At 31.7% G+C, this 69,077-nt stretch overlaps 11 protein-coding genes across 16 annotated transcripts; 6 read left to right on the forward strand and 5 right to left on the reverse strand.

Annotated features, from left to right (window-relative positions):
* Positions 1-4,186: 4,186 nt before the first annotated feature.
* LOC110600302 (gibberellin-regulated protein 6) lies at positions 4,187-5,108 on the forward strand. The gene is made up of 4 exons (XM_021737117.2): positions 4,187-4,400; positions 4,493-4,528; positions 4,612-4,645; positions 4,727-5,108. Exons 1-4 carry the CDS (start codon positions 4,332-4,334, stop codon positions 4,906-4,908), a joined length of 321 nt encoding a protein of 106 aa, XP_021592809.1. The 5' UTR covers positions 4,187-4,331; the 3' UTR covers positions 4,909-5,108.
* Positions 5,109-10,019: 4,911 nt separating this feature from the next.
* Positions 10,020-13,314, forward strand: LOC110630737 (probable arabinosyltransferase ARAD1). 4 transcript variants are annotated; one of them, XM_021778296.2, is made up of 4 exons: positions 10,020-10,149; positions 10,349-10,430; positions 11,071-11,799; positions 12,670-13,314. In XM_021778296.2, the coding sequence occupies exons 3-4, from the start codon at positions 11,089-11,091 to the stop codon at positions 13,177-13,179; spliced, it is 1,221 nt and encodes a 406-aa protein (XP_021633988.1). In that variant the 5' UTR covers positions 10,020-10,149; positions 10,349-10,430; positions 11,071-11,088; the 3' UTR covers positions 13,180-13,314. The 4 variants fall into 4 exon arrangements, with proteins under 4 accessions (XP_021633988.1, XP_021633987.1, XP_043806692.1 ...); XM_021778295.2 differs by having other exon boundaries at positions 10,349-11,799; XM_043950757.1 differs by lacking the exon at positions 10,020-10,149 and having other exon boundaries at positions 10,156-10,430.
* A 4,697-nt stretch (positions 13,315-18,011) lies between these two features.
* LOC110600416 lies at positions 18,012-22,663 on the reverse strand. The gene is made up of 8 exons (XM_021737274.2): positions 22,340-22,663; positions 21,488-21,783; positions 21,010-21,081; positions 19,702-19,769; positions 19,176-19,332; positions 18,711-18,788; positions 18,524-18,613; positions 18,012-18,330 (listed from the first exon to the last, which is right to left on the reverse strand). Exons 2-8 carry the CDS (start codon positions 21,761-21,763, stop codon positions 18,199-18,201), a joined length of 873 nt encoding a protein of 290 aa, XP_021592966.1. The 5' UTR covers positions 21,764-21,783; positions 22,340-22,663; the 3' UTR covers positions 18,012-18,198.
* Positions 22,664-28,285: 5,622 nt separating this feature from the next.
* Positions 28,286-29,690, forward strand: LOC110599911 (protein RKD1). The gene is made up of 4 exons (XM_021736528.2): positions 28,286-28,471; positions 28,583-28,722; positions 28,805-29,148; positions 29,242-29,690. Exons 1-4 carry the CDS (start codon positions 28,389-28,391, stop codon positions 29,557-29,559), a joined length of 885 nt encoding a protein of 294 aa, XP_021592220.1. The 5' UTR covers positions 28,286-28,388; the 3' UTR covers positions 29,560-29,690.
* Positions 29,691-29,971: 281 nt separating this feature from the next.
* Positions 29,972-32,686, forward strand: LOC110599908 (pentatricopeptide repeat-containing protein At3g47530). Its single transcript, XM_021736524.2, has one exon. It carries the CDS (start codon positions 30,158-30,160, stop codon positions 31,994-31,996), a length of 1,839 nt encoding a protein of 612 aa, XP_021592216.1. The 5' UTR covers positions 29,972-30,157; the 3' UTR covers positions 31,997-32,686.
* A 339-nt stretch (positions 32,687-33,025) lies between these two features.
* LOC110599910 (malate dehydrogenase, chloroplastic) lies at positions 33,026-36,307 on the reverse strand. Its single transcript, XM_021736526.2, has 2 exons — positions 36,078-36,307; positions 33,026-34,558 (listed from the first exon to the last, which is right to left on the reverse strand). The coding sequence occupies exon 2, from the start codon at positions 34,547-34,549 to the stop codon at positions 33,311-33,313; it is 1,239 nt and encodes a 412-aa protein (XP_021592218.1). The 5' UTR covers positions 34,550-34,558; positions 36,078-36,307; the 3' UTR covers positions 33,026-33,310.
* A 2,585-nt stretch (positions 36,308-38,892) lies between these two features.
* Positions 38,893-40,592, reverse strand: LOC110599909 (geranylgeranyl diphosphate reductase, chloroplastic). Its single transcript, XM_021736525.2, has 2 exons — positions 39,832-40,592; positions 38,893-39,723 (listed from the first exon to the last, which is right to left on the reverse strand). Exons 1-2 carry the CDS (start codon positions 40,543-40,545, stop codon positions 39,022-39,024), a joined length of 1,416 nt encoding a protein of 471 aa, XP_021592217.1. The 5' UTR covers positions 40,546-40,592; the 3' UTR covers positions 38,893-39,021.
* Positions 40,593-41,901: 1,309 nt separating this feature from the next.
* On the forward strand, positions 41,902-43,564 carry LOC110631321 (GDSL esterase/lipase At1g74460). Its single transcript, XM_021779096.2, has 5 exons — positions 41,902-42,206; positions 42,308-42,438; positions 42,502-42,741; positions 42,814-43,063; positions 43,167-43,564. The coding sequence occupies exons 1-5, from the start codon at positions 41,966-41,968 to the stop codon at positions 43,433-43,435; spliced, it is 1,131 nt and encodes a 376-aa protein (XP_021634788.1). The 5' UTR covers positions 41,902-41,965; the 3' UTR covers positions 43,436-43,564.
* An 860-nt stretch (positions 43,565-44,424) lies between these two features.
* Positions 44,425-45,289, reverse strand: LOC110600362. Of its 2 annotated transcripts, none has more exons than XM_043950652.1 (3): positions 44,975-45,289; positions 44,842-44,900; positions 44,425-44,768 (listed from the first exon to the last, which is right to left on the reverse strand). In XM_043950652.1, exons 1-3 carry the CDS (start codon positions 45,060-45,062, stop codon positions 44,634-44,636), a joined length of 282 nt encoding a protein of 93 aa, XP_043806587.1. In that variant the 5' UTR covers positions 45,063-45,289; the 3' UTR covers positions 44,425-44,633. The 2 variants fall into 2 exon arrangements, with proteins under 2 accessions (XP_043806587.1, XP_021592896.1); XM_021737204.2 differs by having other exon boundaries at positions 44,425-44,771; positions 44,975-45,275.
* Positions 45,290-52,539: 7,250 nt separating this feature from the next.
* LOC110600068 (cyclic dof factor 3) lies at positions 52,540-55,767 on the forward strand. Of its 2 annotated transcripts, none has more exons than XM_021736777.2 (2): positions 52,540-52,863; positions 54,100-55,767. In XM_021736777.2, the coding sequence occupies exons 1-2, from the start codon at positions 52,711-52,713 to the stop codon at positions 55,372-55,374; spliced, it is 1,428 nt and encodes a 475-aa protein (XP_021592469.1). In that variant the 5' UTR covers positions 52,540-52,710; the 3' UTR covers positions 55,375-55,767. The 2 variants fall into 2 exon arrangements, with proteins under 2 accessions (XP_021592469.1, XP_021592470.1); XM_021736778.2 differs by having other exon boundaries at positions 52,720-53,020.
* A 2,522-nt stretch (positions 55,768-58,289) lies between these two features.
* On the reverse strand, positions 58,290-62,473 carry LOC110630878. The gene is made up of 4 exons (XM_021778510.2): positions 61,896-62,473; positions 59,653-59,691; positions 58,929-59,013; positions 58,290-58,832 (listed from the first exon to the last, which is right to left on the reverse strand). Exons 1-4 carry the CDS (start codon positions 62,310-62,312, stop codon positions 58,750-58,752), a joined length of 624 nt encoding a protein of 207 aa, XP_021634202.1. The 5' UTR covers positions 62,313-62,473; the 3' UTR covers positions 58,290-58,749.
* Positions 62,474-69,077: the final 6,604 nt, after the last annotated feature.

The raw sequence follows: 69,077 nt of genomic DNA on the forward strand, positions 1-69,077 counted from the left end.
ACAAGATGCACTTTGACTAGCATAAATTTTCAGTTGTGTCATCCCATTAATCAGCAACAAACAACCTTTAGTGAAGTTTGTATGTTTTTCCTTGCTTCTCAATCCCTCAATTGATAGTTAAGGATCTTGCCGAAGTTTGAACTCTTCGAGAATGAAGGGGAAAGAAGGGGATTTTCCATCTTCTAAATGCATTTTCTTTGTTTCCATGCCATGATATCTTGGTCACCAAACGGCTCAAGAATATTTCCCTGAGAAGAGGTTTGCCCAATTATCCTGCTGGTTACAATCATGTAGTATCTGGAATAGAGTAATTTTCGGAGGCCCACATGCACAATCATGTTATCATCATATTATAAATCTATTCAATAGTTAACTTTAAAGTGAATAAAGCTTAGACAACAGAATTTATAATCTTGAGGAAGTGGTGGAGCTCACTAGAGAAGAACAAAAGAACAGGAACAAGATAACAAAATAAAATAATAACAAATGAGTTGGAAGTGGAAACATTGCTTTATATCTTTTCCTGGAGATGTTTCTTCAATTGTTTAATATTGTCTTGTGTTGAAGAAAGAATTATATTTTGAGGGGCGGGGAGGAGCAGTTGTGAATCAAATCAAATTTTGAATGGTTCCATTTCATCCCAATTGAGTGCTAATGAGAAAGGGAAACTTTTGAAGCTGGCCTTTGAGGTCTCGATTACATATTGTGAGCTTGATTGTGAACCTTTTATAATATATAGTATAGAATTTATTGTTCTTTCCTGGCATAAAAAAGGAAGAAAATGCATATATCTATGTTTCAATTGAGAGCTAGCTACATAGAAGAAGTGGTTTGTGGAATGTTGCGCCAATGATCATTAGGGCAACCGTAGAATGATTACAAAAAAAGAGCACCGCACGATGAGATTGATTGACACATTGACAACCATGATAGGATAGCTTGACACATTGAGAAAGTTGACACACTGACAGCCTCATCTATTAATGTGCTATCTACGATTTGATCTTTTATGGAATTCTCCTCTACTTTTTTTAATGAATTTAGATGAGTTGAGAGATGAACTACTCCATAGTTATTTGTAGTTTGTTTTGGAATTGAATGTAATATTCAGTAGGCACGAATTAACAAACAAGGGATTATTAAGTTCAAATTCTTTTGTCGATGTCTCTAAATTAATTTCTTTTATTCTCTATTTAGAATTACGAAATTTATAAGAATTTATTTTATTTTTTTAATTCTCAATTTTAAAATAAGATAATTCAATTGTTTAAACTCAACAAAATTTTATTTTATATGAAATAAAAACATATATAATTGTGTAATGATTTATTCTCAAATAAAAAATTAGAGTGTTCAAAAAGGAAAAAAGATAATAAAATTAAAAGAAGAGAAAGAAAGTAAAGGTTTAGTTAATTTTATTAACAGAAAATCTCAAAGAGAATATTGAAAAAAAAAAAAAGAATGCATGAGCAAGAGGATAAAAAATTAGAAGTAAAACATACAAGTTGCAAGGTAAATTTGTAGTTTTAAGAGAAAAAAAAATGTTAAAGTGGAAAGTGAGAAGGATGAATTCAAAGTAGCATGTTTTTTCCAAGGCAACAGTAAATAAAAAATTTTCAGGTTTAAATCTTATTGAAAATGTTTCTCCACTTATTTTTCCCTCTACTCTTAATTATTCATGTTCTTTCTTTTCTTTGCTTCCAAGTCAAAGCATAATTTTGGTTTTGCTGCACTTAAAAAGTTGGAAGATGCAAAACCTCCCCACTAACTGTTATTTAAGTTTTGTTTAAGTCATCAAGCATCTTATCTATCTTGTCATACTTTCTAAATTCCTTCCCCTTTTTAAGTTGATCACAAATGTTTTCATTTGAATTAAGCAATGAGATAGTTCAAATATATCCCAAGAGAGCATCTCAGTTTTACATATTTGTGCTGGTCACCAAACTTCTAGGATTGATCCTTCAAGGTACGTATAACAACACACAAGCACCTATATATCCTCCACAAGCTCTTACTAGGCCCATGTCAGATTTGCACATATAATACATATTTTCATTTACTATTCATAAAACTTAGCACCCCTTCAATTTTTTAAGTATGCTTTCTATGATTTGAACATTTTGCCAATAGATGCCTCTTTCAAATTCAATTCTTTCAGCACACAGTCCCATATTTGGGTTCTCTTATCTGGGTCTGAATAGAGATTGCTTGCTACTCTAATACCAATGCAACTAAGCAAAAATAGCATCAAGATTCTTTAGTATTCTCATTCAAATAATGTATTGCTTCTTCAAGATTTGAATTAACTCTTTTTTTATTTGCTGCACATGATATTGATTCACCCTTAAGCCTTTTGAATGGACTTGAACGCAAAACCCTCTATGTATTACAAAAATACTTCATAAAGATTGTATACTTAGTGTAGGCGAGAATTTCTCTATTAAAAAAAAAAAACTTAATTTCCATATTAATTAAATAATATGAGATGTTTCTTAATTACTCACATCCAAGGGCCTCATGATTTTGAGGAATTAATACCATCATCCAAGGGTCTAACAAGCATTAAAGTACTGCTACAAGTCACTATTCCTTTGTGGTCCAGAATTAATTAATTAATTAATTCCATGATTGAGTTGGAATCAGAAAGAATGATCCCCATAAGCCGTTCACACTGCAGAATATGGAAAATAGCTATCTGCATCAATCCAAACTCCTTTCATGGAGGTTCTCAGCTTCTTTCACCAATCATGCTCAGTCTACCATCAATTTTATATTTATATAATTAAGGTAAAAATAGCATTTTAAATTTGAGGGCAACAACTAAACGGATCATTTATTTAACACAGTATGCAAGGCATAGTTAGTGTGGACATTGGAGGAAAGAGAGGCCGTTACCAGTTACGTACCCATACACCAAAGCTATGGAAAACACAGCATGGAGAGGATGGGATGGTGTTGTCGTTTTTAGTGCAATTTGTTGGGTCATGCATGTGCTTTGGTTGCTTGCCTCAGATGCCTGCACATGGATACTCTTCCAACTTCTTTCATTCAATTATGGGCTTCCAATATTCTCCTTCCACTACACCACATCAGTTTTAGTATTCTCTTCTCCTCTATGATCTTGCCATGTCAATCTCTTGCATGCTCACTGGGATTTGATGGATTGGCTAGATGAAACAAAGGGTTTATGGGTTATGGGTTTTGATCTGTGAAGATAATGGGAAGAAAACAGTAGGCTTCCCCACTCATTTACACTTGCTCATAAATGTCATCTAACTTTGCAGCCCCCTGTTGTTCTTGAGGTGTCCTACACACTTAACTGCCTCCCCATGTTATCATGGCAGCAAATGCATCAGCTGTTTTGTTCACTTACCCATCTACACTTCTAATTATTTTGTCTCCTATCCTATTTTTAATTATTATCTTCAATGGCTGCTATTTAGTGTTACTTTTGCTTTAGTCCATTATCCACAGCTGAAAGAGAAATATATGTGATTAATCACTGAAACCAGAATCAAGGAACCAGAAGATTTATGTTTGTTTGTTTAGCCTTTTTTTTTCTTTTGTGGGTAAAAATTTCAATGAATTATCCAAGAGATGAAGAGGCATAAAATACATATATTTTGTGTAAATGTGGGTGGTTGAGGAGAGTGTTTCTGCCATTTTCTGAGAGAGTGAAATCACATGGGCGTATAAATGTGACCAGCTATGAGAAAGAACAGAAGAGAAATATGTGGCTATGAACGAGGTTCAAGGGACCGACCATTTCTGAATTGCTTCAACCAACATTTTCAATTTGCAATGGATAATCCATAGCTTTTAATGACATCCAGATCGTACAAACAGTATACGAATTGTTTATAAAGAATTTGAATTTTTTAAAATTAAAAATAATTTGAATTAAAAAAATAAAATAGATTGAATTTTTGTGAAATGTTTTATCGTGAAAAGAAAGTAATGTATACCGTTGTTTGTTCCTTACTTGGTTTTTTAACTTTACAACTAATTGGTGCAATTAGATGGAATAATGCATTTTAGTTATCAAAATTCCCAACAGAGAATTATGAAGATATGAGCTCAATGGGTCAATTGAGGCTTTGATTAGAGTTACTGCAGAAACAGCACATTAGGTAGAGCCTACCATATTGGCCAGCTAACCCCTAAAAGAGATCTATTTATAGCATACACTACCTAGCCACTTGGCACTAAGAAGCAAGCAGAGGCAGAGCCCCCACACTACCAGCCCAAAATTCACCCAAAGCCCCCTCCCTCTCTCTCTCTCTCTCCCCCTGTGTTTCCTAGTCCATCGAGAGGCTGCTTGCCTGGTAGTAATGATAATGCCTAAGCTTGTATGTGTCTTGCTTCTGGCTATCCTTGCCATTTCCATGGTTGCAAACCAGGTAAAGTTCATGTCGCCTTAAATGCACAATCTGCAAGCTCCATTGCTCCATCAAGCCCTAATACAAACAAATTTTCTTGAACATTCTTGCAGGTCATGGCAAAAGATACCCAGCGCCATCTTGACAGTGTAAGTTTCCATTTCCTATTTTTTGCTTTTGGGGTAAAAATTGCTGCAATTACGTTACTGAGACAAAAGGTTACAATTTTCAGGGAAAGTATGGACCTGGAAGTCTGAAGAGCTACGGTAAGTGATGATTTTGGTTTCTAGTATGAAAATTGAAGAAGCAAGTATTATGATGTTAATGGAATGAAATGGATTTGGCAGAATGCCCATCGCAATGCAGCAGGAGATGCAGCAAGACACAGTATCATAAACCATGCATGTTCTTCTGCCAAAAATGCTGTGCGAAGTGCCTATGCGTGCCTCCAGGCTACTACGGAAACAAAAGTGTATGCCCCTGCTACAACAACTGGAAGACCAAGCGTGGAGGCCCCAAATGCCCTTAAATCACTTTGCTATTGGAAAATGCTTTGCTTTGCTTTACTTTACTTGGTCATTAATTCTATGACCTCTATTCTATTTTATTTTATGGCTCCGTTGGGTTGGGCTCCCCATATGAGAAGCTTAGTGCTGCCCAAATATGTGCTCCTTTTTTTTAATGTCTTTCTCTTCTAAATTAGTAAAAATTGCACCGCTTTATCCTTTATTTTTTTTGGACGTGTTTTTGATCTTCTCTATGATATCTGTGCTGTTGATTTCATGCATTTTAGCCTGGAACGCATTGCATTCATGATTGAACTTTAATTAAGTTATTATATAAAATACTCGATTGAAACATTGTTAATCAAATATTTAACCGAATGTGTATGATTTTTCAACCATGCCTACGGATCTTTCTCTCTTTTTCAATCATTAAATTTATTTTGGTTAATAATGTTTATTCTAATCTTTGTTAGAGCAAAAAAAAATAAAAATTGATACAAGCTTTCATCACTTAAACACACCCTTTAAAAAATTATATCCAACTATATTGCCATTAAGTTGAATAGGTAGATTCATATCAAAATAAAAATACCAAAACTGAATTCTATAACAATATAGAAACTGTGTAGTTGCCTGCAAGGACAATAAAATAAGAGACTATAAACTAATAAAAATATTTTAATTTTAAATATTGTTAGAATAGTAGTAGTATAATTTGATTTTGAGACATAAAAGAAAAATACTTTCTTTCAAGAGTTAATTGTCGCCATTATATTTGCTGGAGGATTATGCCAATACTTCTTCAGAATACAATAAATTCAAGAAAATTATAAATAAACAGTAATTTTGTAATTTTTTTTTTAAAAATTCAAATTAAAAATTTAAGAGAAAATAAAAATATATATATAAAATTTAGAATAATTATTTATAATTGTTAGAAATATTTTTTCAAATAGATCTATTTGTAACCGTTGGTAAAACCTTTTCAGATAGATATATTTAAGTAATAATTAACCGTTTGAGTTAAAAAAATATTTATTAGAGAATAGAGATTCCTATATGTCAAATTTTTTTATTTATAAAATAGTTTATTAATTTTGGATTTCCTCTAAAATCCTTCCTATTTAAATTAAAGTATTACAAATATAAACACTTAAAAAATTTTATAATGTTTTATGTAAAATTCTTTATTTTTCATTTTCATATTTTATTTAAATAAACTATTTTTATAACAAATATTTATAAATTTATTCTAATCAAAACTATTAAAATGAACAATTATTCAAGCAATAATCGTGTCCTTTTAATTTCAAACAGTTATGTCTAAAAAATTTTAAAAAGAATAATTAATTTTATTTTCAAAGCAAGTGTCCAAGTATCTATTTTTTTATAACCTTTAAATATTTAATTAATATTAAAGTCAATTTGAAATTCCCTCTCATCAATTAAATTTAATTAATTTAGTTATTTAAAACTCTGTAAACACATAAAATTTTCTATACGCATTATATATGAGATAATATATCTATTCACTGACTATTTCTAAAAGTCTTAATACATACACTCACATAATTAATGAGTGTTAAAAGATGAATAATTTAATAACGAGTATTAAAATAAATAATTTGATGAACGAGCATTGAAATGAGTTGTTTAATAAGAATTGAGATAGTAATTTCGTATTCTTATTATTCAACTGAGATTAAAATTTTGATTTTTATAAATAAAGTAAATAAATTTAATTTTTATAAATAAAATAAATACTTACTGAGATTATTTTATATTTATAATTGATAACCGTCAGGTTTCACATTTTTTCTGGGTCGGATCAAGGCCTACAGGGACAGAACAGGGCTCGAAACAGGCCTCAAGCCCAGAGTGCTCCACAGCAGGCCTGACCAACTGCTTTAGCCCGGATTTCAATACAAGCAACAGGCTGGGTTGTCAAAAAGTCTAAATCAGGAAAGCTAAAATTCGGCTAGGTAATCTGACAAAAGGAAAGATTGCAAATCCAGTCACTTTACAGTCCCGCCCACTTGCGCACAGAGGGGAATTAAATGGCCGCCTGACATGAAGAGGGTCTCTGTGGTATCCGTACGTACAGACCAGTGCAATAGGAAAGGTGGTCCCGTAGCAGAGAGGTCGTTACACGTCACTAGCAGACAAAGAAAAAGAGCATAAAGGAGAAGGCACACCTTCCAAAAACAAAAGCTTACAAACATGTACACATGTACGGTAAACCCTAGTCTGATGATCTCATATTATCAATAATTATATTAAAAATATATACATTCATATGAATTTTTAGAATAAATTTTTATTTATTAATAAATATAATTTATCATAGATTTGATCATATTATTCTATATTAAATGAAATGTGAATATTTTCATTTTTTTAAAAAACAAGGGTCTATATATTTTTCAAAAAGTTGTTGTTTAAGAAAATAATAATTTTTCATTATTTAACTGTAATGTTAAAATAAGTAATATTAACAAAACTTAGGTATAGAAGTTGAATATTACTAGTAACATTGTTAAAAATCATCCGATAAAAAAATATTGTCAAAAATTTGGAAAATAATTTAATAATTTTAAATATATATATATATAATTTAATTAGTAAAATATTTTTTATTAATAAAATATTTACTCATATAATACGTGGAAAATAGGACTTATCTTCTGAGCAGAAGTGGACAAACCCATTTCCCATTGATCTGTTATAGTAAAACTAAAATAATGTACAAGTACCGAGGCTTCTTCGATGTCCTGAAAAAGTTAAGAGCCCACTCTTGTAGAGTCTGTGTGTGTTTTTCATTATTTTTAAATATGAATTGAAAATATTTTATTTTTTAATCTATTAATTTAATAAGAATAAAATTTAATTTTAATTCAGTGATAAAAAAATATTATCCATTTAAATTATTTATTAAAAAAAGTTCAAATCTTACTTATTTAAATTTAATATATTTTAATAATAAATACTTAACCAGCTTCTTTTTAATGATATGTAAAAGTGTATTGGTTTCTCGTTCACAATTGTTGCTCTAAGCCACCTCAGGCTAAAGCGGCAGAGCAAAGAGTCTTCAACTTTGAGCCCAAGTCTTATTCTGTGTCAGGTTTATTGGTCATCATGAACTTGAAAACAGACACCAGCTGCAAAAGGTGGGGGACGAAAGAGATCTCATCTCACATATGTGAAGTGAGAGAAAGAAGAGGCATTAACGCAAATTGACAATTGGATCAAGATAAAATATTAAGTAGATCTCATCTTATGAAAAATGAAATGAGTAATGGAGCAATGTTCCACCCTCACTTGATTAAAAATTGAATTCCATAGCTTTAATTGCAAGACTTTTGGATTGCCAATAAGATTAAATTCCTTCAACGTCTACACTTGAAAAACGAACACCCATAATAGAAAAACAAACATTTTGTTGTTAATTAGCTACACCTACTCACCCACCAAATCAACCAATGCTTATGTTAATCTCTTTTCCTTAATAACACTTGTTACTGGATAAAAGAAAATCCTATGATAATACTAGTTGTGATATTTTAAAGTGGAGTTTAATAATTATTAAATCAAATATTATATAATTTAATATAACGATTATTAAATTCATTTGATATGAGTTCAAATCTCTTCATAATTTTATACCATATGCTATTTTTTAATAAACTATTTGTTATTAAAAAAAAAAAAAGTTAAATCAGCTGCCATTGTGGACTTCAGATGGGCTGGGCATTAATCAAGTCCACTTTGCACATCCTAGGTTCCACAAAGACTTTCTACTCTCCTAATACCTTTTGAGATTGCTTTATGCGCTTGATAAAAAAAACAAATAACAAATAAATTTACTATAAACTCCCTGAGTTTTAATAAAATTTACTAAATAGTCTTTATAATTTTAAGAGCAAATTAAAATATTTTTCAATAAAAATATCTCTCAATATATAAAATTAGAATAATTTCATCCTTTTGTTAAAAATATTGTTAGTCAAAAGGTATAAAAGTTAATCGAGTGAGAGTTCATACAATTTTAAAATTACCCCTTTACCCTTGTAATCTTTTTTATCAAGTTAAAAAAGAAAAAAAAGAAGATGAATAGCAGAGATATTTTAATTTGCTCTAAAAATTATAAGGACATCGAAGGATATTTTAATTTATTCTAAAAATTATAAGGATTATTTAATGAATTTCATTAAAATTCAAGGATTTTATAATTATTTTTTAAAAAAAAATATTTATAAAAAACGTTTTTTTTTCATGAAAATGAATAATGAGATGTAATAAAAATTTTATATTTACCAATAACCTTTAGTTAAACAATACAAGAGTGGTTTATCAAGATGTAAAATCTCAAGTGCTAGTCAATTTTAATTATATTGAAATTTTTAATTTTTAATTTTTTTGTTATTTTTGTAATATTTAGAAGAGCAAAACTATACTTTAACGCATTTTACTGAATTTAAAACTTAATAATTAGTATTTTAAAATAATCTTGGTACAAATCTAATGGTATCATTGACCATTTCATTTAGTTAAAAAAGAAATCTTATCATGACCAAACATTTAAAAATATTAAATTTTATTAAATATTAAAAAATATTTTAAATATTTATTTAGAAAAATAATAATTAATAAAATATTATTTTAAAAATAAGATAAAATTAAATATAATTATAATAATAAATTTATATTTTGAAATAATAAAAAAGATGAATAGAAAAAAAAAGAAGTATTTAAATTTAAATAAATTTTATATAATTTTAAATGCGATTTGTTGTGAAGCTTGATTTTAATATCCTTGCAGATTTCATGTTAAATGCTTGTATCATTTTTAACGTGAATTAGTTATTTTTAAATATATAATTTCCATTATGGTAAATAATAACAGCAACCTCTTGGAATACTTTATTATTTGAATAAAAATTGCATAATTCTTATTTGGGAAATGGAAAAGGTGCAGATGCTTGCTTTAAAAAGTTGAAAGGTCCGAATTATTTATTGTAATAATTCAAAAAAAGTCACGCTAGGACACGAGATAAAAATCCATTATATATATAATAATAGTAATAATAATATTCTTAAATAATTTTAATTTAATTTAATTAAGGTAAATATCGACTAAAAATTAAAATAAATGGTACTGTAGATATATAATGATCAGAGACTTCGGTATTTTCCAGACATGCCTTCCACTGAGTGCTTCACAGACTGGAAAGGTGCTTGCTGGCCATGGAATCTTGAAAACCCAGGTGATCGAGTACTCTTTTTTGCGAGTTTCTCTTTCACTCATTTTATCAAACATGTATCTTGCATGCCCAGATGGAAATAGTTTGATTTTATGCTTGTTCTCTGATTTTCATTTGGTTATGATGTTTGTTAATTGTCCATGTATAACAAAAATGTGCTTATGATTACGATTGTTTAGTTATTTTATCGACTTGTTTGCAGACGGAGTACTTGGTTTTAAAGCTTCAAGAAGAAGAGAGGTTTTCGTTTTTTGACAGAATCATGGAGAACAAGTTCAGAAAATGTAAGAACTGAATTAGTTCAGAAGAACTGGAAAATTTTATTGTTTTAAAAGGAGTTGGGTGTTTGAAATCTGTTGCAGAATATGTTGTAGATGAGTCGTTTACATCTTTTAACGGGTTTAAGGGCAGAATTTGTGGTTTAGCCTCTGTTTGGAGATGATCCTGTTTGTGGAAACAAAAATGTTATTGTTAATGCGTAGGAATTAATACCTCGTTTTTCAAGTGATTACCTTAAGCATTGAGGCATTTAGAAGCCAAGATACATTTTGCTTGGCCACATACAAGAAACCTTTAGCATACCTCTTTTTTATTGGGAAAGTAACTTTCATTGCTTCCTTTTATTTTGAGTGCTGCTTCGTTTCTGCTAAATTTTCTATCTGAATAGATTTAGTTTTTTTCTCTCGAATTCCATCAATGTCTGAGAAAAGCAGACTTTCCTCAAGGTTTCTTTTCTTCTTGATTCCTGTTTCTATGTTCTTCTTTATCATTTCCTCGGTTTCCCTTCTTCAACTTGGCAATATATCTCTCCTACCCGGATCTATTTTCAAGCTAATTCTTGTGAATAGTACATCATTTTATTTGAAGTCCAATGACAAAAGTGAACCAGTCAAAATTCCCATCTTCTCTTCCATGCCATCACAGATTGATACTAAATCATCAATGAGAAGTGGAGTGAAATGCCCAAATTCAGAAATTGCTGCTATTGGAAAAAACAAAAAGAAAAATTGTGACCCTAATCAAGCTCTCTTAAGGGTATATATGTATGACTTGCCGCCTGAATTTCACTTTGGGTTATTGGATTGGAAGAGAAAAGCTAATCAAACGTGGCCGAATGTTCTTGATCATATCCCCCCATACCCAGGTGGGTTGAACCTACAGCACAGTATGGAGTACTGGCTGACCCTTGATCTTCTAGCATCAAGCACACCCGATGTGCGCAGACCTTGCAGTGCAGTTAGAGTACAGAATTCTAGTCTAGCAGACATAATTTTTGTGCCATTTTTCTCGTCTTTGAGTTACAATCGACATTCTAAGGTTTATGAAAAGGAAAAGGTTAGTGTGAACCAGAGGTTGCAGGATAGGCTGGTGCAAGTCTTAATGGGTCAGGATGAATGGAAGCGTTTTGGGGGAAGAGATCATTTGATTGTAGCCCATCACCCAAATAGCATGTTAGATGCTAGGAAGATGCTGGGTTCTGCCATGTTCATTCTTGCAGATTTTGGTAGATACCCTGTTGAAATTGCAAATCCTGGGAAGGATATAATAGCTCCTTACAAGCATGTTGTGAGGACCATTTCAAGTGGTGAATCAGCTCAATTTGATGGGCGGCCCATATTGGTGTTTTTTCAAGGAGCGATATATAGGAAGGATGTAAGTTTCTCTTTATTTTCCCTTTTATTGCAAACTGTTGAAATGTTCATCACTTTATGTGTTAATAATCTAAAATTGATCCCTCCCTCTTAATATGGACTTGTGATACACCAGAAACCTGGATTTTATTACCAAAAATCTAGGTTGAACAAGAGTACTTAAGTGCTCAAATTGTTGCGATGCAGTTTTTTGATGGGAACTGTTCTGATTTTCTTTTTTCCCTATTGTCTGGTTATTTGCAGAATATGATTATCTGTGACAAAATATTTCAATTATTTGGCATGTAGAAGAGTCTCCCAGATCAAAAGCTATGGTTATACTATTGACTGAAAATGATTCTGAAGATTCTTTGGACAGTTCCTTCAATTGGGCCACAATATACACCCATGTACATCAGGAATATCATAATTAGGTTCTGTTCTTGAGTTAGAAATAGCAGTTGGGGATTATGCAATTATGCAGTATCCTGGACCATTTGAAACTATTCATAAGATTTTATGGTGTTTAAAAGCATGAACTTGTGTCATGCAAGATGGTATATTGATCAATTATGAACAAGAAATCAAAAGTTGAAGTCAATCATAAATATTGAATCCTAGACACAGCAAGTGAATAACCATATATTTTGTGTCTGATATAGTATAAATGTCACAGATTTTATTGATATAGTTTTGTATAGCCAAATTATTATTTTTATCTTTGCTTTCCTAATTAATATTAGATCATTGCTCGTTTGTTTTACTTATCTTCCTGTTTCGTATTTTCTTGAATTTAATTTCAGAAAGAACTAATTATTTATCTCCGTAGACAAGGAAGTTGTTTTTAGAAAAAGGTCACATATTTCATTGTATGTTCTTCTTTTTCTTACAGAGAGGAGTTATTCGCCAAGAACTGTATTACCTTCTGAGAGATGAGAAAGATGTACACTTTACATTTGGAACAGTTCGAGGGAATGGGATCAACAAGGCTAGTCAGGGAATGGCCTCATCCAAGTTCTGCCTCAATATTGCCGGCGATACACCGTCCTCAAATCGCCTCTTCGATGCCATTGTGAGCCATTGTGTTCCTGTGATTATAAGTGATGAAATTGAGCTACCATTTGAAGATGTGTTAGACTACTCAGAATTCAGTGTATTTGTGCGTGCATCTGATGCTGTTAAGAAAGGGTACCTGCTGAATCTTCTTCGGAATATTGAGCGAGACAAGTGGACCATGATGTGGGAAAGGTTAAAGAATATTGCACCACAGTTTGAATATCAGTATCCTTCTCAGCCTGGTGATGCTGTAGATATGATTTGGAAGGCAATATCACGTAAGAGATCTTCAGTGCAATTTACACTTAACAGAAAGAACAGATATCAGAGAACTGAGATTCAGTAATTGACAAGACAAGGACAAGTTGATACAATTCTTGATCTTACATGCATAAACAAAGATGGATTTTTTACCGGATTGCAGGTTTTTGGACGAGACAAAAGCTTTAGGTCTTTTTTTTTTTTTTTTTTTTTTTTTTTTTGAAGATCTGTAAGGGCATTTCTTGTTTATTGCCCTTTATACGGTTGAGTTTGTTGGTATATTTGTAAACTATTTTAATTTTTACTCCTTACAACGGAATCATCTTTTACAGGATGCTGGTACAGAGTACGTTCAAGTTCTTCCCTCATCTTTTTATGAGGCTAGACACACACCGGAGAGACTTCCTTGAGGTTATCAGCAGAAACATAAGATGAAGAGATGAAAACAATAAAAAAGGAAGAAAGAAAGAGAAACTTGCATAGCTATAAAGTATATCATTGAAAATACAATAACTAAGGTCACGTGCAAGTAGATGTAAAATTTTTCTTGTGGAGAAAATTAGGAAAAGCACTATATTTCGTGTAGGAGAGCCAGCTTCATCGTCTTTAATGTATTCAGCTATAGCTAAGGACCCGACCTAAGTCTATATAATAGAGAGCTTGCTGGCTCACACGGGAGCTTTAGCTGCAATTCTTCAGCTAACTAAAAAAAATAATTGAAACAAAAGAGAGAAAACCTTTGGCTAAACAAATAAAAATATTAAAATCCAACAAACACAAATTGAGAAAAAGCTGAGGAGGCAAAGGGCTGCCTACCCCCCGTGTTTCTGTTTTGCATCAGTTGTAGCCTCAAGCCATCACCTCCTTTGCTGGAAAAACTCCTGTTCCTCTTCCACTTTGCCTAACAGATTCAAACTGTCAACATCTGTTATGGATGGGATCTGATCCTTTTCGAACTGTTCTTTTGTTTGACTGATTGGGATCAAACACCATTGATGGTACAGGAGCAGAACTCGCCAGTGCTTGCAAATCCTTTATAGCAACAGACCTCAACATACGCGAATTTTGAACTAATGGTAATAGCCCTTGCTTCCATCTCAGGGCAAGATCTAAGCTTGTCAGGCTAGAAACCTTCTGTGGTTGAAGAGCCAAGTACCCAATACAAACAAGAAGAAGAAGAATACCCCTACTAACAAAGAAGCCCATGATTTCAAGTATAATGAAAATTAAAAGAAAGAAGACGAAGGTATATTTTTTGCAGAAATGATGAGAGAATGAGTTGTGTGTTTCAGACTGAACTCTCGAGTCGTCAATGGCGGATCCTGAGGGTTATATATCTGCAGGAATAAGGCTGTGGTTTTCCTTTTATGGGATTTGGAATGCTAAAAAATCATAAAGCATAAGGAGGGTCCCAGCTGGACATGCAGGGAAGCTTATAGATTCAGCTCAATCATTAGCCTGCCATGGAAGCAAATACAATAGCAAGTATATAAGGCTGTTTTAGAAGACTCTGACAGGTTTGAACAAAAGTTACGGTTGGAACAATATCCTCGGGAAGATAAGTATCTTTTCATTTTAGTTTCCCTATCATTTGCCTTGCCCTTTTTTACCAAACCATGACCAACCAGGATACTGAATTCTTTAGCAGGCTTTGCCACATCATCCGACCAAGATGACATGTCCTTACAGGTTGGATATCTTGATGTAGAATAGCCAAATTGACGCATCTTGCCAAAAGCAAAGCTTTGGGACAGCTCAGCTGCCATACATTTATAGAAGAGCAAGAATTAAAGCCATATTAAAAGTAGGTATATTTGGGGTGAAGGAAGAGGGAATAGAAACCTCTCTACGATTTTTTTTTAAAAAAAAAAAAGAGAAAAGAAATAAAAATAAACAAGAAGTTGCTTTATGCTTATAACCAACTTTAGAATTCCAAGCTCTTCTCTCCATGCAACAAAAATCACCGAGTAGGCTTGGTTCCTTGTGCTAATTAGGTTTCCTTTATGCTTTTCTTTGCTCAATCTTTGCCCTGCATGAGCTTCTCCATTGGATGTTTTCAAAACAATAAACAACCCATTAAGCTTCTCCATATTTTGCCATTATGGGGTGTGGTATCCAACTTTTTCTTCATCTTGCTCGTTTATCCACAAAGCCTATCTCTCTCCCAACTTGAATTAATACCAATTTAACTACATGTTTTTAATTTTCAGAACTCATGCAGTAAAACAGGCCTATTTACCATCAATTTATCAAGAACTGAAGAGGAAGAAAAAAAAAAGGGAAAAAGATATATAAATGTTAGAAAGGGAAGAAGTGGACTGGTCATGCTCAAAGGAAAAATATAGAGCGAAACCATGGTAACATATAGGATACTTGCATGGTATACTAAACAAATAGCAGTAAAATATTTATCTATTTATAGCTTTTATTTATTTATTTATTTATTTTATTTTTATTGATGTAGGCAATCCTATGTACTATACATAATACAACTATTCTATTATATAACTTCTCCAAAGCAAGAGATTGGATGCTCCACTAACGCCCTGCCCTGCCCTCTCCTTTCCTTTTAGTTTCAAATTATAAAAGTAAAAGAAATAAATGAACGAAACGAGTAGCTGCTTTCCAAAATCACCCTTCATTGTGGCATTTTAACATTAGTTTTCATGAAAGATATTAAAACAATCTTGCAAATTATATTAAGAATTAATTAAAAAAGAGAGATTTTTATACTACATTTAAAAAAAAAACAAACACACACGGACACATTTTGCTAAATTAACAAAGGAAAAACCATTCCCAAAATAAATGAAATTCCTGATAAAGATTATGCTCTTAACATATCATCGCATGCAAAACAATTAGTCAACTATTAATATCCACATCATGGAAAGTGAAGTCTTCATATTGAGAAGAAAGTAACTTGCATTATTAAAAGTGATTATCTTATTTACTTTTTTTTTTTTTTAAGCCTTTAAAGTACAAACATATTCAGAATAACTTCTCATTTTTATATACAACATGGACATAAATCACTACAAAAATCTGTCGGAATAGTAACGGATATTAGTAACGAATTTAAATATGTTACAAATTTATAATGGATTAGTAACGGATTTTGTATTTTGTTACTAATTTTTATTATTTAGTAACGGATTAACAAATTCGTTACTAAATCTATTACTTAATAAAATTATTTATAAATTTAATAACTGATTTTAAAATCCGTTATAAATCGTAACTAAATTGGATAAAAATTAGTAACGGATCTTAATCCGTTACTAAATTTGTTATTAAATTGGTTACTAAATAAATAAATTAAATAAATAAAATAGTAGCGGATTTAATAACGGAATGTAATCTATTATATAATTAGTAACGGATTTAGTAACGGATTAAATTCGTTACTATTTTTTTAACAAAAAATCAACTTTTTATTTTTAAAGTTTCATATTTTCTTGTTAAGTTAGTAACGAAAATAATCTGTTATTAAATCCGTTACTGATTCGAAAATTAGTAATGAATTTTATAATCCGTTACTAAATTTTAGAGAATAAAATACCGCGCTTTTATTTTAAAATCCTGCCTTTCTTATTTCTAATTTAATAACGGAAAACATCTGTTACTAAATCCGTTACTAATCTAAAAATTAGTAACGGATTAAGAAATTCATTACTAAAATTTGGAGAATAATACCGCTCTTTTCTTTTAATTTACCTGCAGTTTTTTTCAGTCACCCATTTTATCTCCCTTCATTTCATTCACATTCTTTCTGCTCTTCTCTTCTCATTTCTCCATTTTCTCTTTATCTTATTTTCTTCTCTCCTCATTCCTTCACTTTTTCTTTATCTTATTTTCTTCTCTCAATTATTTTCTTCCATTTTCTCACAAATTTTCTTTCATTTTTAATCTTCCTTTTATCTCTTAATTTTTGTTTCATTTTCTTTATTTTCTCTCATTTTTTTTCTTTCATTTTCTTCTATTTTCTTTCATTTTCTTCCATTTTTATTATTTTCTCTTCCACATTCTATCATTTTCCATTCATTTTTCTTTCATTATTCATTCATTTACTTTCTTTTCTTTCGTATATATACTTAACTTTTTTCTTTCATTCTTTTCTATATATTCATTTTCTATTTATTTTTCTTCATCTTTCTCTCATTTTCTTTTCTTTTTTTCTCTTTTTTTCTTCCTTTTTTCTCATTTTCTTTAATTTCCTCTTTTTCCTTATTTTCTCTTTATTTTTGTCATTATTTTCTTCTATTCTCTTTTTCCTTTTTTTTTATATCTCTTTCTTTTTTCCACTCTCATTTTTTTTATTTTTTAGATTTTTCTCTTTGTAATTTTATAAGAATTTTCTTATAAAATTAATAAAATTTAAAATATTAAAGTTAATATTTAATGTAAAATACAATAAAAAAATTAATAGTTTACCATAATTAAATTATTATTTAATATAAAATATAATGAAATAAATTAATAATTTAATATAATTTTTTAAATATTTTTTAAAAATTAATCACAAATTTAATAATAAAATATAAATTTAATATATTTTTTTATTTTTTATTTTATCAAATTAGTAACGGATTTAATTTATATATATATATTTTAAAATTTTTATTAAATTAGTAACGAATTTTGAATCTGTTACTAAATTTCATTGTAAATCCGTTACTAAATCCATTACTAATATTACAAAATTAATAACGGATTGTTAATCCATTACTATTGCATTAGCAACGAGGTTTATAGTAACGAATATAAATCCGTTACTAAACAGATTAGTAATGGATTTTTCATTGATTAGTAATAAAAAAATCCGTTACTAATCCTAAAAAAATCCGTTACTAATCCGAAAAATTTTTATAGTGAATTCTTAGAATATCTTGTAGTTGTGTTCATCTGGACGTACAATAGCTCTTAACACAAATTTTTGAAGCAGCTCAAGGCCGGGCTGTGTGATAACAGATACATGAACATATACCTCTCACAAGACAAAGTAATGTACAAGTAGTAGTTTAAATATAAACCAATTAGAGACGGCCTGAAAAAACAAGGCAATCATTATTAACTCGTGAGCACCTCGTCTCCAGTCACTCCATCACTGAGATGGGTGAAGTGGCTCCTGTTGCGAAGTTACTCCAGGTCGAGGAGCTAATGTGACTTGCAAGCTCCGCCGTTGCCCTGCCTGCACCATGAATGCCACCTCAGCAGCTGCAAGTGCTGCTGCTTCCTGAATCAACAAAGATGGTAATATATACAAATCAACAATTGTAGAGTTGGAGAATAAGACAACTATGCAAAAACTTGCAATTTTAGCAAAACTACAAGCAAAAGGAAAAGACAAGTGAGCGAGCGAGTGTGTGAAAGAGAGAATTTAGATAGGGCAGGGGAGGAATAGAGAGGAAAAAGTAGAGAATGTAAACTTGTCTTTGTCTCCGTTGCTGCAATATACTGATGGCCCAAGCCATGATGTAACATGGGAGAAGAAAACCAGCAGCCCTTATCAGGAAAAGCTGTCAGGTATAAGTTTGATTAGCACCCAAACAGTGTCCACTATAAAAAATTTTGATTAGCACTGCAACGAAACAAGTTTAAAAAAAATTGACTCACAGAGAAAAATGCAGAAGCATCTTCATCACCATCTCCAGTGAGCGACATAGCATGTCTCAAGAGTAGAAGAGCCATTAACTGCCGAGAGGTGAAACACACATGATCAAAACTACCCATCAATATGTAGAACCTATACTTTAATGTCCATTTAAATCACCCATATAGATGTCGGTGCAACTTATTATCCAGTGTGGAATAGAAAAATAACAACGGTAATTGTCCACGGAAAGCAAATCAGAATGAACCCAACCAATCCCACATGGGATCTGGACACGGCAACACAATTAAATGACCGCCCGATAGTGTAGAAAAAGATAAAATTGAAGAAAGAACTGGTTTACAACTTCATAAAAACTCTTGAGAATAGTTTCACAATCAGTAACACTCCCCCTGAGATTATGATGTTGCTAAATACTGTAATTCAATTAATGGCAGCATGGCTTTTTGAAAAGAATCTTGGCTTACAATAAGAGCAACAGAGCGGCAAAATGCTGCTCCACTAGCACTGGATTCAGTATAATCATCATACTCAGCCTCCAAAAAATGACGCTCTGCTGCTGCCATTGCTAAAATTCGAGGATCATGCAAATCTAAAGGAGTGCCTGCAATAGTCCAACCCTCTCTGTGGAAAAGGATTGAGAAATGAAAGCATCACATTAAACCATTTAACAATAGAACAATATACAGGCTCCAAATTGCAGCACTCCCAAGTGCCAAACTTGATCCTAAATAAATAAATATATGAAGCCACACAGCTAGTAGCCACAAGTAATCAAAGTTTTTCCAACCAGTTGAACTGAAAAAAAATTGCAAAGATATACTAGGGTCATGGGATTAACCAACATAAATGTTACTAAGCATGGTGAAAGTGGAAAAAATTGAATATAAAATAATAATCATGTGCATCAGTTAGTGTATTTCAAAACAAAATCAAAATGAGAATCTGATAAAAGCATCACATGGAACCAAGCTTATGTAAATTTGAACTTACCTGATGTCAATTGTTGTATCTTCTATTGGAGGGGGAGGTGGTGGGGCAGTATAACCAGGCTGGTAAGGCTGTTAATGAGAGATTTTTACCAGAAATCAGTGCGTGCATTCAGCAATCATCCATAATCAGAATTATTTCATGTTCTCAAGGAATAAGTACCTATAGGACTCCACATTGCATAAATTTTGACATAATGCACTATATTTTCATCATATTGAGAATAAATGGAAAGACACATCTTTTATTATGAATCACACTCAGCAAAATTTTAATGCATGCAGCATTAAAATATAGAAATTCAATTACAAACTCAATTCTGAGGTCCACTTTGACAGATCTAAAAGATGAAAATTTCATGAGAAGCTCTGCATCAATCAAGCATCAGACATATCATGAACTAGTTGAAAGGTCTTCTTTGACAAAGGCAAGACTTTTAGGGTGAAATAACGTACCAATATAAAACATTCATGTACAACACCCTATGTGTATGATGCATCGCTTCCATATAAAGGAGCAGTATATTTTCCATCAGAAAGTATAGGTGAATATGCATACAAGTAATCTATGGCACCAGTGAAATTACAACATCAATACCAAATTTTTGCTTAAGAGCAAGATGCCATTTCAAAAACTGTAGTACCTAGTACAATTATTATAATTTTAAAAGAACTAAAAAGGAAGTAATTTGTCGTCATGCCAATCCATAATGAAAAGCACCTAGTATGAAAACCAAAAATAGTTGCAAGTGTTAAGTAAACAAATCTTGTTTCAAAACACTGCCACTCTTGTCTAGAACCATTCACAAGAAATGAGGACCAAAGTCACTGGAAAGAAATATAATTGAAATTGGCAGTTTCTAGCAAATACTATGCATAATAAAAAAATGCAATATAAATCTAAATACAAACATCAACAACAAGCAGGTAGCCAGATTTCCAAAATGTTCCAAAATTACACAAAAATGCCCTAAGTTGCTTCTTAGTTATATATTGCAGTATACCTCTTAAAAACCTAACTTGGAAAGGTAAACATTGAAAATTGGCAAAAAGATAAAATATATATATGGTCTGAAGTCTGATGTACAACTACTAAAACAGCAACTAACATCATAATAAGACGACAGCTTATAAAGCAATTTTATGATTCTATAATTTAACTTGTTACCAATTAGGAGAATGTACAGTAGGGTACTACATACTTATTTCCACACATTTCTTCATTTCCTATAAATAAAGACATTAAGATGAGCATGCTCAACAAACATATTCATAGCATGAATTACAGATGCTATAAGCAAGGATTTGTTACCTGATGACATATCTCACAAGTTATGTCTCCTTTTTCATTACACCACCGCTGAACACATTTCCTGTGCGCAAACTGGGAAGGTAAAACTTGTCAGCTTCAGTGTTGAATCCATGAAATGAGAGATCAAAGAGGAGATATTTAAATGTACAAAATAAATTATTGAAGTCCTTTAATTGTATAAAAGAGGAGAAAGCATATTGAGCTTTTACCTAAAAGTGATGGTAGTGTTTCATGCCCATAAAATTTTTAACGCATGGTTAAAAATAAGAAATAATTCAAATCTGAATACATTTGTGTCTCCACGTGTGCCTGTGTGAGCTTTATTTGAGACAATATTACTGTATCAATAACATTGACATCTAATACTATAAGCAATAAGATGCTCTAAAATGAGGAGAGGGTGCAGGGCGAGAGGAAGACTCCCCTGATATTCCTACTTTTCATTTATCTAAAAGAATGATGCAACAAAGATTAATACCTTCAAGCTACCACTACAAGCACAAGGGGCCTCGAAATTATTAATGCTATCCTCTTCCTGGCAAATGCGGCATTCCATTGTTTGAATAAGTGGTTCTTCTTCCTCACAAGCACCAAGTCCTGCAGCTTCCTCAACATTAATAACGCAAGCGTGTTCATCAGCAGTATGAGATGATGAACAGTCCCCAGAAGATCCCAACTCCTTATCTCCTTCCATTGACTGCAAACTTTCAGATGTTATGAGACGATCAGCACACAGAAGCAGATGATCACTCATTGGTATTTGATTGGAAACTCCTGACACGCCACATCACAATAAGTTATCTATCAAAATCCAAACGTCAAGCATGCTCGAAATGCAGTGACAAATGCAAGTCCTAAGCTTTTAAAGAACTTCAATCTGGGGCAAAGTTGCTTACAATTAAACAGTGATAATTCCACATTTTATTGCTGAGACTCGTAAAAGCTTAGAGTGATCTCTTTGTCTCATAAATGCTAGAAACTCCATACAAAAATGATAAATTAAATTCTTTCTAACTCAGCTCAATCAATTGGGTTGACATACTCCTATTTTCCTTGGAAAATTTTCTCAACTTACTAACACAAACAGCATAAAGGAAAAGACCCTTTAATTTCTATAGTCTACCGAGTCATTTTCCATCAGTTTCTCAGCAGCCAAGCAAAACCCACATCACTTAATTTCGAATCTAACCCAAACCAAGAAGCTAAGGACTGTCACTACCATTCCCATTCAATTCAATCATCGATACAAAACCCTAAAAATCAAAGAGCATAATCAAAAGAAATAAGCAAAAATAAATCTTCGCATATTAACAAGAAAATCGAAAGGTACCTGGAAATGCGAAACAAGAAAATAAAACACGCTTTTGGGTTGTGGGTGTTGAGCTTTACAAAGTATAAAGCGTCGGAGTCTCGTTTTCTTCTCGACTTTTGTTTGCTTTTGAAATATGAAATGTCGTCTAAATTTATCGTTGGTGGCAAAAACAAAAGAAAGAGAGAGAAAGAGATAGGAAATCGAGGTTCGGGTTAGGCCGAAGCTGTCCGTCTTCGGCCTTAGACTTCAGGTTTGGTAACGCTGGATGGATCGACGGTAGCAAGTAAATGTCAAGAAGCTCCGCTACCCGGAGTCTTGGACGCCTTTTAGAAAAAAGAAAAAAAAAAAAGCAGAAGTTTTAATTAATCTCTAAATCTCTTATTAAAGTTTAGATGAGCCTAATTCAATTTCCAATTAAATAAAATTATGAATTTCACAAATGAATTTTTTTCCTTATTAAATATTCTTTTATTAATCAAACAGAAAAAGTTCTAACTAAATCATATCAATAGTAAACCAAGCCATCAGACTTTTTCAAAATACTCATTTTAGAACTTAAAGCGTTAAAGTAAAAGTCTTGGAGAAATATGAAAATCTAAAATATTACATAAAATACTAGGAGGCATATGCTAAGTAGTGAGACTAGCATGTAATCTACCCATTATATTAAGACAGTGAACAGCTAAATTAGCTTTTCGTCTAATCCAAAATAAAGACCGAAAAAATTTTTAAATTAATAAAGATCTACAATCATTTATAATTTTTTTAAATTTCAACCAGTTCTCATAAGTTGAAAGAATAATATCCATAATAATTTTTGCATCATACTCTATATACATATTTGGGAGATGATTGTTCTGAATTTAAAAAAGAGATTCTCTAAAAGTTAAGGCTTCTGTAAGTTTAATGGAAAGAATAAACCCATAAAAACCAGTTAAACCCATAAGAAAAGAGCTTTTAGCATCCCTGATAACTATAGTATAAGTTGAAAAATCAATATGATTATGGATACTAGCATCAACATTACATTTTTAGCGTGTCTTGCATAGGAGGATCTCAGTTCTTAGTGGTGGTACTCCTATCAGCATGCGCTACTGGTTTTTTAGAGTGCATATTCTTCCAATCACCTAAATTTTGAAAGCCCGATGATATAACCTCATATGCACTATATATATCTTACTATGCCATAGTAACCAATTCTATCGAGATGATATAACCTCATATGCACTATATATATCTTACTATGCCATAGTAACCAATTCTATCGAGACCAAATACAGGTTCTGGTCTACGAATTTTCAAAGATAGAGCAAATAAGCCTTCACATTATTATACATACTCGGATTAATTGATAACTCTAAAATATCCCAACATTTATGTATATAAGGGTAACGAAGGAAAATATGCGTTAAATTCTCATTTTCTGAACAGTAAAGGCAAGAGGCAGAGATATCAAACAAATTTTTATTACAATTTGAGTTTTATGGGTAGGATATATCTAAAGAGTCTCCACATGAAATTTTTAAATTTTAGAGGTATGTGTAACTTCTAGAACTTACTCTAATCCCCATGTATGTCATAGCAAGTAATCGAGTTATCAGAATGTACATCAACATAATAACCAGACTTAACACTATACTTTTCATAACTTATAAAGTGTCAAATTAATCTATTATGACGAGTAAAGACACTTAACGGAATCTTACCAATTTGGTCAACATTACTAGGGATTAAAAGTTCTTTTATAAGGTTAAAATTTCATTTTCTCCCATCCTCCATAATCAAACCAGACACCATGAGATCCTCAATGCCTACAATACATGGAATTTATAAATAAAAGTATTGATCGTCAATCAACTATGGGTCTTTTCAAACTCTTATGTCCTTATCGTTCCCTACTCTCCATTGTAACCATTTACTCAGCAAATCCTAGGTCTGCAATAAGGTTTTCCAAACAAAACTAAGATTAGTCCTTTATTCTATATGCAGAAAATTTTCCCTTGAAAAATATTTAATTTTGAAAATTCTACTAAGAAAAGAATGTGGATCGAAGATAAGTCTCTAACCTTGCCGACCAAGCAATGCAAAATTAAAGTGGTGAAGATTTTAAAAACCCATACCTTGGTACTTTTTGCCAAGACTTATGGATTCCTATGATAATCAATGTATGTGCCTTTTGCTAACCTCCTTTGTCTCTCACCAAAAGAAAATTCATCATTCTTTGAATCTTATCGCACATCGAAACAGGGATGGCAAATACACTCATGCAGTGTGAAGGTATAGCTTGTGCCACTGGTTTTAAAAGATTTTTTTCTTTACATGCATTAAAGATAAACCTACCTTATCAATTATTTAATTGTCTCCAAAACCTTTCCTTGAGAAAAGAAAAAACCTACTTTTTATTTTGTTCTATAAGAGATGAGAGCCCTAAATATCTGTCATGATTGAGAGGAAAGATGATCCCTAACTCATCTTGAATCACAACTTTAATTTCACCAATGATGTTGGGGCTAAAAAAGATTTTAGATTTATGAAAATTAATGACTTGACCGAACGCGTGTTTATAAACATGTAAAATACTTTTGATAGTCTTACTCTCAGTGAGATCAGTTTTGAAAAATAAAAAATTGTCATCAGCAGAGAGTAAGTGAAAAGCACTCGAAACTTGTCTATAAATTTTTGCTCCATGTACATTATCTCTCAACTCAGCCTATAAAAAAAGAGTAAAAAAAACTTTCAACACATAAATAAATAAAGTAAAAGAGAATCACCTTACCTTAGATCCTATTAGGCATAATGGAATAAAATATCACTCCATTCAAAGAAACAGTATATTGAACAGCAGTAATACACATCATAAAAAATTGTTTCATTATACAAATGAATCTTAATGTTATATAATATTATTTTCTAAAATTCATTTATTATTTTATTTTCATATTTTAATTTAATGAAAATTAAAATTTTAATATTTCGAGTTACAAAAATAATTGAAAATTTACTTAATCTTAAAAGTAAAATTTAGAGTTTTACTTATTCAAAAATGTCAAATTAAACTTGCTTGGATTTTAATAAAAATTTTAGAGGCTGATTTGTAATTTTTTTATTTTTCTTTAAATTAAGAATATATTATAGAATAAAGATGGAGTAGCAATTGGAAACATGTTAATTACTTTTCAGCCCTCTAATGCGCGGTGTTTGCTATCAATACGGCAGGCTTCTTAAGTCTTTTGGTTCCTTATATTTTCTAGCTCCTTCAATGCTTTAAACATGTCAAAGCTGAGTCCTTCAGTTCAGTCGGTGAGCGTACAGGTCCTTTTACGTTATTGTCCAGTGGTTCCTTCATGGGTGGAGTGTTTTTCTGTCTTTTCCACCAACCCTTCATTCACTGCCTCCAACGACGTCTTGCTGTGTTGTCCTCGTGCACTTTCTCCTGCACAAATGACAATGTTTTACATCTTACCGTCTTACATGGTGTCGTGCCCATGATGCACTCCACCCCCCCCCCCCCCCCCCTCTATTCCAGCTAACCTTTCCACTTGGCCTGAATGGCCCATTTTCAGACAATGCTCCAACTCCTAATGAAGAGCAACCTGGCTCTTAAGAAAACATCGTCAACAAAAAGATCAAAACCCGAAAGAAGAATCCTCACTTCCCTTTAAATGACAAAAAAATTAATAATAACTACAGCTTTAAGATTTAGCCAGAGAACAAGTGGCTTAGAAGCTGGATCTGTTTCTGCTCCAGCAAAGTAGTAAAAGAGAGCTCTTTGGCTTTTCATATAATACAGGAATTGCTTGCGGAAGTTACAGCAACACCATGTTTGTTCTCAGCGTCAGAACAATTACAAGTAAAGCCAAAATATAATCATATCAATGGTATCAGCTTGCATAGTATACATTATACAATATTATTTCTTCCAATCTTTTCCCAAATATACTTTTCCTTTCCTTTTCGCTAAGGCAGACATTTGGGTGAATAGAGTGTATATTCTTCAATATCTCTCTCCTTATGCAAATTTTGAAGAAAATGGTTTTATGTGGGGATCATGATTAATGAGCTCAATCAAGTATTCATTGTTAAATAGCTACAAGCAGTGAAGACTTTCTTTTTGGTTTTTTCACAGAAAAATAAGGCTTTTTACTCCACTTTAAGCCCGGCCCAAATCATCAAAGGAAAAATAAAAACTATTTTTACTGTAAAATTTCTTAGAAAATAAGGATTTAAGATTCGGAAGCCAATACAAATGTCAGGGATGGACCAGGATTGTTGGGCCAACAGATCTTCTAAGGATTGCACCTCAATTTGAATGAATCGTTCCTAGTGAAGTTGCAGTTGCAAGAGAGTAAATTGATTTGATTTGCCTAGCAGGCCATCAATGTTTGCTATTCTTTTTCTTTTCGGGTGAGCTTTTGACTAGCATATTTGACTTTGTGCATTCACACCCTTATCCCTGTTACAATATATTTAATATTTTCAAGTAAATTTTAGCTATTTTTAAAGGTAAAAAAAACCCATCATTTAATTAGTTGAATATATCATATATTCATTATATATATATATAGTTTAATTAAATATTGAACTTAAATGAGTTAAATCAAACTTTATCAAGCTATCTTGAATCAACTTGTAAAATGGTATGAACTCATTGACACCCACCTTCTTTAAAGATCATGAGATATCTCCAAATTTCAATTCTTTATGAATAAATGCTAAGAAATCCCGTTTTCCCTTTATGATAATAGGCTAAAACTATCCATAAAAATTATAAAATTAATTATTGTCACCTAACAAAGTTTTAAATTTGTGCTTACATTCATCATCTTGCATTGCATGGCTCAAAGGAGAAAGGAGAGACTGTAAGTGGATAAAAAGGATGGATTGTCTGTTTGACATAATTTATTTTATAATAAAAAATTTAAATGAATTCCTATAAAATTATCAAAAATTTATATTTTTTAAAATGAAAAATTTTTAAAATTAAGAAAATTTTAAATTATTAAAAAAGTAAATTAAATTAAATTGGAGGGATAATCGCATGATAAAAAATTAAACATTAATAAATCCATTTTTGGAATAAAAATTAGAGAAATTTAAGGGAGAGGGACAGGAGAAGGAAGACGACAAGGAAGGGTCTGAAGACTTTCAGATACTCAGTAGAGATGTTTGATTATTCTACAATTTGCTCCATTGTTGGCCTCCAAATCTCACTCGTCAAAGATGAAGTAGAAATTCCCAATTTTTTTGGGTTTTGAAAAGACCCAGAAACAACGGGAATTAAGTTAGTGTTGTATGATAGTTTGATGTGTCTCGTGCATTTCTCCTGTTTGGTCCCTTAGAAAGGGAGGAAGGTTATGGGAAAGAAGGGAAAGTTTGCTGTTTTTTTCTAGGCGAATATGTAAATTGATTAAATTCACTGAGCTATGGAGATTAATACTGCATGAAATTTCTATAAGTTTATTGCTTTAATATTTATAATTTTATAAGTATTAACGAAATTTTCAATAATCAAACGATGTATTCATACCTGATTTCAGGTTTAACTCTCTCTGTTATACTAAAAATTCGATATAAGACTCTTGCAAGAGTATAAATGACATTGGCTTTTATATGTTTTGAATCAAGAATGAATTAGATTTACCTGAGAATTTATCCTACACAACCCCTAAAAAATACAGGCTTCATCTCCCTTGGACTCCAAATATAATCTGAAAGCTTTGTAGAGAATAGAAAGATGGTAACAAAGAAATATGAGTAATCTCGCATCGTAACTCTCGCAAGCACACACGTACGATAACCCATAAATGACAATTATTCATGCATGGCCAGTTACATCATGCGACGGCGCACAATCTCCCACGAAATAAATACTATCCTTAGATTCATTCAAGTATCAAGTGTATATGCACAAATATATATTACCCTTCTGCGACTCACCTTCTTCCTTAAACTCCATTGATTCGCTTCAATTCCCTTCCAGAAAGCAAGAAATATATACTCTATCCATCTCTTGATATTCTGATTTTCTTTTCTTCTGTCTGTGTGAGCGTGCTTCTGTTTGAAAGATATGGCAAGCAAAACAAGAAATTATGCGTATCAAATTTTGAACAAACGGGAAGACCCTTTAACCCAAATACCTTATCACTTCAGGTAATGTAAGGACTTCAAATTGAATTCATTTAATTTCACTTGTTCTATTCTATATACTGAATTACTGATATACTTCCTTTTATTTTACCTTTCTTCTACACTGGTTGTTAGTGAAAATGTGTTTTCTATGGCGAATTGGCAAAACGAGTTAGCCACACAAGAGAGTTTTCTTGCTGCTTATCCTTTAATTGAGAGCTTCGTGCCTGATCCTTTTTGTGCTTCGTTGGAGATTGAAAATAGTACCATTCATGGTGATCGTATGCTCTTATAATCTTTTCCTTAATATTGCTATCCACATCCAGTACTGTTTAAACTAAAATTAATTATTTGCAGAGGATGTCAATGGTCTTGGTGACTGGAATGAGTTCAGTACTTTATTTGATCCCCAGAAGCAGCTTCTTCTTTCGTGCGATAGTGCTAGAGGTTCATCTAGAACAGAACCATTTGAGGAAGAAAAGAAGGCTAAAAAATGCAGAGAAGAAAAGGTCAATAACAGTATTTCCAAAGCTTTATCAAGGCAAACAATATCCATGTATTTCTACATGCCTATAACTCAAGCAGCAAAGGAACTAAACGTGGGCTTGACCCTTCTGAAAAAAAGATGCAGAGAGCTGGGGATTCGAAGGTGGCCTCACAGGAAGCTAATGAGCCTCCAAACCCTCATTAAAAATGTGCAGGTACCAATTTAATTATATTTACTGAGCTTTAAAGAGTTCGTATATTAGGAGATCATCTTCATTCTGATGGATGAATGGCCAAGGTTTGTGTAGGAAATGAAGAAGGTGGAGGGGGAAGAAAGTGAAAAAAAGCTAAGAGAAGCCATAGAAATATTGGAGAGAGAAAGGAAGATGGTAGAGGAGACTCCTGACATGCAGCTTGAGAACAAAACAAAAAGACTGAGACAAGCATGTTTTAAAGCAAATTACAAGAAGAGAAGGCTTATGGGAATGATAGATAAACCATCATCTTCTTCAAGTAGCACCATTACTAATAAGATGATGAATGAAGATGAAGAAAACATTGAGGAATATGAGGAGATCATATCCCTGTTGGCAGATCCTACTTCTCATACCAATATGTTGTTCTGAGTTCGATTGCAGTCAATCTAATTAAGCTGTTAGGTTCTTCGTTAATACTATATATATACATCCATAATAAATGTAAATGTGATATGTTAAATACTTCAAATTAACCAAATTATAAAAAAATGGTTCAACTGATGAAATTTCATAGTTATAATTTTGTTAATGCATTTTTTTTTTTATGTTTAAGCAATTCTGTTCAATACATATTCAGATATATACGTAAGTTATTTAAAATTAAATAAAAGAATTAATATAATATTGAGTGTAATGTATATAAGAATTTTTTTCTTATTATAATTAAGTTTTTTTTTACATTCATTTTTGCAATATATTCATGTTCAGTATAAAATAATAAGAAGATATCTAGTAAAGTTTGGGAGTTTATGATTTTAGGTGGATAGATATGAGGTTTAAGAGTATTGCAATTTTCCTTAGTTACATCAGTTAATTTTTAAGGTTCTATTTCTTTTGTAAAATGATAGAAATTTTAGCGTTATGCTGGCGGAAGTCGCAGTCTCGCCACCTGCAAGCAGCAACTTGCATCTTCATGCATATTCCTATATCATAATTTGTAAACAAGTTTTTATTCTGTCAAAACCCAATGATTCATATCTCACCTTTCTTTAAATCAAACTCTTATTATCTCTTCCCCTTACGCCCTGATCTCTTTTTCTCTCGTTTCACCACGGCCACTGCACCAAAACCACCGCAGCAACACTTGATTTCCCTCATTAAATCATGCACTCAAAGATCCCATTTGCTCCAAATCCACGCCCAACTCATCCGCAACTCTCTCCTTCAAGAATTCGCCTTCTCTTTCCCTCTTTTGTCCCGTGTAGCACTCTCTCCGTTCCAAGATATCAGCTACTCCCGCCAAATTTTCTCTCAAACCCCAAACCCATCTGTTTTCCATTACAATACCATGATAAGAGCTTATTCTCGGAGCAATTCACCTATTGAAGGGTTTTTGTTATATCAGGATATGCGACAGAGAGGTCTACGTGCGGATCCCTTATCTCTGTCTTTTGTTATTAAGTGTTTTGTTAGAGTTTGCTCTTTAATGGGTGGTGTTCAGGTTCATGCTAGGATTTTAAGGGATGGTCATCAATCAGATAGCGTATTGCTTACTAATTTGATGGATCTATACTCCCTTTCCGAGAAGGGAAATGAAGCGTGCAAAGTGTTTGATGAGATACCTCAAAGAGATATTGTTGCTTGGAATGTCTTGATTTCCTGTTTTATTCGTAATCATAGGACCAGGGATGTTTTAGTTTTATTTGACGGTATGGTAAGTGGTGAATTTTTGTGTGAACCAGATGATGTCACATGCTTGCTTCTGCTTCAGGCTTGCGCGAACTTGGGTGCTCATGAATTTGGAGAAAAGGTTCATGGTTACATTCAAGAACACGGTTATGGTGATGCTATGAATCTGTGCAATTCGCTTATAGCTATGTATTCACGGTGCGGGTGTTTGGACAAGGCTTATGGTGTGTTTAAGAGCACACGCAATAAAAATGTCATTACATGGAGTGCCATGATTTCTGGTTTTGCAATGAATGGGCATGGAAGAGAAGCTATTGAAGCATTTCGAGAGATGCTAAGAATAGGTATTTTGCCTGATCATCAAACGTTTACTGGAGTTCTTTCTGCTTGTAGTCACTGTGGGTTGGTTGAGGAGGGAATGCTGTTTTTTGATAGAATGACCCGAGATTTCGGGATAGCTCCCAATATTCATCATTATGGGTGTGTGGTTGATCTTTTAGGTCGTGCAGGTGAGCTTGATCGGGCATATCAGGTTATAATGTCAATGAAGGTCAAGCCAGATTCAACAATTTGGAGGACCTTACTAGGGGCTTGTAAGATTCATAGGCACGTTACACTTGGAGAACGTGTGGTTGGGCATTTAACTGAACTAAAGGCTCAGGAAGCTGGGGATTATGTATTGTTGTTGAGTATATACTCCTCTATTGGGAATTGGGAGAAGGTGACGGAACTGAGAAAGTTTATGAAGGAGAAAGGTATCCAAACTACACCTGGATGTAGTACAATTGTATTGAAGGGTGAGGTGCATGAGTTTGTTGTGGATGATGTTTCTCACCCTAGAAAGGGAGAGATTTATGATATGCTGGATGAGATTAATGAGCAGCTCAAGATTGCTGGTTATGTTGTCGAACCAACGTCTGAACTGCACAATTTGGGTGCAGAAGAAAAGAAATATGTTCTTTCTTATCATAGTGAGAAGTTGGCAATTGCTTTTGGAGTTCTCGCAACACCACCAGGCACAACAATTAGAGTAGCCAAGAATCTTCGGATCTGCGTTGATTGTCACAACTTTGCCAAGTTTGTTTCAGGGGTTTATAATAGACAAGTAATCATCAGAGATCGTACTAGGTTTCATCATTTCTCCGAAGGAAGCTGTTCCTGCAATGACTACTGGTAATAATAATTGGAGAAGAGACACTTATGGCAACAAAACCCAAGTATCAGCATGCAATGCATTTACTGTGATTGAACCAGTTTCAGGGTAAACATCAATCTATCTCGACAGAGCGCACCAATGGTTGAAATTTGTGCCTATTTAGAGATATGTGTGAAGTATCAAGTCATTATCACACAATGTCAAAAAGAGGAAACAATAAGTAAGCAGCTTAAGTGCTAGACATCTTCTCCAGTGTGAATAATGGCCGAGAGGGATTATGGAACCTGACAACCTGGAAATCCTGAACCTATTGAAGATAAACAGATTACAGATGCCTTGGTTAGTTATTGCCGGTTGCATAAGCATATTGTTCAATGTTGCATAAGCATCTCTGTGATTGCATTTAAACCTGGAAATTTTGAGTGTCCTCATCTGGTATTTTATCAATTAGCAAGACTAGAGTTTACAGGCCAAAAATACCAAAAATTTTGTATTTGGCTTCTGACGTAAAACATTTTCCGCATCCACATCAACCATATAATGTGAAGCAGCCACCGGTGGTACTCACAGGATTTAATTTCACGTTGTCAATAGAAAACGCAGAAGCAATAAGATTAATTTTACATAGACAGCACATCAACTTAGAAGTTATAATAATAAAATACATCAATTTCATTTTTATACCATAAAATCTGTTTTACATTATTTTGCTGACTATATCACATGTTAAATTATATACATATATATTTTTTCTCTCATATAATATTTAATTAATTTTTCCAAAAACAATCAAATAATTTATTTGATTATATATATATATATATATATAATGTAACAAGTGTCAGCCTGAAATGGCTTTTTATGTTATTTGAATAAAATTAAAAAGACTTTATGTTACAAAATGAAGTTTTTGTACTTTACAGTTACTAATATCGATTTAGAAGCATTTTGCTACTGATGCCAAACAATGGATGCATAGCAGGGCTACACAGTAATTTCCATCTCAATCTGTGCATATATGTGAAAATATAGGAGGGGGAAAGAAAAAAATGGCACCAAATTCCTTGGTATTTCTGTAATGCGCACCAGCCATGTTATTCAAGAAAACAAATATTTCAAGCTCTGGATGATAAGGATTGCAATTTTCAAATCTACAACACTAAAATTACTGCTCCAGACAGCTCTTCATAAAAAAGTTATTCACGACTTAGGGGGTGAAAGGAAAATTCTACAAAACTGAACTGCTGATGCAATGTCGAAACACAACAAAAAACAACTCGCTAAACCTTGTTAAGATCCGCATTCACTATAGTTAGGGCTTTTACTGAACTCGATCTATGCAGCCACTGGTTGTTTCTGAACAAATGCAATACCCTTCTCAATGCTGGCCTTCAGTTCGGGCTTCAGAGCCTCCAGCGCCTTCTGCTCATATTCGGTCAACCCTTGGAGGTCAGATGAAATGATAGCTTCAACCCCATTACTTCCAAGTTTTACCCTTGACGCAAAGAATGGAAGCTCAGTAAGATCTGACTGCACAAATGAGCACTCATAGACATCAGCATCTCCATCAAGCGCACGGAGAGAAGACTCAACAAATCTGGCTGCAGCATATGCCATTGACAGGGTAGCAGACCCAGCACCAGCTTTTGCTTCCACAACTTCTGTCCCAGCATTCTGGATTCTCAGAGTTAGCTCCTGCACTTCCTCATCACTAAAACTGACCGAGGGCTTTGTCTTGGACAGGAGGGGAAGAATGGTAATCCCAGCATGCCCTCCCACAACTGGGACATCAACATCAATGAGCTTGAGGTTCTTCTTTTGAGCAACAAACGTGTTTGCTCTGACAACATCGAGTGTACTAACACCAAAGAGCTTCTTTGGATTATAGACACCCTTCTGCTTCAGAACTTCAGCAGCAATTGGCACTGTAGAGTTGACAGGATTGCTAATAATATGGATGAAGGCATCAGGGCAATTATCAGCAACAGCCTCAACCAAGTTCTTTACAATGTTGGCATTGATGTTGAAGAGGTCATCACGAGTCATACCAGGCTTTCTAGGAACTCCAGCAGGTATAACAACAACATTTACACCTTTCAACGAATTGGCCAACTCAGAAGCCCCGGTAAAATCCAGAATTTGAGAGGGAGTGTTGCAGTGGCTGAGATCAGCTGCAACTCCCTTGACATTTGCTATATCATACAGGTGCAGGGCTGAAACCAATGGGGACATCTTGATTAGAAGGGCAAGTGGCTGACCTATCCCTCCAGCAGCTCCAAGAATTGCCACTTTGTAAGATGCCTGAGGGTTTAGGTGATACTGTGACCTCTGGCTTGATTTTTGGGCTTTTGAAGCAAAAGATCCTCGAAGGGCCACAGCACTTTCCTTGCCTAAGAAGGATGACTCCGATTCATATCTCACAGAGGTTGATGCCTTCAGACCACTGAAGCTTGTGAGTGAGTTCTGGGAGCTGAACCTCATAGCAAAGGGCTTTGACTGTGGGAGTTGGCTTGCTTTGGGGCCAAAGGAGATAGCTGCTGCAATTGAAAAGGTAGCTGCTGATGTTGCTGCCATATTGTAAATCTGTGAACAAGAAGTATTTAGTCATTGAAGATACATAAAGTCCAAGCTAATTGACCTCCATAAATTTATGAAAATAATGGATACAACAAAGACTGAAAAAAAAAAGGACAAAGAGAACATGTATAAAAAATAGCACGTCTTCAAATTAGCATTAGATGCAGTTTTCTTCATCCTATTTTGATCTAGAACACCAATGGAATGTCAGGCTGAAAATGTTGGAACCTTGCAAGAAAATGATATTTCAAGAACTTCTGCCACAGCAATTGCTTTTGCAGATATGAAGTTTCCTCTCAGTCTTAGGAAGGCCATATAACTTTTGAAGATAAAATAACGAATTAAGTAAAACCCAATTAGAATTCAAGCAATAACAAACACTTGCAGAATATAAGGTGCTACCTTCAAGCCCCATGTCTACCTTATTTGCAGATCAAGGGAATTTATTGTAGCCTTATATCAGATACGAGTGAAATCTTGAAGATCCGTATGTTATCTATTTTAATTAAGTAAGATTATACAAGGTCCTCTATTCCAGCCTTAAATTCCTTCAAGAGGAAACATGAAAGAAAACTGTGAGTATGGTTGGGGTCAAATTACTTCAACTTGCATATGGAGATGGTTAGGATAGCAAATCCAACACTAAACTGCACTGCGTAGTGCATTTGCAAACACATCACACTCAAAAGTTGAATATTTAATTCCAAATGATAAAGTGCAACCCCACACGTAGATAACAAATACTTAATTCAAAAGATGCAACACTGAATCAAGCAACTGCTAAATATAAACCTTAACGAAAAGTAGTAGCATTAAGAGGGAGGGAGGAAAAAAGAAGAAGAAGAACGGCTGAGTCTGCTGCTAACAGAAAAAAATACAAACAACCACACAGAGACAAGAGATCATATATGGCTACATGGTAAAATCCAATCCAGCAATGGCTCACTGCTTGACAGCCTACGAAGACACAAGCCTATCATTATCCCCTTCTAGTTTAAACAAGTTCAATCATTCTAACAGCATTACAGCGCACTATAATCCAATATTTTCAAACAGATGAATGGCACTCAATCTGCCAAAGAGATTACCCAAAAAATAAAAAAGTTCCCCTTCAATTGCTGATTTCACGTATATTCTTGTTCAATACGAATTCACCACCCAAAAGAACGAGGACAAGAAACTTTCCAACCCTCAACTTCAGATTACGGGAAATAATTCTCATCAAGCTTATAATTTAATTTTGTTTTTCTTTAAGTGAAAGATCACAAGCAATACACTCAACCAAGCAATTTGAAAAAATGTTCCATAACCTAACAAGCTTCTAGCCATAGAAATGAACTGGGGAAATAAAACCAAACAACACAAATAGATAAGAAATCAGATCTAAATCCAAAGATCTCACAAACTCAAAGGTTTCAGATCTCAAGAAAGGAAAAAAAATATTATTACTATCAGAAACAATAAAAAAAAAAAAACAAAAGAAAAGAAAAAGAAGGAAGAGCAAACACAGAGAAAGAAGAAGAACCTTGAAGGCGAGAGCAATCTACAGAACAGATCGTGTATGAACAAGAGTGATTGAATTGGATTGGCGAATTTAGAGAGGAAATGATTTGGGAGCTAATGGGTTAAAATCTCCGCCAATGGGCCTCGGACAAATCTGCCTTTTCAACACCTACTCTCGCAAACAATCGACAACTCTCTAGCACAGGAAACCAACCTCCTCCCTCTCCTTTTTATATATTTTTTTTTCCTCCGCCGCGCTTGGCAAGGAATCTCCCTATAAATGTTCCCTTTTGCCTTTAATCAATCTTGGCCCTTCGTTTTTGTCGGCTACGATTGCACTTTTACTGGATCGCAACACATTGAATCCTTCCTCATTTGGTTTGAATCTTCTCTTCTTTTATAATTTCTTTTTTCTAAATTAATTAATATTTTTACTAAAAATATATATTCACCCGTTCTATAAAAAATTATATTTTTTTCACATATATATTAGAAAAATTATTTACGAAATTATTATTAATTAATAAATTTTATTTTTAATAATATAACTAATTAATTCCTATTTTAAAAAATAAAATAGCTTAGAATTTGAAACAAATTTTAAAAAATTATGAGTATGTAATTTGTGTGATGGTTAAAAGTGATATTTTCTTTTTTTTTCACATATAAAATTATAATTGTGATGTTGGTCAGTTGAAAATCATGAACTATTTATCTTTTTGTGATATTTTTCTTAATTAAAGAACCGACCACGGGTGAGGCTGAGGCCTCACGGATCTAATCCACAACTCCCAAATTGAAAACAAATATTTCTCTAACCTTTATCATTTCATGAGTTATATTTGTATCAAACATTCAATTAATATTTTGATATTTCATTAAAATTAAAATTTATAATTTTATAATTTTAAAATAAATAAATCATGGCACTCAAAAATTTAATCTAGTGATAAATGAATATAAAAAATCTCTGATTCTTTAATCTCATTTTAAAATAAATAAATAAATAAATCATAATTTAAAAAAAATAACATTATTTTCAAATTTCTAACTATTAGGATTTCATGAATTATATTTGTATAAAACATTCAGCGAATTTTTCATTATTTCATTAAAATTAAAATATATAATTTTATAATCTTAAATGGATTTTTCCGCATTAAATATCGTTTATATAATAATACAGTTTAACAAAATATATTTAATCAAATTAGTAATTAATCATTTTTATTTAATTACATATTTTAATTTTATTTCGTAAAATGATTTCCTATAAATATAAAATAGTCTAAATAATTAAATTTAGTAAAAAAACATTATAAAATTTAATAAATAAAAATTTATAAAAAATAAAAATAAGAATTTGCACGTAATTTGTGACTTAAAACAAATTTAAGCCGAGTGATGTGAATAAAATAAATATTAAAATTGGGTGAACATGGAAAAAAAAAATTCCAAAAGTTTAAAATTAATTTTTTTAAATCATAAAGTTCCCATATTTAAACTTCTCTAAAATGGCACATTTGACCTTATCTCCATATAAATATCAAATGCCTAATTGGATATTGAGAAAAGAAAAATGAAAATGAGCAATTTTATTCGGCTCATCTACGTTCTGCTCTGACAGATGTAATCCTACGTGGCGGTGCAACAAGCACATAACAATTTCTCTAAAAAAAATTTATTATACGTATCTAAATTTTAGTGAAATTAATTAATTAATTTTTATAGTTTTTAATTTCAATTAAAATATCTCTTAATATCTTAAAATTTAATTATGTGATCTTATGCTAAAAATTTCGTTAATCAAAAGAAAATTATTGGTCAAAATAGATAGTATAATTGTAAATACAAAAATAACCATCATCTTTCAGGCCCATAACACTCCTTACTCTTTTATGTATTTTATCAGGCACTAATTTCTTTGAGTAGCAAACTCTGCTTTTTCTTTCTGATTGCCAATCGCTGATTCATAGTCAGCATCCAAACTCATCTTTCCCTCTTTTGTTTTTTTGTTTTTTTCAGCAAATTAACATGGAACATTTGATTGCAAAGGCAACTAATCCTAAAGATTGCAAATATTTTGTTCTTCTGATTTTTTCCCTTTAGATTTAAAATTAAAGTCAAATTGATTATAAATGAAATGGTCCTATTGAATAGGATGGGAGAATAACATATGTATTTCATGCTTTCTTTGAATAGCCTTTTCAATAGGGGATTGCTGTTCTTAAAAATGAAAATTTCTTGATGAATACAGCCAAATGTAATCAAATTGGTTGCTTGAAAATATTATCATAGTGTTTTATTCAATTAAAAAGAAAAGAATACATTTTAATGTAAATGGGCCATCGCGTAAAGAGACGGTCAACTCTGTCCAAACTTATGTAGATAAATTTATGGATCTATATGAGAGTTTCACACCTTGATTCAAGAGCAGCTTTGCCATTACTGTAAGCGAGGTCGGCCATTGGCAACGATCGCAGATCAGGAAAGAGATAAATTAGGCAAAACTCAAAGCTTTCGTGTATCAACCGGAGAAGAAGCAATTAGGTGTCTCTTGCGCCTGAGATCAATTGGTGCTCTTTTTAAGCATTTTAAGGGTAATTTTGTAAATACGTAATACACTCTCTCTTTTAACAGATGATTATATCAGTTGACTAACAGAATCTTTAACCGAAGTAATTGACGATTTTATTTTGAAAATGTGAGAATTTAGGGACTTGTAGTAATTTTCCCTTTCTCTAGCACCAAAAGAGAAATTATGCTCCATGCCCATTCATTCTTTAATTCACTGAAACTAATAAAATCGCCATGTATTTGGGATTTAAACTTCAAAATTAAAAAGAGTACCGACCATTTGGATTATAAGATTGAAGCGTCTTTCTACTAAAATAAGTAAATGCAGAACAATTATAACCCAAAAAAAAAAAAAGTAATAGTTATACGTAAGTTTTGTAATGGTTAGCTCATACGCTGAGCTTGTTCATCTCCTTTCGAAGTGCATTAGCCCTCACCAAGCTTCCAATGGTATTGAAAGCCAGCTTCAAATCATCCAAAGGATTTCCAGGTACCACCCTCTTGTACAAATAGCTATCGAATGTCATCTTCTGCACATACTCATCTGCGCACATCTCCACGAACGCTTCTCTTGCTGGGTTTGATCGGTAGAACACTTTCTGCAACACATCCAGCACCTTGTAAGTTGGCCAATATGTCTTGTCCCATTTCTCCAAGTACTTCCTCAGGTCACTTTCATCCACCATCCTCTTCCCATTCTCTGACCCCTCGACGATTGCCTCTGCGCACATTCTTCCACTCTTTGCTGCAAAATAGATGCCTTCGCCTGAGCATTTCGTCACATACCCTGCTGCATCCCCTACTAGAGCTACTCTGTCCAGTAACCTGCGAGGCCTCGGGTGTTCTGGTATTGGGTGTGCTTCCACTCGTATAATTTTGCCCCCAAGGATCTTGTCCTTGGCTCTGTTTCTTGTAGCTAACTGGAATTTCTTGATGTCACCTTTGTGAGTCACTGTGCCAGTTCCAACAGCAACATGGTCACATTTTGGGAATACCCATCCATAGAAGTCTGGGGATACATCATCACCGACATACATTTCAGCTAGGTTCTCGTAGTATACCATTTTATCATCGGGGATTTTGATTCTCTCCTGTACATACCAATATAGGAGTTGGCAATTTAAGAATTCAAGCAAAACCTAAATCCAAAATTGAAATTCAATTCTTGGACCTTCGATAAAAAAAAGTGGTTTCAATACCTGAAAAGCAATGGCGTAGTCATAATCACCAGCGCCGATGGACTTGGCAACACGGGAATTGGCTCCATCAGCGCCAATCACAGCATCAACCTCCAGAGTCTTCTTCTGTCCTGCCCCGCCAACCTTCCCATTGTACTCCGTGTAATGCAAGACATAAGGTGCAGTCTCGCTCCCTCTACCGCCCTTTGGAATGTCCATTTTCAAGAACAATCCATTGATGACATTGGCCCCATTAGTCGCCGCTCTCTCTCGCAGGTATGAATCGAGCACCTCGCGTCTCACCATCCCAATGTACTCGTGAGGCTTCAGCGTTCGCCCAATGTCCACAGCGATGTTGGAAGGGGAAATCATCTTCATCTTGGTCACCTTGCGATCTATGATGTCCAATGGCAGGTCGAACTCGCCCACCATGCAAAGAGGAATAGCTCCACCACATGGTTTGCAGTTGTCGAGCTTGCGTTCGATGAGGTACGTCTCGATGCCGCCTTTAGCGAGGGTCTCGGCTGCTGCTCCGCCAGCAGGGCCTCCGCCGATGACTGCTACTCGTAGGTTGCGGTTTTGGACCTTGGGGCTAAATTTGCCAGCGGTTATTTGAAGGCGGCGACGGCAGTGGTTGGGGGAGGAAACGCTTGGTACTTTGTTTTGGAGTGTGGAAGGTTCAGCGGAGGAATGGCGGAGTCCGGTGAAGGTCTTGAAGGCGATGGAGGAAGTCATTTTTGGGCGTGAGACTTGTGAGCGGACAGCGAAGTGAAGGTTATAGTCCAGTTGGGATTTTGTTAAAGTTGAGAATTTGAGGGTGGATATGGTTGGGGATATGAGGGGTTATTGGCCATTGGATGAAGGGAATGAAGGGTGGAGATTGGATGTGGATAATGAGGATGGATTGTGAGGGATGGGGTGGATTTTTTATATTTTATTTTGTTATTTTTTATTATAATTTTCATTCGAGTGAGTGGCTTACCCTGTGCCTACGTAGTGTAGCTTTTTACTGAAATTTGCTTTTATCACGTTGCAGTTGCACTCGCAGATATTATGCACAGTTGCCAACCGCTGTCGCTAAATGCATAACACTTAATTTTGTGTTTCGGATTCAACACTTTCTCCTTCGATATAATCTGTTCTGTCTGAACTTTGACAGAAAGAATTAAAGTAAATTTTTATAAAATTATCTATGATTTTATTTTTTAAAATAAAAAATTTATAAATTAAAAAAATAAATTTTTTTATTTTAAATAAAAAATTAATAAAATATAACTAAATTAAATTCTTATAAAATCTTTTATTTTAAATAAAAAATAAATACTAAGTATCGAATAATTATTCGGTACCCTTAGAATATCATATGTGATTGTATCATGTTACTTAGAATTAATAAAATTAAAATATTTATTATTTTATTATTAAAATATATCAATTAATTAAGTAGAAATAAATATCAACTTATTAAATATCTTTTATTCACATATCATAATTATAATATTCTCGGTATATTGTATAAATTTTTTCAACTTATTAGAATTTTTATTTCATATTTTTTGTTTTTTTTAAATATTATTCCTTTCGAAAGCTCAATCAAAATTAAGAACCGCGTTAGATAAAAAACAGCCATTTAAATTTTGTAAAAGGAAAAAGCAATTTCTATCACGTCACGTGTTATGTTTCTTGTAAAGTAGTATGGCTTCGTGTGTTCACAATCAGATGTTCACATTTGCATAATTAGGTTTTGCTTTGATTGGATTTATGCTGTTTTGAGCGTTGCAAGGCAATTAAGAACCAAGGCCTAACTCATGCATGGCCATCTCCTTCTGCTTTTCAAAATTTTCACAAAAAAAATATAACTATTTATTTTAATTTTCTTAGAATGATCTACATGCTCCGCAGTAATATTCCGTACATAATCTCTAACGCCCACAAATGAAGTTTGCAATGCCGTTGTAACAATACACAACAAGGTAGTTGCAGTAGGTTTGAATGACTAAACGGTTGGTTCATCCAACAATCCTGACCTTTCTGTCTCACTGTTAATTTCCAACCTTTTCTAGCCCACAATTTATCCAACGTGTGTTTAAAATCAACACTCGAATCTTTCTTAAACTCCGAGGAAAGCAAATTAACACATCCATTTGTTTCGAACATGAAGCTGATGCCTTCTTTAAGGATACTAATCTTGGCCATACTGCTAGGGTTTGGTATTGATGGATGCCAATGCAAGGTTGTGCAGTTTATTTTCGGAGATTCGCTTTCTGATGTTGGTAACAACAAGTACCTCTCTAGGAGTCTTGCTCAGGCTAGCCTCCCTTGGTATGGTATAGATTTTGGCAATGGAATGCCTAATGGCAGGTTCACTAATGGCCGCACAGTTGCTGATATAATAGGTAACCTCGTCAAAATTGTATTTTAGAGGTCTAACTTGCTATATATCTTCTATGATCTTCTCCTGGAAAATCCTTCCTTTGTTTGTTTCATGTATGTGCAGGTGACAACGCTGGTCTGCCAAGGCCTCCTGCTTTTCTTGATCCATCTTTAACAGAAGATGTGATATTGAACGATGGCGTAAATTATGCCTCTGGAGGTGGTGGCATTTTGAATGAAACCGGTGGCTACTTTGTAAGTTGTAATTTCTGCAACCATGACTCCGCCACACTCTTGTACTAACACTGAAATTTGCAGATTCAAAGGTTTTCTCTCAACAAGCAAATTGCGTTATTTCGAGGAACGCAACAACTAATCATAAACAAAATTGGCAAAAAAGCAGCACAAGAGTTCTTCCAAGAAGCTCTATATGTGGTTGCTTTAGGGAGCAATGACTTCATTAACAATTACTTAATGCCCGTTTACAGCGACTCCTGGAAGTACAATGATCAGGGTTTCATTGACTATCTGATGGAAACACTTGAAGGACAACTTAGGGTAATAAAATTAACTTGATTACAAAGACTAGTTAATCTTTTCGATTTCTGAGGAGAGTGTTATTTTGTACAGACATTACACAGCTTGGGGGGAAGGCAGCTGATGGTATTTGGGCTAGGACCAATGGGCTGTATTCCACTCCAAAGGGTCCTCAGTACATCTGGGGACTGTCAAGACAGGACGAACAAACTAGCTATAAGCTTTAACCAAGCTACAAGCAAGTTAATAGATAGTTTAAGCACCAAGCTTGCTAATGCAAGCTTTAAATTTGGAGATGCTTACGATGTTGTTAATGACGTGATCACCAACCCAACCAAATACGGTGAGCAACGTCAATTATGAACTTGATTCAATCTCAAATTCAGCTGGTCGAATTGGGTATTATTTTCCCTGAATTTTAAAAAGATTGGTTGTGTAAATTTCAGGATTCATAAACTCAGACTCACCATGTTGCTCGTTTGGAAGAATACGGCCAGCTCTGACGTGCGTTCCAGCGTCAACATTGTGCAAGGATAGAAGCAAGCATGTGTTTTGGGACGAATACCATCCATCAGATAGTGCAAATGAATTGATTGCAAATGAGCTCATCAAGAAATTTGGATTTTTACGTCTTAATGATACAAATGGCCCTTCCCCTGCACCAGCTGTAGCTCCTTCCCCTGCACCAGCTGTAGCTCCTTCCCCAAAAGCATAGCATATTGACTCCACCCAGCTTATCTCTGTTATTAACTTATTATGAAAAAAGAAAATCATATGAAAGACAATGAGTTTTATTTTTAAATCATATAAAAAAAATTTATAAAATCATCCGAATCCAAAACTATTTTTCGAATTCATGATCTCAAAACAAATTTATTCAACGCTCGTAATATTTATTTGACAGTTTAAACGTGAAATAAATATCGATTAACGTGTCAATCATAATTTTAGGGGTGCAGAAAATTTATATATCATCTACGCAAGTAAAGAAAAATTATGCACTAAACATATTATTAATCTGGAATAGTTGTGGTGTGGAACAAACTTATTTGATATTAATAATACCAAATAAATTTTTATTCGCCACTGTAACAGCAGAATAAATTTGTTCAACATTATAACTATTGTATAACCTTATAGATTATTTTAGTTTCGAAAATATTTTTCAAGATCTATAATTTTTTTTATTTCTGTATAATTAAAAAAAAAATCTAGTAACGTAGCTTTCGAATGTGTTAAAGAGTTTTCATAAATATAGCCTTTCTTTTAAGTCTTAGTTTTATTTTTGTACAAAGTTAGACCAAGTAAGGAACACCCAATAAAGGCCATTGTTGAATGGAAAGAAAGAAGATAGTGGTAAGGAGGTGAATATGGCTACCAACTCACGAATCCACCACCCTCCACTTGAAAAACAGAGCCACATATAAATTTGTCATTCAGATATTTCAAAGCCATTCTTGCTAGTGGTTTACCTAACAGCATTTTAAGTCTGTTAAGAACCCTTGAGGTCAATTTTTACTAATTTTCTATAAACTTGATTGTCTGTGGATAGCAACTTCAATTTGCTTCTCTTGTTTCCTTTGCCTTTAGCTATCAAAACAGGGCAAACCTACGTACATAGCAAAAAAAGAACCAGTGGTTCTTCAAGAACTGTGGTGGTCCTGTCGCAATTGCATTTTCATCAAGCGAAAGACTACTCAAGCATTGTGATTACTAAAATATTATATAACTAAAATGGGTGAGTAAAATACATTTGAAGTTTTAGAGTGACAATTGAAAGACTCTCTCATGACCAAGGGACAAACTTGTGGCAACCTCTTTATTAACTAGAAACGGATGGGTGACCAAAAACAGATCGTACAGCTGCATGCCCACACCACACTAGTGCCATCTAATAGTTGCAGAGACAGAAACTAACAATCAACACATCTGTTTAACTGTGGCCATGGAGTGTGGCGTCTATTTGCTCCTGAACCAGGGTAATCGTTTATCTCCACAGCCATTCTCCCACCACTTATATGTTCCATCCAGCTTGTCTCCATAGCCACCTTCTACAACAGGAATATGAAATTCTCCATAATAATCATATATATAACAAGAAACAGTTCATTAGGTACGTACCATGCGGGTAGTCTCTGGAACTGGAAGAACTTGAGGTCCTTGCAGTAACCTTCCAAGTCCTGAAAATATAAAGGAATTAACAAAAGAAGACTGAAGAATCAAGAACAAATCATGGGAGTCATAAAAACCATACTTGTAACTGGGATAGCGTTCAGGCAGACGAGGTGAGAAATCACTAGAAAGATTACTAGTAAGCGAAAGAAAGAAGAAGTGCCTGCCATTGCAAGAGCAAGCTCAAATTTCTCAAGGACAAACTTTCCTTGGAATGCTGCTTCTCCAAAGCCAAAAGCAATGCAATTTATATATTTAGACCACAAAGCAAGATATTTCTGGATGTTTGTGATGTTGGAGAAATTAAAAATCAGTGATCATATGTATTTACCCATAGTCAAAAAGGAGGTAGCAACATAATTTTGTGGGGGGGGCCTAATGGCTTTACGGAGCCTTGAGTTCTTCAACCATAAAAAAGATGAGGAATTGAGCTCTTGTTTACAAATATACATTTGTTATTAGGAAAATGTTAATAATTAAATTTATAAAAAGATAGATTTATATACATATATAGAAGAGTAATTAAAAAAAAAAAAAAAGAAGGACCCATTTATAATAGTACATCCACCAGTGGGTATGGGGGTAGTGGAAATTATAATTAGAGGTTAGGGAAGGATGTTGAATGAATTGAATTATTGGATTTTTATAGTCTCAAAAGCTTCACATCCATGAAAAGTGAGAGAGCACATTGTGTTTTTGGGAGTGGAAGCACAGCATTTCCTAGCTACTAAATGTGGCAGCAATTTTTCACTATCAAATAGTTTTAGATTTTTTTTATTTATTTTTTTAAATTTGCATTTTATCATTTTTGCTAATAATTCAATATTGGAGGCGATTATTTTATCATTAATATAATTAAAAATATATTTTTGAATCATATTATAACAAGCTAATAAATAATTACAATCTAGTATTTTTTGTAAAAAAGAAAATACTACTTAAAAAATTAAAAATTAAGTATTTTAAAATTCTTAAAATAAAAAATAACAATTTTAAATTTTAATATATTTTAACAAAAATACCAACTATTACTATAAACATTTAATACATCCGAAATAGCTAAATTTAAAGTCACATTCAATCGGTTCAGTTCGATTCAAAACTGAATCGAACTAAATAAATTAAAAATTAAAAATTGAATATTTTTAAAATTAAATCAAATCGATTTTGATCAAAAATCAAATTGAATCGAATTGGTCTGATTCAATTCAATTTGATCGGTTTTCATTTTTAATAAATTTTTTATTTTTTACGCTTTACTTTTAATATTTTAAAATTTAATTAAAATATTTTAACTTTAATATAATTTAATTTTTATATTATTAAAAATAATATTATTATCACTAATCGGTTTGATTTAATTTTTTTAATTTTTTTATTAAAATCAAACTGAATTGAAATAATTAAAATTTTTAAAATTAAAAATCAAATCAAAATAAATAAAAAACAGAATTAAATTTTTAAATTAATTCGATTCGATTGATTTTTTCAATTTGAACCGCATGTTGTTCACCGCTTGCGAAGTCACCAACTCCCCAATCCCCACTGGGATGGGTCTATCAAAGAAATTAGATGGGCCTCAAAGTGCCTGTAAAACCCAAACTTTTAATTTAAACTGTAATTAGTTTCTGCTGAAGAAATGTGAAGCCAACAAATGATATAGGGCCTAGGCCCATAAATACACAACCTTCTCAATATTGTTATCCTAAAACATATTAAATCTCAATTTCCACCCGAGTCTGAAAATCTTCTATATATCAAATTATAGACGTTCAACCATTGAACTAAGTTCACACAAACCTAATCTCTTTGGTCCATAACCCGAACCCAATTGGTACTATGGGCCTGAGAACAAAAACTACATTCAGTTTCTGGGCCGAAGTTCTGTGCTTATCAAGCTTAAAAATTTTATTTAAGTGTCCAAATCAGGATTTTTCTTTAATACTTGTTATAAAATTACATATATTGAGACCCTAAACCGCCCACTCTGCCGCCCATTACCAATAAAATATTAACTTTACTGTAAAAAAGTTGCATCTGAATTAGACATCCCAATTTTATTAATTGCATCAATTCTTAATCCCTCTTAGCTTAAGTATCTAATTTAATTAAAAACTAAAATGGGTTGACCTTTTTACACCGAAAGATCAAAAAGGTTCCATGTTGGATGCCTTTCTATCTACACGATTACGTGTACCAATCACCGCGTGTTTTTTTGTCATATAATATTTCAAAGTGATGGACACGCGTCAGTGACAAGATGTAAAGCTGACAAGTGCTTTTACACGTGTGATGTTCGCACCTACACGTGTAAGATTACTATGACTTTGCTGGATGCAAGTTTGAAAGGAAAGCTTTTAGGTAGTTTGGGTCCACATGGAAAATGTAGTCTAGTGTGCTGACGTGGCTTTTAAACCGTGTTTTATGGAATTCGAATGTTGTTTTTTTTTTGTCCAATAAAAAAGTATTAAGTATTATCATATAATTTTTAAAAATAAAAAGACTAGTAGGAAGATGTGATTCAAAGATCTTTTGGGGGCTTTGTGGTTATGATGAATCGGATATGAAGTTGGTTATATTTGGTTTTTAGTCGATTGGAGTTGATGATGCAGTCGTTATTTTTATATTATAAAAGAAAATGAAAGCTACACCCCTATACTAAATTATTTAATTTATAAAATAATTGAAAATTTTGACAATTTTTTTGAAAAAAATATATATTAAAAACATAATTTCATTGTTCTAGTTTGAAATTTTTAATTTTTAAGTTTGGTTTTTTTCATTTAGAGTTTTTCAACATTAATCATTGATTGCCTTAAATGGTTATAACCAATTGAGTATCTGACAATATTAAAATTGTTTTCGACTTTGTTAACCCTTTTTCTTAGACTATTTGAATTAAGGTAAAATTTTTGGTTGGACGTAAATTTGTAGTTCATTTTTAAATAAGCCAAAATTTTTTAATTAATACATGAATTTTGATTTAATTCAACCAACCTAATTTTGGCTAAAATTCAAATGATAATTTTAATAAAAATATTAATTTTATTTTTTTCAAACAACAACATTATTTTAATTTTATTACAATTTCATTTTATATTTTTATTTTTTGCTAATTAAACTATATTTTTTTAATATATAATTAAATGCATCTTATCATTATTTCTATAGTTTTAGACTTACAAAATTATCAAACTATTTTTAAAATTATTGTTAAGAAAATAACTTTATTAAATACATTAGTTATAAAATATTAAAAAATAATTTAAAATAATATTTAAAAATATTAAAAATAATAAAATAATTTTTTTAATTATTCTTTTAACTTTTAAATATAATATTAATTCATTATTTTTTTAAATTATAATAATATTTAGAGTGAATTTAAAAAAATTAATATTAAATTGATTAAGCATTTGATTGTCTAATATGACTTTATCTTTAAGTGGCTAAAATAAAATGTAATTCATCTAAAATTATAAATTCAGTTTCCATTCATCCATCTCCTAAAAAATTATTAATAAAATAAATAATTATCAAAAAATTACATAATTTTAAATTTATTATAATTTTATCATAAATTTTTAAATTTTTATTAATTTTATTCTGAAATTTACTCACATAATAATTTTATTAATTTTTAACTGTATAAATAAGGTAAAATATTATTGAAACAACTTTAAAATTTTATATTTTAATTAATAAAAAAATACAAAATATAATTACAATAAAATAAAAATATAGAATTTTTTTAGCCTAACTTTTTTTATTATTACTAGAGTTTTCATGATTAGAATGAAAAAAAAAATCTATTTTCTAAAGAATTTAGTTATTTTAATTTAAAGAAAATTACTTTTAAAGGAATAAAAGTTAAGCATGATCACATAATTTGCAAACGAAACAATAATTTTATAAATTTACATCAGCATTAAATGTAGTATATTATTTATCATAATTGGAATAGTGATTTTCCTTTTAATTATAATATTACAACAAAAAAAATCCAAATTAGCAATAAAATTATTCTTAATAATAACCAACCGCTTTAAATACTCATAATCAAATTCACTATTTTATTATTATTATTTTTTTAATTTTATTGATTGATTTTTTTAATTTTCATATTTCATTTGTATTGCTGAGGTTATTTTAAAATTTTGTTAAGTGTATTACTTATATATTCTCTGTTCATTATTAAATAAAACAAAAATTTTTTCAATTTACTTAAATACATCTTAAGGCAATAATACGCTCTAACGAATTAGAAATTTTTTTTCCTTCTATCTCCCAGAATTTTCAATCTCATAATGACCTCCACGGTAGACCTTGTCAACTTTGACAACATCTCCGACACTAACATTGTACTCGATTTAATCCAGCCTCTCAATTACCTATCAAACTCACATATAACAGCAACTATACAACTTAAAAATCTAGAAGTCTTCATTCTTGTATATGGACACAATGTTCATGATATTTTAAAAATTTTTTATTTAGATTTTAATGTATATAATCACATATATCTAAAAAATTAATCGGTACATCAAACTTTAATTTATGGTCTCAAACTAATCAAAGACACGGATAAACATCTAATCGTATATCATGACTCAAACTTGGTTAGAAATCCAACTGATTGTACATCTAAAAATAAGTTATGTTATCTATTTTGAAAAAATACCAATTTTATGATTCTCTAAAAAATGAAGGGTTGTATCTCGATTTTTAAACAAAAGCTAAGTATCGTGTTGTTGCTAGCACAGTTGTCGAAGTCAAGTGGATTATCAATTTATTTCATGAACTACATGCGATAATCTTAGCACCACACATACATATATGTGTCGTACTTCAATACTATACAAAAAGATAAAATATATTGTAATTAATTTTTATTTTATAATATACTATATACAAAATAAAGAAATTGAAGTTGATCACTTGCACGTCGTTAATCAAGTTAATAATTTTCTAATTAAGTTACTTTCCAAAACATATTTTAAGGTGCTTTTATTAAGTTGGATGTAGTTGATTTTTCCACACAACTTGTGAGGGCGTAATAACAAACTATTTCAAATACTCATAACTAAGTCTATTATTTTGTTATTTTTTTTATTTAGTCTTCTTTATTTTTAATTTTTATTGGTTGATTTGTTCTGTTTATTCTTTTTGTATCATTGAAATTATCTTGAAATTTTATTGAGTATACTCATAATTCAGTTCATTATTAATTTTATTTTTTCTATATTTAGTCTTCATTGTTTGATTTTTTTTTCTAATATTACATTTCATATTTTAGTTGTATTATCTAGATTATTTTAAATTTTTATTGAATATATTATGAATAAAATACAAATTTTTCTATTTACTTAAATATTTTTTACGCAGTTGTTAATTCATATACGCTTAAAAATTTAGAATTAATCATTGCCAAATATCGTAAATTCAGATAAATTTTGAATTAATATCTTTTAAATTTATTAGTAAAATTATCAAGGATTTTTTAAGGCTAGTATAATTTGTTTATTGAAAAACATTATTCACTGATTTAAGAAGATATTTTTGGTCCTTGGTTAGTTCAAAATGTGCCCCTATGCCATGGGATCCAATAGTTGATGGCTACAATGAATGAAGGTCAAGTTTACAAAGTGTGAAGCATGTGTTTCTCTGCTGTCCTGTTGTCGAGTTGACGCAGATCATCAAGGCCCGACATGAATGAAAACAAGGAAAAATTGAGCGGCGGGGACCAACAAATTAGGAAGAATTTAATGCCAATTAAATACAACAGTGGATCGACACCTCTATAATGAAATTGGTATATGTATATACCGAGAAAATAATAATATATACAAAATATCAACAATAATTATAAAATATAAAATATTAACTTATAAAATATTTTATGAGAGATTATTTTAAAAATAGAATAAAATTAAATAAGATTATAATAATTAATTTATGTTTTACTATAATATAAAAAAAGTGAAAATAATTTTTAAAAAATGTGGATAAATGTGGGTTTGGATGATATAAACATGGTGTTCTTTTAATCCACGGATATCATAGAATTATTCCATAAAATATTAGTAAAATTATGGAATTGGATTTTGATTTTAATATACAGTGATGGAAGCTGAATCAACATTTGAAAATTCAATGTTATTCTCCTAATCAATTAGAGCTCCTTTATGCTAATTGGTGGTTTAAGATAAATGATGGTAGCCGCTTCTGATTACGGCTGGGCTGATTGGCATTCAGCTGAATTTCAGATATCGTTTACACCCTCTTTTTTCTTTTCACTTGCTTTATTATAGAAAGCGATAGTTTAATATAGGATCAACATGTTAGATTCGAAAAAAATTATTTTTTGAAAATAATTTAATTAAATCAGGAAAAGTAATTTATTTTCTCTGTATCAAAAGAAAAAAATTATAAAATTTTGTAAAAAATCAAGAAAAAACAAATAATCAAGTAAATAAAATTTTAATATTTTTAAAAATTAAAAATTTTTTAATTAAGTTACTCTTAATTAAACAAGCCTAATTATATGTTGGGGAATTTGAGGGAGTAAAGTAAATGTTTTTAAAGTAGTGTGCATGTTTGTGAGAAAGTTTTTTTTTTTCTTTTTTAAAGTAAAATTTTCAGAAATTTATAATTTTGAAAACTGCAATCTTTAAACCCACCAAAATTAGAGAGTTAGGTAGAATTTGATATTTGATATTTGGTTACTTTATTTTATAAAACTTCCTTTCACGCAATCCAATAAACCGTCAGAGTTTTGTTTTATTTATTTATTGTGAGTTGCAAAACTCCTCTTTTAACTCAAAATCATATATTATTTGTTTAGATTTAACTTAAAAACATATATTTTAAAAATAAATTGAAATTATTTATTATTTTTAGGAATTAGTTTGAATATTTTTTTTGTAAAATAATTCTTTCCAAGTGAAGGATTTAAATTTTTTTTCAAATTTTCAATTTTAAAAGAAATTAAAATTGTGTATAAATTTATGAAAACTCATTTAATTTTTTTTTTAAATGAACCGTTTCAAACAAAAACTATATATTTTTATTTGCATAGGATTAAGAAATTATCTAGATAATAGATACCTATTTTCTTTATTTGACATTAAAAATTTTACAAAATATTTAATTGAAAATATAAGAAATTATGACCAGAATCGGTAATTTTCTTTAATTCAAAATATAAGAAAATTGTATTTTTTTTTAGAAGTTTTTTAAAATTGATTTAATTCTAGTTTTAATTTAATTTCACCACAAAATGCAAGCTATAAAGACTTTGGGCAATATAGATTTTATTTTATTTTATTTTATTTTATTTTTTGAGTATGTGTAGAAAAAGGATATGAAAGATGAAATCTGTTGCCAGAGAATTGAGGGCAAAACCAACGTGTCTTGTCAAAGCCGGCCACTATTAATTTCGATACAGTTGTTTTCAAGGATGCTATACCCAATTCCCACCAATGCTTAGTTGCCACGTAATCACAGCAGCCACTGTCTGTCATACTCCCCAAGGTTGACTAGGACAAAGTGCACCAAATCTCCATGCAGCCACATTGATGCAAATCAAAACTAAGCTGTGTAAAGGAAGGAAGGAAAAGAAAATCTCCAAGGCCACAAAAACTTGTGGCTGAGAAGCAAACTATTATGATGACGTGTCATCCACTTCTCGCTTAAAAGGATCAAAAACTGAAACACCAAAGTACGTTCCATGCCAGATTGCCAACAAAGACGCCACCCAAACCAAGATTTCTCTCGCGCGTTTTTCCCCCTGTTTGCTTACCCGGAAAATATAAGAAAATGCAAGAAAATAATAGTAAGGATCCTGCTATCAGGCTCTTCGGCAAGAAAATACCTCTGAATTCCGACGGTGACCTGCCGCAGATCTCCGACGAGGACTTGGCTTCCTCGGAGAAAGTTGAAGAAGTAGAAAACGAAGAGAAATCAGAGAAGGTACCAATTTCTTCAGTAAGAGATTTTTTTGTTGGGAGATATATGGATTGTGTTATATGGGGATCTGAAGAGTACCTATTTGGTATAAACCTAGAAGAATTAATGGGCTGGCTTTACTCTTTTAGCTTCTTGATTTGATTTTCTTTTAATTAGCATGGTAAGATTCAAGTGGCAGTTGGTTGATCTATTTTTTTCTAGTTTCGACAAACTTGTCGAGTTTTTTTGAGTTTGACTGAATTTTTTTTTCCTTTTCGAGTTGTTTTTTACTTTAAAGACTTTTTGCTGCCCTTTTCCAGATTTAGTTTTGGTGTTTGGAAGCTGAGAAAAGTAAGGAAAACAAAAAAAGGATGGAAACTCAGTGAACTGAAAAATGGAAATATCATATCCAAAATATGAAGACGTTTTCTCGGTACACTAAACAATAAGAACAAGTAAAATTTTCACCCACGAGTCTTCTTTGCAAACCTTATCTTCTAAAAAATTACTCCTTACAGGTTACAAGACATTTTTGGCTTGTTAAAAGGTCTTCTCGAAATCGAATTCCAACCTCTCATCAATGCAAAATTTTGTATTACTTTTTACTATGATGATTCTGTTCTAAATTACATTTATTACAACTGCAGAGATCTTATTGGATACATTCAGATTTCTGATTGATTATGCTTGATTTTTGAAGCTTTTTCCCCTTTATTAGATGTCGTTCAACTTCAGATTTCTAATAACTTATATTATTAAAGATTTTCTTTTTTTTTTTCCTTCCTATTAGCCAATCCTATTTTAAAGGGTTTAATTTTATTTACTATCTGACGCTACTTGTCCCAATGTAATTGCAGATTCTACTTCTTGTTTGACATGAAATTTTGAAAGGGTTTTAGATTTGTTTTGTTATTCCCTTGGTTCAATTATTTCCTTATTTTTAAATTCTTTACGATATTAGATTTGATACGTGTCTGTCCCTTGATGCTTAATTGACTAATTTTCTGTAACTTTCTCAGTTCATAAAAGCAGAACATTAACCTTGATCTTGTCAATAGGACCTCTACACGTGTATGACAAGAAACAGAGGAAGATTGATAACTTATATATTGGAATTTAGTCAGAATTCAGAAATGATAAAGTTTATTCATAGAACCTTCAGCTTATTTAATTCATTCCCTTTGGCTTGTTCTTTCTTGTTATTGCAGAAAATTGATTTAATTTGATATAATCGACTAATAAACAACATTAAAATTTCAGGATTTCCCATCTGGAAAATTCTCTGATACATCAGGAGAAGATGATGCTTCAGTGCAGGATACAGAGGAGTCTGCAGATCCAGAAACGTCACCAGATACTAATGTGAACCCCAAAACACCCTCTATCGATGAAGATTCTGCAAAATCAAAGACTTCCAAAACAGATAAAGAACAGAATGATTCAAGCAACAAACAAGAGAAAACCCTCAAGAAGCCTGACAAATTACTTCCATGCCCGCGGTGCAATAGCATGGACACCAAATTCTGTTACTACAACAATTACAATATCAACCAACCACGCCATTTCTGCAAAGCCTGCCAAAGATATTGGACAGCTGGGGGTACCATGAGGAATGTCCCAGTGGGAGCTGGACGTCGCAAGAATAAGAACTCTGCCTCCCATTATCATCATATAACCATTTCTGAGGCGCTTCAAGCTGCTCGAATTGAAGCTCCAAATGGAACACACAACCCTGCACTGAAAACTAATGGTAGAGTCCTTAGCTTTGGCTTGGATGCACCAATATGTGATTCCATGGCTTCTGTATTAAATCTTGCTGATAAGAAGGTTTTGAATGGCACTCGAAATGGTTTTCATAATATTGAAGAACAAAGGATTCCAGTTTCCTGCAAAGGTAGAGAAAACGGTGATGATTGTTCAAGTGGATCTTCTGTGACAGTTTCAAGTTCCATGGGGGAAGGAGGCAGGACTTGCTCACAAGAGCCTTTTATGCAGAGGATCAATGGGTTTGCTTCTCCAATCCCATGTCTCCCTGGTGTTCCCTGGCCCTATCCCTGGAATTCTGCATTGCCCCCTCCAGCTTTTTGCCCACCAGGATTTCCTATGCCTTTTTATCCTCCCTTTTGGAATTGTGGAATCCCCGGTGGTTGGAGCATCCCTTTGGTGTCTCCTCAATCATCTTCTTCTTTATCAAGTCAAAAGGCTTCATCTAATCCTAGTTCTCCTTTGGGAAAGCACTCGAGAGATGGGGACACACTTAAACCAGATGATTTGGAGAAAGAAGAGCCAGCAAAGCATAGAAATGGACGTGTGTTAGTTCCCAAAATTCTAAGGATTGATGACCCAACTGAAGCTGCAAAAAGTTCTATATGGGCAACGCTTGGAATAAAGAATGAATCCTTTAATGGGGGAGGACTGTTCAAGGCCTTCCAACCAAAGAGAGATGAAAAGAAGCATGTTCCTGAAACCTCCTCGGTATTGCGGGCAAACCCTGCCGCCTTGTCTCGATCTATCAACTTCCATGAAAGCTCTTGAAGTGGTGGTGGCATATAGAATATAAGAGCAGAGTCAAGTTTAACTCATCCCTCTGTGATTGCATCGCTCGCTGTGATCCTGAATGGATCAGTTTAATCACTAGCTACATTGTGAGCAAAGTTACTGACCTAGACGAAGCAGCAGAGGGGACATTAGGGGAAGGTTTAGTGTGACTAATTTTGTTTTTTTTCACTTGGTTTGCTGGGATTGTGTTCATGTAAATATCTCTGTGTATGTAATATACTGGGCTAGTGTTGGAGAAAAATCCTTAGGTTTAGCAAAAAATCGGTAGAAGAACTGCTCTAAAGTTTTTCATACCATGGCTAGAAAATGGGATATTTTTTCTCCATTTTCCTTGCTGCTCTGTACAATAAACAAGAAGTTTTCAGGCTATCTTTATTATTTCTCTTCTACATCTAAATTTCAGAAAGAAGCATTCAGTCATTCAGTTTCCCAAAAGTAAGGAGATTTAACAGATTCAAGAATGCAACAAGAAACCCCATTATTCAGAAATGATTCAGCAAGAAAATTATATCTGATTGGAAGAAACCAAAACCAAAAAAGTAATTGCAATACATGAAATAAAGTTGAAGGGGTTCCTGGTAGGGCTAAAGTGGTGAAAATGACCAATCCAAGAAAAAAAATATTTTCAAATTGTTTTAGGCCCCGTTCATTTGTGTAGATAAACTTGGACTTATCTCATAAAAAACCAGTTGGCTTTCCTTTTCATGCACAGTGGACAAAAACAAGTTGCACAAAAAAGTAAATGCAAAGAGAAATTCTTGGATATTTTTCTTTAGATTAGCTTCCACTCTTCCTAATTAGCTTTTACTCTCCTCCTCCTCATTATTATTATTTCTTCTTTTTTTTTTTTTAAATTCCTTTACATTTATTTCTTCTCTTTTAGGACATGATTTCTTATATTTTTTATGCGGTCGAGGAATTATATTTAACTTTTAATTCAAAATTAATTACTCCGTATCAAATAATATTTTTAAATAAATTATTGAATACTTATATGTATATCGTGGATTATATTCAATAATTTAAGTAAAAACTAATATGAATAATGAGGGTATTGTAGAATTTGCCATCTCTCCAAAGAAGAAGGAATGTACAGATAATTTGAAAAAAAGAAAAGGAATATATAGATATTTAGTTGCTAGCAGCAAATATAGACCACATTTTGTGTATAAGCTGAGTTGTTAGGGGACCCCAAGTGCACACGGCCACGAATCCATTTTGGCATTCCCTCGTCTTTCCTCTTTCCTTTTTGCTCTTTTCTTTTTATGGAGATTGCAATGCTTCATTTCTTTCCAATTATATGCCTAATTTCAGTTGTTCCCTTTTTTTCCTCTTCTCACAAGTAACTGAGATTTTAATCAGAGTTTGTTGAATGTATCCATCATCAATCCAAACCGTGTAAATTATGAATAGTCTGCTTCAGTTCTACAGTAACGAACAATTGAAATTGCCTAACTTTCCTCCATAAACGTTCCCAGCTGCCACCATTTTATAATAGTTCCTAACTAAGTTATGTTAGCTTAATGATGTTAATTAATCTGGCATCTAAGTTAAGGGAGCTTAGTTAGTTCTTATAAAGTGAAGCAGCACGCCCTTTCGTCCATTTTCAAAAAGAATAGAACTGTGTGGCACGCCTGTGATTCAACTTGACAATATCATATTAAAGGGGATTAAGACATTAACCTCAAAAAGAAGAAAACGAAGTGGCGATGGTTATTATGCCATGAAATGAAAAGCTAAGATGATGCATCATTGCAGTCAGATAAAGGTCAGAACATAAAGCTTTCAGATTTCTTTTTCACTGAATGCTTCACTTCAAAGGTAATCTATCAGTTGAATTTCATTTAAATTAGGCCACTTTATCCCATCCAAGGCCAGACTAAAGAGCCTGCAAAATATATATATATATATAAAACTTTGTCTAATCTAATTTGATCTAATGGTTAAAAACATATCATTGGTGTAGTCTGGTAGACCTCGATTCGAGTTCACATGCCCTAAATTTCCGACAATTGTCAAGTTATTGAAAAAACCCATGTAAATCTTACAATGATCCAACTTCCAGGTAGGCATGTAGCCATTAAATATAGTAACAAAAATTTCGATTTAATTTCTAGATATAAATTCTTTTTTTCTTTAGTTTAAAATTATTTTCCGAGCTTTAATTATTAGACTTTTAACTCTTATTATTGGAAGCTCTACCAATTGTAATAAACTATTCTGCCTTCCATAAGGGAAAATTTCGGCCACTTCCATGATAGATGAGTGGTGATTTGAACTACAGCAGTACTCAAAAAGATGAATACGGCATTAATCAACGTTGACTTTTGTAGTAAAAGGCAATTCTTGTTAGTGGTTCTAATTGTCAACCTCCATTACAAGTTATCCGTTGCTCTAGTGCTCTTTATGAATTAGTATCCTGCCCTTTTGATTTTGTGTTAAACAGAGGGCCGAAAAAACCTATTTCAAGAGTGAATTTTCTAGCGATCAAATTTTCTTTTCCAAATACTTATCGATAAAATATAGTTTGATATAAAGAAGTGCAACAAAGTCAAAAAAGGGATAAAACCCTGGATTTGGTGCTTTAGGTTGCTTTCATACAAGGAAAATGCACTCCATTTCTTGCAAAATAATGGGTTTGCTTGGGACACGTGTATGTCATTAAATGGTTAAGCTTCGAATGAGGATGACCAACATCAGCTTTGTCACTTTAAATGTTTCTTTTCATTTAAAACAGTAGAATAGGTGCTTGAAAAAAGATGGGAAATATTATTTTGAGAAAAAAGAAAAGTAGCTCAAAGATGATTGTCAAGGTTTTTTGTTGGAAAAAAGATGTATAAATTTCTTCTCTTTCCCTTTGTTGGTGGATAATGATGCATAAACGTCTAAGCTTTTGGGAAATGATTACTATTTGCAAATTTGCACGAATCATGAGCATCCCCTTCCGCCAACTTCAAGCCATATGGGTCTGTCTTTCTAGGTATACAGGCATGCAGGCTCAGCCCATATAGCATCATTAAGCTGACAAGCTCCCAAGTTCCAAACTCTGGTTTTATGGAATATTGTTTAATTACATATTCTTCTTGGCATTACAAAATGAGGGGATAAGATGCTCTCCAACTTGGTTAATTGACAAACGTAAAATCGCTCAGTTTTAGTAAGATCATAGAATTTAGAGTTGAATTTCATATGAAATTTATGCATATCAAGGCGCAAATTTTGGAGGCCGAGGACTGTGCTTAGGATTCTATCCAAAAGTATTGAGAGAGAAGCTTCATCAATTGTATAATTAGAATTCAAATTCCTTTGCTCAATCTTGATGTCAGTGTTTATAGCTTACTGTAGCCATGATCATTGAATTCTGCAACCTCCTGAATCCGCTACATGCCGTACATTGCCATAGGCCGACAGCTCAATAAGATCCATGTCACGTCCTGCAGTGCATTCAAAATTCTCCAGTTAGTTTTTCTGCTGAATTTCCTTATCTATAATTTGTTTTTGTTTTAATGGAGTTTTTAAATTCACAATACCAGAGACACGGCAATAGGAACTCCTCTGAATAAGATCAGCTCTAGACAGCTCAGTTTTGTTTCCCTTTGATCGATTAACTGTTGCCTGCAGCATACAAGCCAAAAGTCAGCTTGCTTTAGGAGATTCTCCAATTCCTTGGATCAGTTGGGAAAACCTTAGAATAAAGGCATTCAAAGTGAACTTTCATGGGAAAGACCAAATCATGTAGTTCTGAGAAAAGAGGTGCCTGGAAATCAAGTGGGACAGAAAGATTGATATGATTGTTGCCTCTGACATCTTATCAGTACAACAATTGGGAGTTGTTGCATCAGAAGATTGAGCCTCCTTGTTGGCTTAACACATAGGATGAAGGTTCAATTTTTTCTGGAGACCCAGTATTATGTTATAGTACTCAACTATAAGTTAGCTTCACAAAAATTCTTTTGCAATAATCTTTACTGGATCTGATTAAGAACAAGAACCACCCCATGCTGCTGAGCAAACAAGTAGAGGAGCAAACATAGAATGAAAAGGACTGTATCTATCATGTGAAAAATTAATTTCATATAACCTTGTGTTAGGGCAAAGCACGATAAACATGCAAGGAAGAAAGTTCAGATTCACAGGTTGCAAGAAGAATTTAAGGTCTCAAGGCAGAAATTATTGAGAATATATACCAGAGCATAGAACCACATGTCAATTAGATGTCATAATCACATGCATTAATAGATTTCATAATCTCACCTGCAAAACCTGGCAATTTTCCAGTGTGCTTTTGCCCCCCTGAAAATTGAAAATATAAGCCTCTCAAGCAGCAGCCACAAGCAAAGGGTAAATAAAGAAAAAAAAGTTACAAAAATACATAAATAAAGAATAGAAGTTACAAATTCACACTTCACAAGCATCTAACACAGAATTCTATCTGATATAGAATTTCAAATGAGCAAATGTTTCCAAGTGTAAATAATGTGAAAAGCATATCAATCATACCTTCGAGGGGTGACAGGAAAATGATTGTGTATAATTTGCATTTACAATATATAAAAAAAAATTTTCTCCAGCTATGAATCCTCACCCTGCTAAAAAACATGTTTGCCTATAAAATTTTAACATGTGGACATACTATGTCCAATCAAAAAGATAAATACAAATCATGACACCATTACCCTTTTAAAAATCCTCATGATGAAACGACTTCTGATGGACGCTCAAAAACAGCACAAACAATTGGGTAGAAAATGCCCCATGGAAAAACATAAAGTGCAAGCCCACACCATAATATCTGTAATAATTAGAGAGAAGAATACACAAATTTTGAAGTGATCAATAATGAAACAACTCATATAGGATTGCTAGAGTAGGCAAAAATGAGTTATGCAATCTCCTAATATCAGATATTAAGAACGCCACATGCATACAGCTACCCAACCCCTGACATGCAAACACTCAGAGAGAAAGGATGAACAAAAAATGGCTCATGTGGCTTTAACCATTCGCATAATTGTTACTCTCTCAAGATTGATGTGCCAAATCTGAACGACCGTGACTATAGAAAATTAGGAATCTTACATGGCAAAAACCTTAGTCAATACAAAACATTGAGAAAAGACCAGAAGCTTATAGTGCTTGGCAATCAGGCCCACTGCATAATTCCAGCATCTTTGAAACAAGATTAAGTTACAGAGAAAGACCAGATAAGTTAAGCCTATACTATGATGTCTAACTATGAGAAATTTGCCAAATTATCAAGTCTGATGGAGCTGAATTGACCTAGATTGTACTTTCTCGCGAAGTAAACAAGAAAAAGGATCCTACTCATACAGCTTCACCACAACCAATAGATACTTCATTCTGCATCTCTAAATTCAAATTCAAACTGAGCTGTTCCATTGTCTATTCTATACAGGAGCACACTATAACTGATGCTGCTGCTAATGCTCTCTAGTCTCAACATTAATCACAGCAATCACCTACTTCTATACCATGCAGACCTTATGAACTCTCAGATTTTTTCCCCACATGCGATTCACCCATGCCAAACCTTCTTTTGCTTCCACCTACTTTTACCCAACACCAAGAAATATTAATTGTTTTCTGGTTTCTAACCCACATTTTCAGAGCAATTGCACTATTGTCAACTTACCTATCCCAATAACCAAATTTAAATAAGTGTGCATAAGAATTTCATAAGAACAACACCTTTAAATTCAAGTAATAAAAAGCAGAAACCAATCAAGAAAAACTGAACTGATTTTTCAGCATAACCAACCAGAGCATTGTTAAAGAAAATGTTCAATGCTCCATTTAAAGGGGGAAATTTGATCCAGTTATTGCTAGACACAATATTAGAAGTAACAGCTCAATAACACACTCAAGCCAATCATAGGAACATCTCCCATTCATAAACTGAAAGAATTAATACCCTTCAAATGGTGCGATTCCTCTCCAGCGCTATCACATAAATACATATGATTCTAGCATCTGCATCAAGGCCAAAGCCCATATTTTCTTCTTTGCGCTCGCTCGCTAACCCAAATAAGGACATCAAGTGGCTCTCAATTTGGTTGGTACCTAATAAACTTGCCTTTGCTATTAATTTTTTTAACTATCTGTCCTTTCTATCTCGATTATGCCCTTTTCCCATCATCAAGTGCATTTTCTCTGGCACTTCAGTTCTTTCTAGTTCTTGGAAAAACGTAAAAGAACAACCTACTCATGAATCTCAGCTCCAAACACCAAAGCAGCCCACTTCACAAAATCTCAAGTACAACCCAGAAAACAAAACGCTCGCAGTTTCATTTTATCACTTGTAATGACAAACATGAGCCAGCAAAAAAAATCTAAATAAAATAAGCTATCAAGCATCACCAGAAAAGGAAAATGCAACGCACATAAGTCAAACCATAGGCCATGAATATTTAAACTAAATCAAAACACTTGTTAGAATCTCAAACTAAAGGAGAAATGGAAACGCATTATAAAATTACCTTAGAGTATGGCACAATGTGATCGTAATCATGACACAAGCAACCAGGACAACCCACAAGCTTTCTGAAGACAATATTACCAAGTGGGTCGCGACGCCACCGGCCCGGGTCTCGGCCCTTGACCTTCTCTGCCTTCTCCCAGCATTGCTGTTTCACGCTGTACGGGAAACTCCTCGGTTCAGGGCTTGAATTGGAGTGCTCCTGTGAGATACGAAGGTCTTCAAACAGAGCGACAGTGTCCTGCTGTTCGCGGTCGAGGAGGGAAGCCGAGGGGGCTAGTGTAGATTGGCGAGACCTGGGTAGAGACGAGTCAGGATCCGAGGGGAAGGCTGTGGAGGTGGAGGCGGCTCGAGCTGATCTGGGTGGAGAAGAGTGACGGGCTCGTCTTCGAGCAGTGTCTTTGGTTGGCCTCATCATTTGTTGTGGAATGGGTGAATCATGAAGCTTTGCAACACCAAATGGCAAAGGATTTATTTGGGTAAATTGGAACCTTCCACATCAATCAAGCCTCTGAAATGGATAAGACTCGTCCATAAGCAATTTTACTTATCGAATCCAATTAGAATCCGTATCTGGAAAAAGAAAATTAGAATCCTTCCGTTTATAAATGATAGAAAATTATAATTTAAATATTGTGTAAATTATATATTGATATATTTTTTTTGTCAAAAATAAATAAATAAATATTACAGAGCATAATGTGTTTTTATACAAAATTATTATTTAAATTATTTATTATTTTATTATTATTTTTAATAAATCGATTGATACTGTTAATTATTTTTAATAAATATTATATTATATTATTTTTTAATATTATAAAATTAAATTTTAAAATTAATATAGTGAATATTTGTAATTTTTTTCTAAGAGCACTGAATGAATTTATTACATTTAAAGTACAATTTTATTAGTTATTAGTTAAAATTATTAATAATTTTAAGTTGATTTTTGATATTATGATTTATCACTTTAATATTTTATAACTTTTTCACTTTAAAATTAAATATATTATTAATATTTAAAATTAAAAATTTTATATTATCAAATTATTTATATTTTAATTTTTTTAATATCAAATTATTTATAACATTATCTAATAATTTTATATTTTCAAATTATCACTTTAATAATTTATAATTTTATTATCATCCACTTTAAAATTTAAATATCATTTTTAATAATTTTAAAAGCAACATCTATATATATTATATAATTTTAATCTCATAAATTTAAATATTTTATTAAATAACTAAAATTATAATAATATTTTAATATTTTCATTAAAAATTAAATTATCATTATTTCGGTGAGTTAATTATATTATCATTTATTATCCTACAATTTTTTTAATTTAAAATTTTTATTTAATAATTTAATATTATTAAAATTAAATTTATTTCAGAAATATTATCTTAATTTTGATATTTTTATTTATTAACGTATATAACTAAAATTTAAATATTTATTTATAATAAATATTAATTTTTCATTTTAATATTCAAATATAATAATCGATAATTAAAAAAACAACATATTATTTAATAATTTTATATCATCAAATTATTTACATTTTTCATAATGATTTAATTTTTAATTGAAAATTAAAATATTTATAAAAAATATATTTTTATTATAATTAATAATATATAAATAATTTAAATTGAAATGTAATAGAAATTAATAATAAAAAGCTCACCATATCCATTTGCAATGAAAGTTTAAACTACTAAATACTTATTTGATTATTAATAACATCTGTTAATAAATATCATTAATTATAGAATAATTTTATTATTTGAAAAATATATATCATTAAATTATTATTAATTCAATCTTAATTTTGATAAATTATTATTTGAAAAATATAAAAATTATATTTTTGTTTTCGTTTAAAGTATTAATTTTTAATTTTTTTTTTTTGAAATAGGGGGTTGGGGGAGTCGAACCTTAGACCTTTAATTTTTTTTTATATTAAATGAAATATCAACAAAAAATATAAACTATGAAATTGAGATTCTAATTAATTAAGATATAGATATTAATTGTAAAATGGAAAGATTATATATAATTTTTATTAATTAAATTAGTTATGGCCCTAATAAATAAGGATATATGTATATTTAAAATATGTTAGCTTTTATTTAACGTGGATTACACCTTTTTACATTCACTTGTAATTTATTTTATAAATAATAAAATTTTAATTTTTATATAACTTATTTTTTATATAAATTTATATAAAAATATAATAAAATTATAATTTAACTACATGAATAACAGTTTTAAATTTTTTAATCCTGAATAGTAAATTTATTTTAATTTTTTATTAAAATTAGTTTTATTTTAATAATTTTAAATTATGATGAGTAATTTTAATAATTTAATTATTTCATCTTATTTTAACTTATATATATATAATTTTATTAATTTTATTATAATAAATAAAATAATTTAAATTAGTATTATTTCTTAGATTTAGGTGGTAAAATTATTTAAAGAGAAAATTATTTTTTAGTCCCTGAGATTTAACATAATTAACACTTCTATCCTTCTATTTTGGTGACCCAACACTTAAGTCCCTCACTTTCTTTTCTGTCCAAATTTGTAGTCATTCCATCCAAAATAGCCGTTTGTGACATGTGAATTGACAAAATTAACCTTCACTAAAAATCCCACTATTTCAAAATCACAAAACCCAAACCCAAATGTCTCGTCTTCTTTTTCTTATTCTTCTTCTTTTTCTTCTTCTTCTTCTTCTTCTTCCTACCCTTTATGCAACTTCTTCTTTCTTCTTATTCTTCTTCTTCTTCTTCTTCTTCTTCTTCCTACCCTTTCTGCAACTTTTTCTTCTTCTTAAACTTCCTATCCTTTTTGCAACTTCTTCTTCTTCTTCTTCTTCTTCTTTCTTTTTCTTCTTACCCTTTCTGCAACTTCTACTTCTTCTTCTTCTTCTTCTTCTTCTTCTTCTTCTTCCTACCCTTTCTGCAACTGGAGAAAACATGAAAGAGAAAAAAAATAGGGATTTCACATTGAGAGAATGATATTTTTGAAAAAAATTATCACCTCTCACCATTGACTCTTTGATCAAACGGTTTAAATGGACGGAAGGACTACGAATTTGGACGGAAGAGAAAGTGAGGGACTTAAGTGTTGGGTCTCCAAAATAGAGGGACAGAAGTGTTAATTACGTTAAACCTCAAGGACTAAAAAATAATTTTCTCATAAAATTTTTGTTTTATATTAATTTTCATAATTATTTAATATTTAAATGTATTATTTTAATAATATTTATTTCAAAAGTTTGGTTTTTTAAATTAAAAATTTTAATTAATTCTTAATTAATTTAAATGTTGAATTTATTAATAATTAAAAAATATAAAAATTTATTAAATCTGTGAGTTCAAGTAATAATCTATTTCTATTTTTTATATATTTATGTTTGATATATTATACATTATTATTCTCATGAGATTTATTATTAATAATATTATTAAATTTTTATTCATTGAGTTTTTAATAAATAAAACTCATGATGTTATTAAACTAATTAAATAAAAATAATAAATTTTTAAATAAATTAAAAGAAAACTCTTTTAAGTGAAATATATTATAATTTATTAGTTAATTTATTTATATTAATTTAAAATAATAATTCAATTTTATCTAAAATGTCTAATGATATATTTTAATTTTTTTAAAAAATTTAATTCGTATAATTTATTAATTTTAAATTTAATATTATGAAATATATTTTTAATATATTCTCAATTGTAATATAGCTATATTACAAAATAAACTTAAATCTTCTTTTTTATTTCCTTTTATTTTTTAATATTAATTTATTTAGATACTTCTTATTTTAAATATTTATAATATTCATTAATTAAATTTCAGATTATTATTTTAATTTATACTTTAAAATATGAATTTTTATTATAATATTTTTTAATATTTATCTAATATTTAAACATATTATCTTAATAATTCTTATTTTAAAATTAATCTAATTGTATTTCAATCAATTTAGGTATTTTTTTAGATTTTCTTAGTAAGATTAATTTAAATAATAAAAATATTCTTTAATATATACCTTTGTTTAAAAATTTTATTCTTATTGTATTTTTATATTTTCTTTAAATTTTTCTTCATAACTATAAAATTAATTTAAATAATAAAATTATTATTTATTCTAAAAAATTAAATTTTAAATAATAATATTATCGATTATAAAGTAATTAAAGCCTATTATAAATGAATAAAAGCCCTAAAAGTATTATTAATAATTTTAATATTTTCTCTCGTTTCACTTTTATATATATATATAATATAGAGTAAATATATATTAATATATAATTAATTATTGTATTAAAAAAATTATTTAATAAATATAATTTTCTTTTATAATGAAATAAAATATATACTTACACTATATATGATAGTATTAAATCGCAAATTAATTTTTTAAAATTATGTCTCAATAAAATTTAATTAATTATATATATAATGATTAGTTTACTTACTAATAAAATTTAAATTTAAAAAAGACATTAATCTAATAAATTTAAAATTTAATTTTTAATTTTTTAATTATTAACTAATCAAAAATAAAAATAAATATATTATTTTCATATTCAACTAAAAATAATTTAGAAAATCTCGTTATTCTTCTCTTTCAATTATAATATATATTTTATAATTTCATTCAACAATAATATATTAAATATATAAAAAAATAAATATAAAATTAACTCAATTAATTTTTAATTTATTATTTATACATAATAAACTAATTTATGGTAACAAAATTTATAAAAATATATAAAAAAATCATGAAAAAATAATAAAAGAAAATATAATATTATATATTAGAATTATTTTTTTTCCTTAAACTATTTTTTATATAAGTATTGTTTAAAGGGATAGTAACTGCTACTTTTGTATAAGATCTCCGACTTATAATTTATAGAGATGCAATTTTATTATATTGATTAATCACAAATTAAATGGTATTTATATACAAAGTGAGATAAAGACTAATTTTTCATTTCATTAAAAATTTAAAATGTCCCAATATCCCAGCAGCTAATGGAGATGGTAATCAGGATATGAATATTGACGATGATGCGATGATAATTGTTGCTAAGACTTCCTTGAATGAATTTCAGAATAGTGGTTTAATTGGTAAGATGCCTTCTAATGAGGGGTCTTACTAGATTTTTCGTTCTATTATAGGTTCAGTCATCCTCATGGCTTTCTTTTCTCTCTTATTTTTAATGATTATTGGAGTTTGGAATTGTCAGGGTGATGCTTCTTCTAATTTTCTGAGAGCTTTTAAGGAATACAATCGTATCTATAAGCCTCAGATTTTTTGTTTGGTTGAACCTCAAATTTCTGGCCATTCAGCTGATAATGTTTGTAAACAGCTAGGTTATGATAATTGGGTTCGTGTCGAGACTTTTGATTTCAGTGGAGGCATTTGGATTTTATGGTCAGAAATATTTTTTAAGTTAACGCTTGTGTCGACAGATCCGCAATTTATTACATGCAATGTGTTACTTGATAATGGGGACTCGTGGTTAGTGAGTTTTGTGTATGTCAGCCCTGACATTAGTTTACGAAGACGTTTGTGGCATTCGGTTCTGGGTTTCAATGGAAGTGAGAAAAGTTGGTTACTGTTGAGAGATTTCAATTCTTTTACAAGCAAGAATGAACAAACCGGCTATGTTAATGTTCACAGTATTGGGGCTAGTGATTTTCGGCAATGGATTTTTGATAACTCACTCATTGATTTGGGTTTTGAAGGTACCCCTTTTACTTGGAGTAAGGGTGGTATTAATTCTTCTTATAAAGCTGCTCGATTAGACCGTTGCTTGTGTACTGAGATTTGGCGCATGACATTTTCTAGAGCTACAATTATTCATGCTCCAAAGTTGCATTCTAATCATTGTCCTATTTTTATGAATTGCTTTGGAGTTACAAATTCTTCTGTTCGTCGTTTTCATTTTCAAGCAGCTTGGACAGGTCACAAAGATTTTGTTGATGTTGTTTCCCATGGTTGGAAGCAAAATACTTCTTTATTTGATAATTTGAAATCAACCAAAGACTCATTAAGCCAATGGAACCGATCTGAGTTTGGGAATATTTTTCATAATAAGCAGAGGTTGATCCGTCGAATTGATGGTGTTCAAAAAAGCTTAGCTATCCGGCGAACGAGAGGTTTAGTGAAGCTGAAATTTAATCTGAGACGACAGCTTGAAGATGTTTTGAAGCAGGAAGAATTATACTGGTTTCAACAATCTAGAGAGGAATGGATTGTTTCTGGTGAGAGAAATTCAAGGTTTTATCATCTTTCTACTGTGATTAAACGCAAGAAGCAGCAAATTCTCAAGCTGAGAAATGGGAACAATGTGTGGATTGAAGATTCTAGTCAACTTAAAGAGTTTGCTAGCGGTTACTATCAGGAGCTGTATTCGAAAGATTTGGTGGCTGACTGCAGCCATTTTGTTAGACCTGATGGGCCTGCTCTTTCTTCTTCTCAACGGTTGCTTCTGGATCGTCCTTTTTCTCATGATGAAGTATATGATGCTTTGCGCCTTATGTCTCCTTACAAGGCTCCAGGACCCGATGGTCTACAAGCAGTTTTCTTTCAGAAATCTTAGTCTGCGATAGGTTCACAGGTTTCAGCATTTATTATTGAGGTCTTGGGTGGGAGGGAGTTTCCAGAGGAAGTTAATGAAACAGTGCTGACTCTTATTCCTAAAATTGCTTGTCCAGAATTTATTTCTCAGTTCAGACCAATTAGCTTATGTAACATGATCTATAAGCTTGTTACAAAAGTGTTGATTAACAGATTAAAAGATGTTTTGAGCTCTCTCATTGGATTGGAACAAAGTAGCTTCGTTCATGGCCGACAAATTATTGATAACATTGTGGTGTTTCAAGAAGTTTTGCACACTATGAGAACGTCTAAGCGATCAGGGGGTTTTATGGCGATTAAAATTGATCTTGAAAAGGCTTATGATAGACTAGATTGAGATTTTATTCAGTGGGTGCTGGGTTCTTACCACTTTTCCGATGCTTGGATTTCTAATATTATGAATTGTGTTAGAACATCTTCTATGTCAGTGTTATGGAATGGTGAGAAGTTAGAATCTTTTAAACCGACTCGTGGTGTGCGAC

Source organism: Manihot esculenta, chromosome 14, assembly GCF_001659605.2.
Source record: "Manihot esculenta cultivar AM560-2 chromosome 14, M.esculenta_v8, whole genome shotgun sequence".
NCBI classification, from domain to species: Eukaryota; Viridiplantae; Streptophyta; class Magnoliopsida; order Malpighiales; family Euphorbiaceae; genus Manihot; species Manihot esculenta.

Bases quoted from the DNA above. Each gene is read 5' to 3' on its own strand.
- LOC110599911 (XM_021736528.2), top strand. From the start codon at position 28,389: ATGGCAAGCAAAACAAGAAATTATGCGTATCAAATTTTGAACAAACGG. The intron at 28,723-28,804 runs GTGATCGTATGC...AATTATTTGCAG, and splicing joins TGAAAATAGTACCATTCATG to AGGATGTCAATGGTCTTGGT. The intron at 29,149-29,241 runs GTACCAATTTAA...AGGTTTGTGTAG, and splicing joins CCCTCATTAAAAATGTGCAG to GAAATGAAGAAGGTGGAGGG.
- LOC110599909 (XM_021736525.2), bottom strand. From the start codon at position 40,545: ATGACTTCCTCCATCGCCTTCAAGACCTTCACCGGACTCCGCCATTCC. The intron at 39,724-39,831 runs GTATTGAAACCA...TGGTATGTACAG, and splicing joins ACTACGCCATTGCTTTTCAG to GAGAGAATCAAAATCCCCGA.
- LOC110600416 (XM_021737274.2), bottom strand. From the start codon at position 21,763: ATGAGTGATCATCTGCTTCTGTGTGCTGATCGTCTCATAACATCTGAA. The intron at 19,770-21,009 runs GTAACAAATCCT...TCTCATTAACAG, and splicing joins CTTGTGAGATATGTCATCAG to CCTTACCAGCCTGGTTATAC. The intron at 19,333-19,701 runs GTAAGTTCAAAT...CCTTTTCCACAG, and splicing joins GATACAACAATTGACATCAG to AGAGGGTTGGACTATTGCAG.
- LOC110600362 (XM_021737204.2), bottom strand. From the start codon at position 45,062: ATGGCAGGCACTTCTTCTTTCTTTCGCTTACTAGTAATCTTTCTAGTG. The intron at 44,901-44,974 runs GTATGGTTTTTA...TTATATTTTCAG, and splicing joins GAACGCTATCCCAGTTACAA to GACTTGGAAGGTTACTGCAA. The intron at 44,772-44,841 runs GTACGTACCTAA...TTCCTGTTGTAG, and splicing joins TTCCAGAGACTACCCGCATG to AAGGTGGCTATGGAGACAAG.
- LOC110630878 (XM_021778510.2), bottom strand. From the start codon at position 62,312: ATGATGAGGCCAACCAAAGACACTGCTCGAAGACGAGCCCGTCACTCT. The intron at 59,692-61,895 runs GTAATTTTATAA...TTCAATTTTCAG, and splicing joins ACATTGTGCCATACTCTAAG to GGGGGCAAAAGCACACTGGA. The intron at 59,014-59,652 runs GTGAGATTATGA...TGTATGCTGCAG, and splicing joins AAAATTGCCAGGTTTTGCAG to GCAACAGTTAATCGATCAAA.
- LOC110599908 (XM_021736524.2), top strand. From the start codon at position 30,158: ATGATTCATATCTCACCTTTCTTTAAATCAAACTCTTATTATCTCTTC.
- LOC110600068 (XM_021736777.2), top strand. From the start codon at position 52,711: ATGCAAGAAAATAATAGTAAGGATCCTGCTATCAGGCTCTTCGGCAAG. The intron at 52,864-54,099 runs GTACCAATTTCT...TTAAAATTTCAG, and splicing joins ACGAAGAGAAATCAGAGAAG to GATTTCCCATCTGGAAAATT.
- LOC110599910 (XM_021736526.2), bottom strand. From the start codon at position 34,549: ATGGCAGCAACATCAGCAGCTACCTTTTCAATTGCAGCAGCTATCTCC.
- LOC110631321 (XM_021779096.2), top strand. From the start codon at position 41,966: ATGAAGCTGATGCCTTCTTTAAGGATACTAATCTTGGCCATACTGCTA. The intron at 42,742-42,813 runs GTAATAAAATTA...TATTTTGTACAG, and splicing joins CACTTGAAGGACAACTTAGG to ACATTACACAGCTTGGGGGG. The intron at 43,064-43,166 runs GTGAGCAACGTC...TGTAAATTTCAG, and splicing joins CACCAACCCAACCAAATACG to GATTCATAAACTCAGACTCA.
- LOC110630737 (XM_021778295.2), top strand. From the start codon at position 10,843: ATGTCTGAGAAAAGCAGACTTTCCTCAAGGTTTCTTTTCTTCTTGATT. The intron at 11,800-12,669 runs GTAAGTTTCTCT...TTTTTCTTACAG, and splicing joins GAGCGATATATAGGAAGGAT to AGAGGAGTTATTCGCCAAGA.
- LOC110600302 (XM_021737117.2), top strand. From the start codon at position 4,332: ATGATAATGCCTAAGCTTGTATGTGTCTTGCTTCTGGCTATCCTTGCC. The intron at 4,401-4,492 runs GTAAAGTTCATG...ACATTCTTGCAG, and splicing joins TTTCCATGGTTGCAAACCAG to GTCATGGCAAAAGATACCCA. The intron at 4,529-4,611 runs GTAAGTTTCCAT...TACAATTTTCAG, and splicing joins CCCAGCGCCATCTTGACAGT to GGAAAGTATGGACCTGGAAG.